Below are 59,318 nucleotides of genomic sequence, written 5' to 3' on the forward strand. Positions count from 1 at the left end.
AAGTTGAAGGAGCGAAAGTGCAAAGATGCAAAACAGACACTCCTCCGCCTTCGAAACTTCGCACTCTCGCCTTTGCACTTTCGACTTTGTTTCTTTTGATTGCATTTAACATGTTTCGGTCGATTAATTAAAATAGAATTAGGTGCATGTATCGTACTCATGCGCTGGCCAATCGTAATTACTATGGATGTTTGTTAATATTTTACTGTGTTATGTGACATATAGATCTAATGTCCGCCAGGATGTGTACACATGCCATTCCAGATCCCTCACTTATCAGCAGTTTGTTTACTGTGGTTCAAGCACAGTAACATTTTAATTCAATTATGCGACATTCTTCGTTCCTGAACGGATCGAGAGGGGGAGAGGGGTCCTGACCATCTTCCCCAGGAAAATTCAATATTATTAACTTTACACAGTAAAAGAAGAAAGAGAGCCCCCCCCCCCCCTGAAAAATTTGATATTATGAACCAAATAGAAAACCAAAAACACCCCCCCCCCCCGGCAAACACAATTATCCATCGAACCTCCAGTGACTACTCCCAGGAAAAAATGGATCTACGAAGGCTGTAAGTAAAAAATCAAAAGTTCGTATTCTGTCGCAGATGTCATTTACAGCTAGAATTATCTTTAAACGATAGAGAGCTCCACAAACTTTAAAAGACGAGGGCGAAAGTGCAAAGTTGCGAAGGCGAATGAGCAATAGAAGTATCGCTCCTTGCCTTCGTAACCTCGCACTTTCGCCGTCGCATCTTCGCTCCTTCGCATTCGCACCTTTGCACTTTCGCCTTCGCAACTTTGCACTCTCGCGTCTACGCCCTAAAGGCGAAAGTGAGAAGGTCAAAGTGGCCCCATCGGAACAGCATACAGATGATGTGTAGGCAATGTAAAAAAAACCGTGTGGTAAAGTTTTGCAATTTTTCCTTTGAAACCCCCTTTCTAAAATTCGACATAACCGACCCCATGTTTTGTCATAGGTCTTAAAAATTCGAATATTGAAAAAGTTTAATTTCCAATAAAATTGTTGGGACGGAAAAGGTCCCAGAATATTCATAGGTCATACAATAACACAGATTGTTTTCTTATTTCGAATAATTATTTTATATAATAGTACAGTATTCTGCTAGCTTAAATTAGATATCGACGAGCATTCTAAGTGCAAAAAAGTCAACAAATTTAATGCTCCATATAAATATCGTTATTTTGTTACAGCCTATATTATGTTGTTATACTTTCATGTTAATTAAATACTGAAATCTGATTGGTTTAGACGCAGTTGGTAATCCGTTTTATTACCCTCTGCGTTAGCAACACACTAGGCAACGGGTAACACAACGAATTCTTACATGCGCGTAAATTATGCACGTACGGTTCGCCGTAGAATTCATTTTATTTCTATAAAAAAGCAGTAAAATTTTCTTTAAAAATAAGACATTCAGTATAATAAAATAAATAGTGCCTGTTAGGGAGGGTAACTGTAGAAATTGACACCCCTCGAAAACTATTGTCAACCTCCGCTTCGCGTCGGTTGACAATGGTTTTCTCGGGGTGCAAATTTCAACAGTTGCCCTCCCAAACAGGCACTATATTTATATAATACTGACCACGGCCATATACTATAGTCTCATTAACAGTACATTAGGACAATATCGTATTATAATAACGATTAAAACCAGCTCCTATATATATATATATATATATATATATATATATATATATATATATATATATATATATATATATATATATATATATATATATATATATATATATATATATATATATATATATATATATATATATATATATAAACTTTCACTTCCGAATTCAAGCAGGGGTTTGCTTTTATAGTCAGCCTACAGCAAAAATCGCAGACATGTGAGACTGTGACAGCCTTTTTCTTTAGGCCTGTAGGGGCCTAACGTTATATTTTTAGTTATGATTTTTATTATGTTTTGTCAACTTATAAAAACTTGGAACAGCAGTATGGAGTGATATACTTTACTTTAATATTGCAACAATAGAGCCCGAGATCTTTAAAAAAAGCATACAACGTTAACGTAAGGAAAATAGAAAAAGACTATAAAAGCAGACGATAGCGGAAGTTGATATACAGTAATCACGTGATATTTGACAACATGGCCGAGGAAGAGGAAAGCTTGGAAATAATTTTAAGTACGTTCTGTGCAAAACGTTTCTGTGAATTTAAAGTCGTCTTCATATATTGTTAACAAATGTGTTTTGAAGTTATCGATGGTTTTAGCATAAGTATATTGATAAACACTGACTCGACAACAGTCAGTAGACCAAAACGATAAACCCTATCTTGACAGTGATGACGATGCGAACTAACGTTGAACAGGTCCGATGTAATCTCTAAATATACCTACATAGAACATAGCTTCAAATCTTGATAAAGCAATTCAATATAGCATAATAAAGCTGGGTACTACTAAAGAGAAAACTCTAGAGAACTCTGACGATGTTTTCATTTTTAAAGTATTTAGAACCTATTTTTGCATTTTATATGATAAAAAAAGTTGTATTTTAGTCGAAATATATATTTAAAATATTTGGATTTAAGTAAATATTAATTATTTCACGCAAAACATCAAGTTGGGGGAGACTAAATTATTCAAAGGATCTCGATCCCGAGCAGTTTACAAGTCCATTAAAATTACTCTTTTTAAATTCTTTCAACATTTAATATAATTCTTGATATGGATTTTATTTAAGGTTAATTATATTTTATAATTTGTAGCGTTAGTGTGTTTATTCTCCGTTTGTGATTTGTTATGATTTTAATTAAGATACTGACTTTTTGCTTGTCGTCAACTTCAAATCTTGATAGTTTTACCGGAGTGTAATAAAACAACTCTTCTCCACGAATATGCATTTATAAATGGACAATCGAAAGAATATCCGAGATCCACTATGGCACAATTCTGGTGTGGTTACACATAAAGATACTAAGAGTTTCAGCTGGGAGGTGCCATCAAAATTAAAATTTACAACGATAAAACAGTCTGACAGAAATCATTTTAAACGAATTAGTTTGACTTACTAGTATTTCCCTACAGTCTCAAAAAGTAATGAAAGTATTCATTTAATCTATACTTTTGATCACTTGAAAGTTAATAACACCCCTTATATACAGTCTTTGCACGTACACGCAGTTTGTAGAAAAATTAGAAAACATACAGAGACCAAAATTCATGTTGATTGTATCAATAAAAAGATATGATAATATATTTGTGTTTTCAATAAATAAGGCATAATTAAAAATAACTTTTACAAGAAACAAAACATCAATTGTGAGCAATAGAACGATTAACTAGTCAATAAAATTAAATGGAAGCAAAGTCACGACACAGACAGATTGAAACATTAGATGCACCAAAAATGTGTCGAGATGTTGTCTCTTCATGGCATACGTCATAAAATAACCAGGGGTAGCATCAAAGCATAGGTCATTTGAATTTGTTGGACTGTACATAATAAAATTGATTGGTAGTGTTACCACAGACAAAGACACTAGAAATTGTAAATATTAATTAAGTGATATAAAGGCTTTAAAAATAGTGCATGGATTGCCTTTTCCTTACAGAAGAAATTAGAGGGGCATGTTCACGATTGTGGTCAAATTCTATATTTCTGTTTTAATTATATACAATATGCTTTGGGAATACATTTTTAATGATCAAATGAAATTTAAGAGTCATTCGTTAAGTAAAAAGCAAGATACATTTTTTCTGTACAATAATAATAAGGTACGTAAGTTGTTATATTTATAACAACAGAATATGATCATTGAATTGTGATAGCTTAATATATATTATGTTGTGTTTTTACGTGCATTATTATACCAATGGCTTTAGGTAACCTGTATATAGAAACAATGTCTAAATGACATTAGATCGGGATCGGAGTTTGACGATCACGCCGACTAGATTTCCTTCGGGAATTTGTCTTTAATTAGTTAAAAATCAACTTTAATGAGTTTATGTATGTAGTATTACAGGTTACTGAACAGATATATGCATAATAAAGCATTTATTAGCCCTTCTAAATGAAAAAAATCCCAGAGTTCTCTAGGGTTCTCTAGGGTTCTTTAGAGTTCTCTTTTTAGTAGGACCGTAATAAAGCTTCACAAAATCTATGTTTGAAAGGAATATGGAAAATGTTGCAAGTTTGTGTCAGACTACTTTTATCTGTGGGGCTAACTATGATTATAAAGACCCCTTCACAATCTCTCTTTCAGGGCAGATTGAAATACTATGCCAAAGTTATAGTATGTAGATATTTATATGACGTAAATGAAAAAATTGACGTTACGTCGTATTTCACCAAACTATGTCATTTTGGCCTACAAAATAGCAGTACCGCAATTACCGGGAAAGTCCATTGCTATAATATATGCATTATTGTAGTACACAGATTCATCAACTTGTCCACATGCTACTAAATTTGAAGCAGAGAAAAATTTTAAATGATACATTTTTTCACTATGCCAGTAGTGGTGATTCAACATACTCATACAGATTACAAAGATCTTAATTACCACTGTCAAACTTTATAGTTACATGTATAGCTCGGAATGGTCAAAAAAAGAGTATATCTTAATTTTGCTACCCATTGACTTTGGAATTCATTTAAAACCTGTATAGCCAAGTTCATTGAAATGCAATTATCTAAATTTTCTTTATGTTACAATGCAGACTCTGCTACAAATCCAGTAAATAGAGATGAAGACTGGGAAACAATTACAAAATTCTGTGAACAAGTTAACAAGGAGTTGGAGGGGCCACAAATAGCTATTCGTCTTCTTGCACACAAAATACAGTCACCACAAGAGAGGGAGGCACTGTATGCTCTAGCAGTAAGCTTTAATTTCTTCCATGTACTACAAACCTTGTATTATATGTGATATCTTTTATTTTCAGTAAATAGCAAGCAACCTCTATTTATCTATACTGCCAAGCAAAAGTTATTGGTTTTTTTTCTTCAAATTTCAGTCATTATATGCTGACTTTTAAAGAGTTTATCGTATCTGTCAGGATGACATAACTTTTTTTGTCAACTTTCATTCAGTCTAGTACTTACATGTACATGTACGGGTAGATGTACATAGCAGTGGGTTGAGAGGGGTGTGAATAATTTTTGCTACCAAAGTGACTGTCTAAAAATACTGGATAGAAGGATTTATTGATATATTTGAAGTAATGGAGTTTTATTTTCATTGCAGACTGTAGAAGCATGTGTGAAGAATTGTGGGAGGCGATTTCATTGCGAAGTTGGAAAATTTAGGTTTTTAAATGAAATGATAAAAGTGGTGTCACCCAAGGTGAATATTCATTCTTAACAATGTACATGTATTAACATGCAAAACATTCTTTTACTATAGTAACTTCAGTGTGATACTAAGAAGTCATGATTCATATTTTTTCCTTGTTATCTTTTGTATTTTTTTTTTTAATCACATTTGAATTTCCAATTTTTGATACTAAGTAGAATACCAATAAAAGATGCTAATTTGTACTAAATTTACTTAATTTCTATTTTCAATCAGTATTTAGGAAATAAAACTTCTGAAAAAGTGAAGAAAAAATGTATAGAACTTATGTACAGTTGGAGTAGGGGCCTACCACATGAAAACAAAGTTTTAGAAGCATACAAAATGTTGAAACAGCAAGGCATTGTGAAAGAGGACCCAGACTATATTGACAAGGTAATAATTTGAAAGCTAAGTTGTTTGTTAAATTTAAAGTGTGAAAATTTTAAATTTTGGATTTGCTCTAACATATAAAGGTTAGCTCAATTTGAATTTGAAGAGATATTTTTTAATTGTCTTCAAGTTGGATCTTAAAGGATCTAGGATAATTGTATTATAGAGTGAATTTATTACTTTTTTAGGATTCAGAAATTGTGAGTAAACTAGATGTAGACATGTACAATGACTAATATTTGTTTTCAATATGTGGTGGGAAAAATCTAACAAAGCTAAATAATTACCAAATATAACCGTTGATTAATCCAAAACATACAAACAAAACTCTACTTCCCATAAAAAAAAACTGCCTATGTACAAAAACTGTTCTGGAAATAAATTTTGAGTGTTTTTTTCCCTGTAGAAGTTGGACATTTTCCCATTACCTAAACCCAGGATGGCAACTTTTGAAGATGAGGAAAAAGCCAAGGTGAGGCCAAGATACTATGTAGATCAAAATGGACATTGTCTTATATACATTGTATCTTTGAATTTAAGTGCACTGCACATGTAGGTTAATCGCTGTACATAATGTATATCGTTGCAGTGAATTAAATTTAATGCTATTTTGTTTTGTTTCAGCTTCTTGCAAAATTACTACAAAGCAAAAACCCTCAAGATCTACAAGCTGCCAACAGATTGATAAAAAACATGGTGAAACAGGTTCGTTCAATAGCTACATGTACTCTTTTATGTGATTTTTTGCACTATGATATGTTTTACATGTACATATAAGAATGACATACTGTACATGTACATTTATGCTTGTAGCTTTAAGCTCTTAATTTATTTTGAATTGAAGGATGTAGACAAAATGGAGAGAACATCTCGCAGAATAAATGAATTGGAACAAATTAACAATAATACAAAATTACTGATGGAGATGTTAGACCACTATTCTCCAGAATCCTCATCAAAAGCAGACTTAGATATGATGAAGGTTAGAATACTTAGATGAAATGATACTAAATAAATGTCATTTGTTTCCAGCTTCATGAATGGTTAATGGTACATATTGATGTTGGTTATGGCTCAAAGTGACATTTACAGTTGTATTATTGATTTAATCAGATGTGAAGTTTGGGATAAATTTCAAGGGGATATGGATTATGTCAATTGAAAAGGATAAAGGATGTTTTACTAGTTCTATAGACATAGCTGTGTTTGTTCTGACTTTTTTCTTTGACTTACAGGAGTTGTATGATAGTTTAGAGAAACTGAGACCAAATTTATTTCGCCTTGCAAGTGATACAGATGAAAAAGACAATGAGGCAATAAGTATGTTTTGGTTTATTGTGACTTATTCCTAATCTACTTTAAATAGGGTCAGTGAGTGTTTTTGGATAGGAAAAGATAAATTCTATTGGCAAAATTGTTTAATCATATGTTTTATGGTAAGACCATGGAGGAGAGCACAGCATAAGTCATTCTGCTAAAAATTACAAAATGGATACATTTATAACATGATAAAAAAAAGAACATTTTTTTTATTTATAAATACACAATTATAAATCTGATGCCGCAAGTTTATAAGCATTAGTCACGGTATTTTGATTTACACATATTAATGAGGAGAGCTTGGTCAATCATTAGTTGCTTCTCAGGTATGATTTCTTCTTGTTTATTTTAATGCAAATAGAACTCTCTCCCCTTTTATGAAGCCATTGTTACATCAGAGTTCATGTTGGTATTTCAGGTTTATTGTCATCTGGTTTTCTTTTTTTTTAAATTTCTCTTAATTGAGAATTAACTACTAACAGCAAAATATTTTAAAATGTAGGTATCTTTTTAATGTTTGAAGTTCTTAAAATTTATTTTTACCTGTTCTCAAGAGAACCTGAAATAGGCAGCCATATGCATTTTACACGGAATTGTGGTTATGATTCTGAAAAAAGAAAATACAGTGTGTCAAAGGGAAGAGTAGTTCAAATTTGCTCTTCACCCTGGGTTTTTTTTTTCTCAAAATAATATTAAATAATAGAAAAATAAATACATGTATATATATTTTGTTTTGGTTTCAAGAAGTGCATGCAGCATTGAGTTTTAACATGCTATACATTAAGGCATATTTGTCTGTTTAATAATATTTTAATATTACGTGAAGAATTTAAAATTTATAGTGTCAATTACCTTCAATTGTTAATGCTGTAATGCTGCTGTTGTGAGCAATGTCATATATGTACATATAATTTGTTTTGAATTTTTTTTCGTGTAGATGAAATATTAAAGAGCAATGATGATGTAATGCAAATTATGGCACAGTATAAGAAGAAAGTGGGTGACAACCCAAATCAAAATGGTCACACATCTGGTAAGTTTGTGCACATGTGCTACAATCAAATTGTAATAAATATTTCAGGAATTATTGTATATGTTCTTGTGTAAAACTATGTTTGAATAATATTACATTGCATTTTATAAAATTATAAATGCATAATTTTGGAGATATTTTTCATCTACGTGTATTATGATCAAATAATTTATATTTAAAACAAAATAAGAAGTTGATTATGGAATTGAATTTAAATCATTAGACTAAAGAGAATTCTATACATATAATTCCATGCTATATAGATCCAGCTTCTTCATTACTTGACCTGGCAGGGCAGTCTCTCTCCTTACACCCTCCTACACAGACCAAAGACCCGAGCACTGAAATCCTTGATGAAGAACTCCTAGCCCTAGGTACACATCTTAAAACTTTCTAACCAACCTTGTATCAGTCCTGCTATACTGTGTCTGAAGTTTTATTTCTGTCAATTTTCATAGCTTTAAAATGATACATAGATGTACATGTATGCATCTCAAAGAAGAATGATTAAAATTTTGTTGAGGTAAAAGTGTCCAAAATTTTTCTTTGACTTGTTCTTTCTTTCTCTCCTGAGAAGTGACAAGAGTGAAAACAAAATTCTTACTGAGACTTATAATGGGAAAGTGTGACATCTTTCATCCACTCAGAACTTTTCGAAACACATTGTCAAATATCTCCCAGATACCATGGTACTTTTCATATTGTTTGCATTGCTACATTTAAATGCTGACAGACTTTTTATTTTTAGCCTTGTCATTCAACCAGATGTAGAGAAGACTTTTCAAAACATAAATCTATATCATTCTAGTTTGAACATAGAAGTATCTCTGAATATTTATATAAAACAGTGATGAAAATTTTAACAGAACCTTAAACAGTCCATCTTCAAACCACTGGCTATATTCTCTAAATATATTTCCAAAGTACTTTTTGTACACTTTACATGTACATGACCGTGTCTGTTCTAAAATAACCTGTTGATGTGTCCTCTTAAAGGTTTAGGTGATAGCAGCACTACTGGTAAATCAGAATCTCTACTTGGTGACCTGGATGATATATTTGCTGCTTCCTCAGCAAGCAGTGGATCAGTAAGTTCTATATGTGTATTTTTTTAAAATAGAAATTATCTTCAGTTTGTAAATGTACTGGTATCTGTGTATTTTTCACTGGTGGAATGCATGTTATACAGTACAGGGATGGGTAAAAAATCATCAGGAGGTGAGGGGATGGAATGTTAACAACCCTTCTCCCCAAAAAGGGAGTTCTTTTCATAAAGGGTCCAATTTTTAGTTACTTTTTTTTAATATAAATCTCTGTATGAATTCCCCTGTCACCCCCATTTTGAGTAAGCATTATATGTACACATGCATGAGATATGTATATAGTAAGTTTATTGAGGAAATCAAAATAATATTCAGTAGGCAATAGTTCTATTCTTCATCTTTAGAATAAGCAACATGCATTTTTATGATACAGACACAGACACAGCAAGGGTTAATGACTGCACCAGCCATGAGCAGTGCATTTCCTATGAGCAGTGGACAGCCAACATTCCAAAGTTTCAATCAGGCAGCTAGAGCTCCAGTTCCAAATTACTCAGTACCACAGCCAATGACAGGAAACTTCTCTCAGTTTTCATCTCCAATGTCCCAACCAGCAACTTCATTATTTACAAGTAGTGATTCAGGTACATGCTATTGAATTGTAGCTTTTTTTTAGTTGATAAAGAATAGTTTAGTGTAAGTGCTTATTAATCTATTAAAAATGTTTTTTTTTAGAAAAGTTAGCAAATTGATTTCAATATTTTGTTTGTATAATCCTATACATGTAGGTAATTTTCAAATGACCATGTAGAAGAGCAAATGTAAGATTTTTTCAGTGTTTAATTCTGTAACAGCTATAAAGTAAGAATTCTTTTAAGGTGGTATGGGACATCTGTCAATATAAATGTGGATTTAAGTACATTATAATTAAAATACTTTTACCAGTTTAAAATTTTCAAATTTTATAGTGTTTAACCAAGAAATAGCTTTTGAAAATATTTGGAGAGGTAAATATTGTAAAACCCTGATCGAGATTTGAACTCATGACTAACAGGTTCGTAGTAAACCCTCTAACCCACTGCGCTACCCTGTTAGGTGACAACACTAGGAAAGAAACTAATGATATAATTACACTTCATTTTATTCTTTATTTTGATAAACAATATGTCACAACATGGAAGTGTCATATACATGTACAACCTTAAATGGTCATGTAATTTTACTTGATAGACACATCAGTGTTCAGTCCAAAACCAAAACCTCCTACTCTAGAGCAAACACAGGGAATGAAAGATTTGGACATGTTAGGAAAAAATCTACTACAGCAAAACCTGCCCAAGAATATGCCATTAAAGCCTCAAGATACAGGGTATTTTGATTTTGTAGTTCTATAGAATTCTGATTCTTTTTCTTGTAATCAAGGGACATAGTACATGTACTAGTTGCCTACTGATTTGATTTTTGTTGTATTGTAGACAAAAGGTTCCTATGAACCAAATGCTGACCAAGACTTCCCCCCAGTCACTGCTGGCCAACAGCCTGTTAGAGAACCCTCAGGCCGGGGCACCTGCTCAGCTCCCTGTGTCCCAGCCCTCCCAGACTTCTACCCCCTCATCAACCCCTGTCAAGCAAGGCGCAGAGGCTCTCAACCTCACCGATGTATTTGTACCACTTGAATCTATACAACCAGGTGAAATTGCAGTTTCAGTTTTCACATAAAACAGAAACTTATAACATATAATAAGTTGCTCTCAAATATTACATGTATATAAAAAGAAAAAAATCCTAAAATCATGTACATGTATATTCATTAAAGCAATATGAGCTGTATTTTTTTTTTTGAATTTTACACAGGGACCAAGCCTGTTTTAACATTAATTTCAATGTAACCATATTAACGACCTTTCTATATTTATGGTTGCATTGAAATTAATGTCAAAACGGGCTTTGTCCCTGTTGAATTTTATTTTACTGCATAAACCTGCTAGTATGATAAATCTGCATTTAACTTAAACTTTAATGATAAATAAGGTTTGAAAAAATCCTTAATTTTTGTCAAAGAAAATATTTCTCTTCTAAGGAATATATAGCAAATCAATTTTTGTACAGGACGACAGTAATTCAATTTTGCTCCAAATAAGGCTTCTTAACGGCCTTTTCCACAAAAATATGGCTAACAGAAATTTAAAAACCATGATACTTTTGTCAATTTAGTAGAAAAGAACATTTTAGTAAAAAAAAAAAAAATTCAAAATGAAAAATGCAGCTCATATTGCTTTAAACTTTATTACAGATGGTACAGCTCCATTGAATGCTTATGATAAGAATGGACTGAAAATTGTAATACATGTAGCTAAAAACAAACCCCGTGAGGATGTGAAAGTCATGGTTGTATCTACAATTAGTACCAAGACAAATCCCATCAAGAACTTTGTCTTTCAAGCAGCAGTTCCTAAGGTGTGTTAAATCTGAATAGAACAAAAAATGCAGGTGTATTAATATACCGGTACATGTACTGTATATTTTTTTGAGAAATCTTCTACATGTGTGTTTTTAATGAGTAGCTGAAAAAGGATGAAGAACAACATTAAAATATATACAATGTAATTACTTGTTAAGTAGTGCATAATGTGAATAGGATTTTTAAACACCTATATTACAATATACTGTAAATATGTGATATAATTATGCAAAGACATGATAAAAATTGGTCTTCAATGAACAAAAAATTGAGTTTGTTGTGTTAATAGGTGATGAAGGTCAAGCTTCAGCCCCCTTCAGCCACTGACTTACCGGCTTACAATCCCATCCTCCCACCAGCTGCCATCACACAAGTTATGTTATTGGCCAATCCACAAAAGGTATGATGACACTGACAGGGCCTTTATAATGACTATGATAAGAGGTCGACTGTTTTCGCCATTAAATATGTGCCAACACAAAATTGATTTATATATTTGTTATTAAGTCAGTATGCTCTATTTTCTTCAATAAGCATTTTGAAATTTGTTGACACATGCTGCATCACTTTTTCTCTCTCCATTTTAGGAAAAAATTCGATTAAAATTCAAGATTACGTACAATGCAAATGGAGAGAATCTATCAGATGTTGGAGAAGTTGACAGTTTTACAATTTCATAATGTTAGAACAAATACATGTGTAGTATTTATGTTTTCATTGTGATGGGAAAAGTGCAAGAGAAATGATTGTTCTTTAAATGTGAGTGATGATTGAAAATCTTTGTCTGTTAGAACTAATGTGTTTGTTTTGTGAGGTTTCTGTGTCTTGTTTTTATTTGCTTGGTGCCTCTATTGTGATTCACTAGTATTCAAGCAGTTTTTGAAATGTTGAAATGTGTTTTTAAAAAAAAAATGATGTCAGAGTGAATAACAAGTATTTAATTGAATATAGAAGTGTACATGTACTTGTACATGAAAGGTGAATATTGTCAATAAATATGTACATGTAGATATACTTGTAAATGAGTCAAAAGGTTGCTTTTCATGTTAAATAATGAGATATTTACTGGCAAATTTTCAACAGTTTTCCTCTGACCAATGGTACATGAATTTATTGAGCATTGCCAACCTCAAACATTCATGTAAAATGACTATGATGAGAACAAGGTTATCAATGCATTTATCAATACAATAAAAAAAAACAATTACAAAGAGATTTTTGTAATACAACAGATCCTCATTTTAATTATGTACATATACATGTATGTATATTTTTTGTTGGCTTTTTACATACTATGTTTCTATTAAATGTACCTGCCATGAATTATTTTAAACAATTCAGTGTATGAATAAGACCATTTTAACAAGAGCTTGGACTTTGGGTAGTTGTGTCAAACAGCAATTTGATATAAGCCTGTCTAATTCTTTGCTGGCCACTCGGTCATAGCTCTTTGTGAAATCAACAAGGTTTGACTAGTGTTTGAGCCAAGATTACAAATTTTTTGGATATTTCACTTGAAACAACGTAATTTTTACTTCTTTTCTTGATGCAAGAACAAGATAATTACATTCTACCAAAAGTCCAACGTCTTGTTAAAATGGTTCTAATTTAAACATTTGACTGATGTTGCTTGCAACTTTTCTACAATATCTAAACAAACTTTACAACATCGAGGCATTTTAAATTTTCATATTCATAAAATGGAAACATTTATGAACATTTTTCCAAACAAAATTTATCAATGTATTTTAGTAAGACACTATACTACGTCTGAGATTTCTATTTCCATACAGTTTTCTAAATAAATCCATTTATCAGTCGAGAACAGCTTAGAAGGTTATAACGAGAAAAAGTTTTTGTTTTTTGTGGAAAATTGACTAGGATTTTTCAAAAAACTTTGACAATTTTAAACATAAGCATACATATACTTTCATGTCATGCAATACATAACCTAGTTACATTTTATTTTGAAGCTGTGTCGATAGATGAGGCATTTCAGTACAAAAGTCTTCAAGTCTTTTCATTCTAGTGAAAAACATAGTTTAAACACAAAGAATTTATTTATGAATATAGAATATGTGATAGAAATGGAACCTTAGACAGAGCTAGTATACACACATTAGTTTGGGGGGAAACCCATATAGCACTGAAATGATATATAATCACCTGCTTTTGATTCATGTTGAGTGGTATTTAATAGTTACATGTACATGATTTTAACTTTATGGAATGATTTGACAATATTTTTCTACAATGCATGTAAATTTTAAAGGTAATGTTTTAAATTTACCATTACATTTACTCCTTTATTTGATGATTTCAGGGGTACAAATTTATTGATATTGAATATGTAAACTGTAGGTTATAGAATTGGTTAAACTCTCACCATTGGCTTAACATATGATACAGAGGGAATATTGTACACAACTGCATATGTATAAATTATTTGTTTATTTTTGTTATGAAATGACAATAGTAAAAAATGATATACTGTACATGTGAACATAAATAAATTCTTCATATGTAATTTTCACACGTACCCCACTTGTTTTCTGTTCAGTGTGGTAGATCTAATACATGTACATTTGTATATATGTGTATTTAAATGAAAACATTATACATGTGTATACATTTGTACTAAATGTTTGCAAATTGCAAACTCATTGCTAACCTTTTAGGCATTTGTTTGGTTTGATCTTAGCAAGTTTAAACCAATCGAAAAGAATTCATGGTCCAAAACTGGATTTGAATGATATCAGTTATGTGCTTCATATTTGACAAAAATACTATTCAATGTCACTGCAATTCCTTTTCCTAAAAGCTCTGTGAAGATATAGCAAAGAGGAGAGAATATATGGTCTGGCCTTGGGATCATGAAGCAATTTCAGGCAGTTATAAATTATTGTTTATCATAAAATGATGTTTAATATTAGTAATTAACAACTTAATATCAGGACGCTTTAATGGCATTTCAATTGTTCCTGTTTTCAATCAAGAAATATTAAGACTTAAGTCTTAAATTGCTTCATGATCCTGGAGCCTGGAATTTTGTTTTGAAGGTAGTCTGTATGACCTTAACCCTTGACAGAAAAACTTTGTTCAAGGTCACTGCACACCCCACGCTTACATTTTCACCAGTCGTTAGGTAACTTTAATAAATTATACAAAGATTGGTAACACTGCTACTGTTAATCAAAATCAGAATAAACTAGAGGTACTGTGAGCAAGCTCACAATTGATACCCTCCGCTAAGATAAAAATCAAAATGCGTGTATTTTTCCAATTATAGAAAATATTGGATGAATCTATTTCACCGTCCATTTTCTATATATAACAACTGCTCTATTCTTTAAAAACTGTTTTAAAGCAATATTTGTGTGAAGTAAGAACATTCAAAGCTTCTACATAAGAAAGATAATGATCGGACATGAATTTTGCACTTTTTCTGCCAGTGACCTTGACCTTGCCCAAATGACCTTGGATCAAGGTCATGACACACCCTTTGGTCATAAGCAATCTTTGTGTGAATTAAGAACTTCCAATGTTTCTCCATAAGAAAGATATGGACCGGACACGAATTTTATATTTTTTCTGCCAGTGACCTTGCCCGAATGACCTTGGGTCAAGGTCATGACACACCCTTAGGTCATAAGCAATCTTTGTGTGATGTAAGAACTTCCAATGCTTCTCCATAAGAAAGATAATGACGGGACACGAATTTTGCACTTTTTCTGCCAGTGACCTTGACTTTGCCCAAATGACCTTGAGTCAAGGTCATGACACACCCTTTGGTCATAAGCAATATTTGTGTGAAGTTGGAACATTCAATGCTTCTCTATAAGAAAGATAATGACCGGACACGAATTTTGCACTATTTTTCCCAACGACCTTGTCCTTGCCCAAATGACCTTGGATCAAGGTCATAACACACCCTAAGGTCATAAGCAATCTTTTTGTGAATTAAGAACTTCCAATGTTTCTCCATAAGAAGGATATGGACGGACACGAATTTTATATTTTTTCTGCCAGTGACCTTGCCCTTGCGACCTTGGGTCAAGGTCATGACACACCCTTAGGTCATAAGCAATCTTTGTGTGAAGTAAGAACTTCCAATAATTCTCCATAAGAAAGATATGGAACGGACACAAATTTTGTATTTTTTCTGCCAGTGACCTTGACCGAATGACCTTGGGTCAAGGTCATGACACGCCCTTAGGTCATAAACAATCTTTGTGTGAAGTAAGAACTTCCAATGTTTCTCCATAAGAAAGATATGGACCGGACACAATTGCACAGACAGACGGACAGACAGACAAGGTGATTCCTATTTACCCCCCAAACTTTGTTTGTGGGGGGTATAATAAAGCCAGCACTCGTATTTTGATAAAAGGTTAGTTAAACAATTTGTAAGGTTGATTTGAAAAATGTTGTACATGCACCCGTTCCATTGTTGGAATGCACAGAATTACTACGTTACACTACTGTGTAATAGATATAAATCACATGGGTTCTGGTGATGGACATTAATGAAATAGGATGAGGGTGTAATTTCCATGGCCCCTGTATTTCATTACAGTATAATGTGATGGGTAACTAGGAACTCTAACTTGGAGGAGGGGCTGCCAAAGATAAACAGGGGAAATCTTTTGCTTTGGTAAAACCTTCAAAATAAGTATAGCAGTTTTCATTTATGACATATTTTATTACGGTAAACAAAACATTTCAGCACCTTTAATGTAAAATTATTGCACTGTCCCAATAGTCATATTATTGCCATATAACACTGTTTCATGGTCCAAACATCTTGGTCCTTCCCTGCGTATGTGCACTCAAGGTATCTGTATATATCCTCACAGGTGGAGGTTGGGCGTAGGCTATGATAAGATGTGCTGGACACATCTGAGGGTGATAGGTAAACTGGTGTTATCTCTGTGCCATCTTCCAGTCTCTATCTCATCATCAGGGTTCAACACAACATTGGCAAAACTACAAGTGTATAGACAGGGTTTTAAAGATTCAATACAAATAGATTTATAGTGATGCATAGCTTTTTGATAACAGAACTCAGAAAGAAGATTCTGTGCTACATAAACAGTATATATGTGCATGAACATACTTTGGCAGTTTTAGAAGGTTGATCAGTTCTTGTGCTCTGCCAACCACAGCATCCTTAATCTCTGTATCTAAGAAACTAGTCTGCTGTTGCTTGGCAACTTTGGTCAGGAGGAGTATTGACCGTGGAATCAAATCTTGACATTTAGAAGCCAACTACAATTCATAAAATCATAGCGTTAATACAATGAAATTTAGTAAATACATGTATTGCATGTAATACATTGGCAGACTGGTTCCTAATGTAATCATACAAAGTTAAAAAACAGTTTAGAGAAAAATGGATGGGAAAATTTTTCTGAAAAGTTGAGTTGGAACTGTTTTTCTCATGTTTAAAAACTGTAACCATTTAGGAAAATGGCCACAACTAGGCTCCAACTTGAGACACTTTGGTTTAAAAACTAATGCTCGACCAATTAAGCTCATTGGATTCATTGACTATTTAGTGTGGGTATAAGGAAGTGACAGTCCTACTAAAGCTGTATTCACATTGTCACAGTATAAACCAACCTTTGAGATGGAGGACATCAGCATGCAAATAATTTTAGAGGGATTTGAAATCTCTTCTTTTAAATTGGCAGATGACATCCCTGAGAGTTCATAAGTCAGCACTTCAAGCGTATCAAAGAATCTTGTTATTGTTTCAGCTGTACACCTGTTGTCATGCCTGACTGAACAAAGTTCACCCACACACCAAACCTGATAAAATTTTTTTTTAGTAAAATCATGATAGAAAATTTTCAGTTATAAATGAATTTATAACACTGACATTCATTTCTCTGTTTTGTAAGACAGAATATTGATTTTTTATATTAATTCATTAATATGAAAAAGTTGATACATTATGTATGTATATGTATGCATTGCACACCATGCAACAGACAACACAGGTGATTTTTATTATTTGAGAGGGGCTGGGGGTATAAATGATTCAGATTTCTCATTTTAAACTGCATAAGCCTGTACATACATGTATGCATGTAGTTTACTATAATATTGCATTGCAAAAATACACAAGCATGTTCAATAATCTTTTACATGTTTATATATTTATACTGATATTGGTTTTCATCTAAAACACCATTAAAATTCTCTCAATAACTAGAGCAATGCTAGGAATTTTTTTTTTTTTTTTACCAAATTTGCAAAGAATTCCTCTCTCCCAGATATATTCCTAGGACTAATGAGAAAATCTTTAATTTCTGATGCTTGATCATACAGTATTTCTGGATACTTCTTTAAAAGGTGAACTACGTTTTCCGCCAATACTCTACAAAATGGAGAAAAAAATTAAACAAACATAAAGAAAAGCACACAGACTTAGATAATATATAGTTATCACAAGATAAGGATGTACTAACTTTCGGACATCCCCTTGATATCCAGGAATGTTGTACAAGAAGGCTGTCCTCTCAAGAAGAACTGGAATTAAGTGACTCAGGAAATCTGAGGAAGCATCATCCAACACTACATCAAACCAAATCCTGAAAAGAATAAAATTATATCCCTATCAGATCCTTTAGCAAAAACTTTAACCCAATGAAAGCTTAATTTTTTATTTCTTCATCTTTCTGCACTTTACACTAAGAATTTTGAATTACAATTGAACCATGTGTCACTGAATAAACATACAATAGTCATGTAATTGAATACCCACCTAAGTAACACAGGAACCACCTGAGAGCAAACAAGAACTCGGGGATGTTGGTTCATGTCTCCTAGAATATTATGAAAGAGAGACAACCTGCAAAGAGAACAATTACATGGATGAACATTTACAAAATAATCAACGAAAGAAAGACTATCAAATGATGATTACTGGAAATATTATAGATATTAAAAGAAAAATAGTGTACAAGTCATGTACATGTATTTGTATGACTTGTGCTCTTTAAATACTATAATTTGAAATTAATAATCACTCTTATAAATTATTATTTATTTAAAGGACCTTAATCTGCTCACTGACCTATTTATTGTATCTCCATGTCCTCCTTCAACACGTGTAAAAAAGTTGAACATCGGCCTGTAGAGGGCGCTCTGGAATGCTGACAGTGAACTGGTTGGTTCTGCTTCAGTGGATAAGGTCTGAACCTCACTCTTCTTACATCGCTCAGTTATCTCCAGGGCAACAGTCACACAGGGTAAATCCAGGAGCATATGGAAAACCTATATGTAAGTAAAGGACTATATATGATATGGGCCTAAAATGGCCTCCTAAAATGAACATTATCATTTTACTGTAATTCTTTAATTTATTAGTACAGATATATATGTGATGTGTTTACATAATATTCATTTTGATTCAGGTGCCCACAATTCAGAAATATGACATCATAAAGACAACCTTTTCCCGCCATTTGTGCAATTTTAGCATAGCTAGAACAGCTTGTTTTCAAGCAGTTTTTCTAATATTAATATTTTAATCAGAGATGTATCTAGCCAAGACTAATAAGTGACCAAAAAATTTATCTTGTTCAAGCATGCGCTCTATGTTTCCCATTCGTAAAAAGATAAGAAAAATGTCAATTTTTGACTGATTTTGATTGAATTCTACAAATAGCGTCACTTCTGACGTCATATACTGCCAGTGAGTACAAACAAATCAAATAAATTTATGAAAAATATATTTTATATCAACTCATCTAAAAAATAAGTTAACTTTTTATTGTACCCGAAACACTTAAAAAATGGCGAATTATGGGGGCCAAATTTAACTCATATCGTATATAGTTCTTTTGAATTATGATTTGTAAAATATTCATCACACTATTTACAGTCATGAACATATTACAATGAAGATTTTGTGAAGTACTGGTATTCATAAAGAATTACTTTATATCAAATGTAAATGCATGTACAATGTACCAGGTGTATGAGACACAAATTGAATTATTTAGATATGACATACTTCAATAGCTGTGTTTGGAGACATAAGAGCTGGTAAAATTTCCTCAAAATCAGCCAGGTAGGACCTTGGATTCCATGCCAGCATCTACAAAATACATGTTTAAAGTATCAAATTAAAACATTGTTATTCCATTCAAATCATGTTTATCTAAGTACAGTATTGTTTTATCCAAAACTAAACTAGAGTTACTTGCATGTCACTAAATTCTATGGGATCATTCATGTTCCAGGGATTATTGTTTCTGTTGTATTTTTATTTACTGGCTACTAGAGGAAAGCAATTTGTAATTTAGCCAAAGACCAACATGTCCTGCCAAATCTTGACATTGTGTGTCATTTTTCTGGACAGAGAACTTAATCTGTACTTCTCAGTCCAAATGTCAGCTGAAAATGTGAAGCAACTCATGCCTGAAGTTAACTTCCAATGCACCTACCAGTACATGTATGTCCCATTCATGGGAAGTCAATGACATGCCTTAGCAACACAAAAACCAGATGTTAAGTTTGTAACTCATGATCTAATGACTTAGTGTCAATATTAGCAAGAATATACAGTACTGTACATGTAAAGTCATGTGTAGGCTACTCACAGGTAGCAAAACTATTGATTGCCCACAAATACTTTGGAATCATTTAATTTCGTGGGGGCCAATTTTCATGGATTGTGGGTTTTTTGCATATTCGTTGGGATGTAATTTCATGGATTTGTCAGCTTTTATAAGAATCTGATGGTAAACTGAATCTTTTATAAGTAGTTTTTGTTGAGGATGTAAATTCGTGGGCGAGGGCTACCCATGAATACCACGAAAATTGAGCCATCATGAATTCTAATGATTCCACAGTATACATGTATGATACATATACCTAATAAGACAGGTTCTTTTACCTTTAGGATGTTTGGAAAATAAGTGGATAATACGTTGGTGTTATGACAGAGAGTTTCCAGGTTGTCTTTTATGAAAGTAATAGTGTCAAAACTGAAGGCGGGGTCCAGGTAGCACTGGGTCAGCAGTTTGTGAAAAAACAGAGTGTAGGCCTCCTGTGGATCATGTTCCACACTCTTACCTACGAAAAGAACATTTTACCTACATGTACAAAGAGAAAACATGTATGTAATACTTGTCCTGTATAATGTTTTCCCACATACACTCTTTTTGGAAACCATGTGTTAAATGGAACCAAGAGGAGGGAATTTAAGTTTTTAAGTTTTGGACAATGATTTCATACTGAGGTCTGACCTTGGCCACTGAACTAGAATCTTTGACTTTGGACAAGATAAATCTTTTAAGCATTCTATTGGTGAATTTCTACAGATAGACTATGGGCCAGATAAGGCCAAAAAATGGAGAGACAAATTTTTTGACAAAGATTTTACATACAGGTTTACCTTGACCTACAACCAGAAAACTTGATTTTTGGTAACTGCACATCCTTAACCCATAAACATTCTTAAGGAAGAAGGGAAAGAAACTATGAAAATTTATGGAAAATGAGAATGCATGTATGTTTATCAAATACATTAAAAATTCATTTTACCATGATTAAGGAAAAACTGAAGTACTGGAATAAGAAGCCTGGGTTTGTCCAGTTCATGCATCAGTCTCTGATAAAGACGTCGGACTTCCTGGAACACTCGGGCAACGTGCCCTGGCTCAATCTTACAAATCATGTCCAGTACATTCACCACTTCCAACAAACACTGCAATCAAATAGAGAATCAAGCCTGCTGTTGATATATTTTTTATGTAATGAATAAATTGCTGCAAATGTAGGAAAATACCTTACACAGTTTTGGAGGTCTATGTCTGATGGAACTTTCGGTTCTGAAAAAAAATAGCATTTATACACATGTACATGTATCTAATAAAGAGAATATATCACATAAAAATTGTTCAAAAAGTTTTATTAAACAAACTTATGGTTTAGTTTTAAACAACAACCGACTATTGTACTTGACTATTTCTTACTTCTTTCACACTGGTCCAAAATCCTGAAGCAGTAGTCAATGGATTTGTCTACCAGACTTTTAAATACATGAGCACTCTTACTGGCCACGTCTGAAGCTTCTTCCGTTGATGTTTGTGAGTGATACAGCCATTTGTACAACATAGAAAAACTATATATGTTCAGGAACTGGTCGTTTGTGTAGTATTGTCCTGCAATGAATAGTCTTTGATGAATTGAAAAATGTTTGAAAAGAGAGTACATTGTAAACACATACACTCCTTACTTTTGAATGCCATTCATTCCACTATAATTGTTGAAATAAAAGTGAATATTTAATATCTGCAATTACATATTCATGTAATGGATATGATAATATAGTGTACCGGTAATTATTTTATAGTATCTCTTATACATGTGTCTATGTAGTGTAATTCTTACCAATGTTGAGCACAGTGAAGAAATTTCTGCTTGGAGTCCCATCGACCTCATTCACTACTGGGGCCTGGTCCTTCTTGAATGGGTTGATGGTGTATGGATTGGGGAGCTGATACAGGGAAGCATTCATCAGCCAGTCACTGGCTGTACTGTTCACGGTCTTCATAGTCTCTGTATAACAAAAATAGAACACTCTTTACGAAATGGCAATACATGTGCTTTTAAATTTGTACATTTGTATGATTACATGTATTTAGCAGTTTGTATTCTTTTAATTCATTGAAAAAGAATTTGGAGAGAAGACACAATAATGTGCATTAAAGAATACAAAAAACAAGAGATGTTTGTGAAACACTTATGCCCCCCTCCCTTGGAAACATCCACAAAGAAAAATAACTGGAATTTTTCTAAGTCCAAGGGCCATAACTCTGTCGAAAATTGCTCTATCATACCCAAAATCAAACTTGACCTAGATATTATCATGATAAACCTGTATACCAAATTTCATTTCAATATATATGTTCATCCTCTGCGAAGAAAATGAGCAGAAACTGCAAAAAACTAGAATTTTCCTACGTCCAAGGGCCATAACTCTGTCGAAAATTGCTCGATCGTACCCAATATCGACCTTGACCTAGATATTATCATGATAAACCTGTATACCAAATCTCATTTCAATATGTTCATCCTCTGTGAAGAAAATTAGTGGAAACTGCAAAAAACTAGAATTTTTCTACGTCCAAGGGCCATAACTCTGTCGAAAATTACTCGATTATACCCAATATTGAACTTGACCTAGATATTATCATGATAAACCTGTATACCAAATTTCATTTCAATATGTTCATCCTCTGCGAAGAAAATGAGCGGAAACTGCAAAAAACTAGAATTTTTTCTACGTCCAAGGGCCATAACTCTGTCGAAAATTGCTCAAACGTACTAAATATCGAACTTGACCTAGATATTATCATGATAAACCTGTATACCAAATCTCATTTCAATATGTTCATCCTCTGTGAAGAAAATTAGATGAAACTGCAAAAAACTAGAATTTTTCTACGTCCAAGGGCCATAACTCTGTCAAAAATTACTCGATTATACCCAATATTGAACTTGACCTAGATATTATCATGATAAACCTGTATACCAAATTTCATTTCAATATGTTCATCCTCTGTGAAGAAAATTAGTGGAAACTGCAAAAAACTAGAATTTTTCTACGTCCAAGGGCCATAACTCTGTCGAAAATTACTCGATTATACCCAATATTGAACTTGACCTAGATATTATCATGATTAACTTGTATATCAAATTTCATTTCAATATGTTCATCCTCTGCGAAGAAAATGAGCAGAAACTGCAAAAAACTAGAATTTTCCTACGTCCAAGGGCCATAACTCTGTCGAAAATTGCTCGATCGTACCCAATATCGACCTTGACCTAGATATTATCATGATAAACCTGTATACCAAATCTCATTTCAATATGTTCATCCTCTGTGAAGAAAATTAGTGGAAACTGTTGGTGGACCGACCGACAGACAGCAGCAAAGCAATATGCCCCCCCCCCCCCCCTTTGAAGGGGGGCATAAAAAATATACTGAATACTGGTGACTCTAATTCTGATTATTTACAAACAAACACTGATTGACTTCAAGAGTCAGCGTACCTTCGTTTACCAGTCTGTTGTGTAAAACCTGGAGAGATACAAGAAAACAGAAGGCCTGCCTCTGTACATTAAAGTCTGCTTTTCCTGATGACATCCATCTGTAAACAAAGACAAGCATATATCACACTGATGGTTTTGATATCTTTTGCATACTTGAGAATACATATGGTTAAAATAAACAACAAAACAAAACCAACACACTTGTAAAACTAGATTTTACCTACCTTACAGCATGTGGAATGACATCAGCCAAACAAAATTTCTTATTTCCCTGCAAAGTGCAAGGAAATGCTATTTCAAATGGTGTCCTTATGGTGGAAAAGCTACACAATCTTGCCCATACTGTGGAATCATTTTTATTCTTGGTGGTCAATGTTTGTGGGTAGCCAAAATTTTGCTAGTTCGTGTGGACATAATTTTGTTGGTAGTGTAATCGGGATCTAGGTCTAATAAATATTAAACAAATGATGGTGTATAGATTCGGGGGAATGTAAATTCGTGGGCAAGGGTTACCCACGAAAGCCACAAACATTGATCCCCCACGAACTATGATGATTCCACAGTATTTGTTTTGGCATATATATAGAATAAAAGCAAGCAATGTATATTTCATCATGTGGTCAGGAATAGGCAATTTGAAACCATTTTTTTAAAGTGGCTAAGTCTATTATTATGTTTTCTTTTTTTTCAGTACTAATTGCCTTCACATCATAAACTTTGATGATATTTAATGATACTTTAAAAACTGTATCATTGTGTCAAACCATTTAACAAGAATTTATCCACCTCTAGACTTTGATTTTATATGACGACACTAATCTTTAATGTCCCATGATCATAATGATGTCAATTAATCTTGATTACGTACAAAATAAAATGTAAAGTTCAGTGAGTCTTAAGGTACTAGCTGGTACATGAATGTGCCATATTATTTATTTTCAAGATTACAATTACTTTAATTGGCAATAAGAGATATTCTCAATTGTGAAATCTTTTGATGTCTTACTTGCATTAGATAGAGAGGAAAACAGTTGGCTGAGGACGTTGCATTTTGATAATTTGAGCTTGGATAAAAATCCGAGCCCAGGTCCTCCTGTTCACGAGGCAAAAGTTCTGCAAGGATCTGCTCACATAGAAGACACTCTTTTGTTTTGTCATGGTCCATTGAACTCACCATGTTAACCAGAGTTGAAATCATATTTCTTGGTAAACTGTAATATTATGATTGCTATAGTATGTCTGATGTAGGTATTTTATGTCAGTCTGACAATGATTGCTTGTGTGGCATAAACAAAACTCATCAATAATAACAGAAGATGGGATTTGATTTGTTAATCTTTAACATTTTTTGGACTATTTAAGTAAATGGATCCAGGGACGTATATACTAACGGGTGTTATATACCGGTAGGTCTCTGATGGATCCTTGTTCTATTATGTCATACATAGGAAGCTAACTGTGAAGAGCTTGCGTTTTGTAAAGTTAAACTTACCACGGCTCTGTGTGTGAGGCTTGAAGAATGAAATAAAGCTGTCTCAACTGATTCATACACTCATTGGTTTTATCAGGTGCATACAGATTCTCTAAAACACCTTGACAGATTCGATCAATTTCCTCTTGAGAAGTATAACTGGAAATATCAACAATAAAATTATGTTTACTTTCATATTTTAACAGTTCTTTCTTTTGCACTTGTTTTATATTTTAGGGGATAGATATTTGTATCAAATAAACAAGAGGCCCATGGGCCACATCGCTCACCTGAGGAACAATAGGTATGATAAAGTCAGCTACATGGAGTCATAAAACAAACAATCTGGACAATGTACAATAAAACATGTAGATCCTGTATAAATAAAATCCATTTTTCCCCCTTGGAACTCAGATAGCCCTGATTGCTGAAAATATTTACAAGAGCAGACTTTAATCACCGCTCCTGCACATATATAGGGACTCAACGTTATGCAGGCAGGGATGACCGCACACCTACGCAACTCAACAGGTACCAACGTTTACGCAAGCAGGGATGACCGCACACTTGCACCAACAGCTCAAACTAACGCAAGCAGGGAGTGCCGCACACTTGCGCTAGAAAGGCCTGAACACCAGCATGGATGACCATACATTAGTGCTCCGCCACTACCACCACCAATACAAGCAGATATGACTACACACTTGTATTAATGCGATACAGGGCAGGAATGACCGCACACTTTGTATCGAAGGTTAGAAAACACATAGATTAGATAGAGCAAGAATGTTCACACACTCAATCTATCCATACCTGTCCAAGTTAAACCCCAAACAGTCGCTCATCGAAAGGCAATAGACACTGTCCCTATATATGTGCCAACCTAAAATAATTCATAGTATCTAAAAATTGGAAATCAAAAATAAACAAAATAATCTGGCCTTACCCAAAACTTCTTATGCAGAACAACTTATATACATTGAATATTTATTATTGTATAAAAATAATCATCACAATAATTGGTTAACAGTGGATGCATTAATTAAAATAATCAAGAATCAATAAATCAAGGGCAATAACTCAATACAGTAATACAAAAAGATTCTAATGAAAAAATAGCTGCCTGCTTCAATTCTAAAGTCATATCACATGTTGAGTATTGCAGTTCTCAAAAAGATCCTTTACAATTGTTTATATATGGGATATTTAGCTACATCAAACTCTGAACCTTCTTGTGAGGCCGAAGAATTGTCCTGGAGCCAAAGTTTTAACAATGATAAAGAATCATCTTGCTGATTAGTTTCTGAGAAGAAGATTTTTAAAGATTTACTTTTAATATATATTCCTATGTAAAACTTTAACAACCCCCCCCCCCCCCCCATGTGGCCTCATCCTACCCCCAGGTATCATGATTTTCACAACTTTGAATCTACACTACCTGAAGATACTTCCATACAAGTTTCAACTTTCCTGGCTGATTAGTTTCTGAGAAGAAGATTTTTAAAGATTTACTCTATATATTCCTATGTAAAACTTCGACCCCCCATTGTGCCCCACCCTACCCCCAGGGATCATGATTTTCACAACTTTGAATCTACACTACCTGAGGTTGCTTCAACAACAGTTTCACCTTTCCTGGCTGATTAGTTTCTGAGAAGAAGATTTTCAAAGATTTACACTATATATTTCTATGTAAAATTTTAACACCCCCCCCCCCCCAATTTGGCCTCATCCTACCCCCAGGGATCATGATTTTCACAACTTTGAATCTACACTACCTGAGGATGCTTCCACACAAGTTTCAGCTTTCCTGGCTGGTAAGTTTCTTAGCAGATGATTTTTAAAGATTTACTCTATATATTCCTATGTAAAACTTCGACCCCCCCATTGTGGCCCCATCCTACCCCGGGGGTCATGAATTTCACAACTTTGAATCTACACTACCTGAGGATGCTTCCACACAAGTTTCAGCTTTCCTGGCTGTTTAGTTTCTGAGAAGAAGTTTTTAAAGATTTACTCTATATATTCCTATGTAAAACTTCGACCCCCCATTGTGGCCCCACCCTACCCCTGGGGGTCATGAATTTCACAACTTTGAATCTACACTACCTGAGGATGCTTCCACACAAGTTTCAGCTTTCCTGGCTGTTTAGTTTCTGAGAAGAAGATTTTTAAAGATTTACTCTATACATACCTATGTAAAACTTCGACCCCCCATTGTGGCCCCACTCTACCCCTGGGGGTCATGAATTTCACAACTATGAATCTACACTACCTGAGGATGCTTCCACACAAGTTTCAGCTTTCCTGGCTGTTTAGTTTCTGAGAAGAAGATTTTTAAAGATTTACTCTATATATTCCTATGTAAAACTTCGACCCCCCATTGTGGCCCCACCCTACCCCTGGGGGTCATGAATTTCACAACTTTGAATCTACACTACCTGAGGATGCTTCCACACAAGTTTCAGCTTTCCTGGCTGTTTAGTTTCTGAGAAGAAGATTTTTAAAGATTTACTCTATATATACCTATGTAAAACTTCGACCCCCCATTGTGGCCCCACCCTACCCCTGGGGTCATGAATTTCACAACTTTGAATCTACACTACCTGAGGATGCTTCCACACAAGTTTCAGCTTTCCTGGCTTTCTGGTTCTTGAGAAGAAGATTTTTGAAAATTTCTCGAAATTTTTCATTAATTTCTAATTATCTCCCCTTGAAAACGGGTATGGCCCTTAATTTTCACAACTTTGAATCCCCTTTGCCTAAGGATGATTTGTGCCAAGTTTGGTTGAAATTGGCCCAGTAGTTCTTGAGAAGATGTTGAAAATGTGAAAAGTTTACGGACGGACGGACGCACGGACACACGGACAGACGACAGACAAAATGTGATCAGAATAGCTCACTTGAGCTTTCAGCTCAGGTGAGCTACAGCTCAGGTGAGCTAAAAATATATGTCATCAATCCATGCAACTTTTGTTTATATTTCATAACAAGTCGTATTTTGTCCCTAAAATCAATAAAGAAAGCATTTCATAGAATTAATGATTAACAAACTCAATTGTGGTGATGTACAAAACTGTTTGCATCATATCATCACCTTTGCTAGCCAACTTTCCGATTCGTTTTTCTCATCTGAAAAAATGAATCGGACACTTGGCTAGCGAAGATGCATATCATAGGATTATGACAGGGACCTTCTCACCAGTGAGTCTTAAGACTTAGACACAATTTGACTAAAATTTTCGAATTTCATTTTTAATGTTTATAGTGATAAATTTAGAAGTTTATAATGTTATGTCAAAATTTGAAAGTCAAATATTAAGTTGTAGGCAAGATACAGAGTTCATAATTCTTTGTTTCGTAAACAAAGCTTGATTATTGTCATTTTTTACATATGCGTTGTATTGGTGTAATGTAACTTTCTTTTGTTGATAATAGTAGTTATGAAGATATTGAATTAGTTCAAAATTAGTTCAAATTGTTTTTAACATGTCATTTTGTCTAAGAAATGTTAGTGATCTACATTTTATTTTTTGTAAACAACTATTAGACTCAAGCTTTGTTTACATAACAATCAATTCTTACCTCTGTATCTCGCTTGTAACTTGACTTTAACATTCAATATTTTGGTCAATTATTTAAAATGCAACAGTAAACCATTTTATACATCAAAAATAAAATATTTGATCTCATTAAATCGTGTCCACGTCCCTTTAACAAAAACATTGTTTAACAGCCCTGTTCAGCATTCGGCAAAACAAATCCACATATTATTATCATTATTATACTCTGTCCCGAGTTTTTGCTTCCACCACTTTTCACATGATATTTCGATAATCATAAATACCTTTCAGTTCAAACTACGTTCATCCACTTATATGAAAAATGTCCAGATTATCTGTTTTGAAACGCCCCCTCTACCACTTCAGGTTTCAAAACACATCCCAAAATAAAAAGTTTATGGGGATTTTGCATTGCATCAGCCATTAATAAGCCCGGATGATAACCTTAGAAAATTGTGCGACTGCCGAGGTGTCCCGAGTACTTCCGAATGGAGAAAAGATGTAAACATTCCCATCATAAATCTCTGTAAAAAATTTGTTTTCGTTCCTGTGAACTTTTATGAGTGAAAAATGATAATTTGTCAATGAAGATATCTTGGGTATTTTCCCTTTTATCGATTTCAACAGCATTTCTTTCACAGGAATGTGTATTTTTATTAAAAATAATCAAAAAGTGATGGAAGCAATAACTTGGGACAGACTTTAGCCAATTAGCCCCTCCCCCTATAAGCATGAATTTTGCAGAACATATCCATGCTCATGATAAAAACAAGTCCATGCTATTTGATGATGAGATTGGACCTAGCTAGTTAGAATGATTGTTTATGATTGCACGTTTCATGTTAATGTAATTGTTGCGTTAAACGTTTGAATTAAAATTTAAATTGGAGAAAATTCAGGTTAACATGGAATAGTTTTTTCCTAAGAGATCCTTTAGTATGACAGCTATTTTGATTATGCCTAATGAAAAATAAACGTTTATTTTTACTCAAAGAGCAAAGCCAAATACAAAGATGATTAACAAATAGCACTTATACCTCGCCTGAGAAAAAAGACTTTCTATCATGGAAAGCGCCATGTTGGATTAACCCAAACCATTTGAAAGCTGAAACGATAAGATATAAGGTTTGTTATGATAATTGATCTTAGTTCTGAATAGGAAAAGTTATCAAAATTAATTTTAATACAATTATAACATGTTCATGATATACCTGTCATGTCCATTTAATATTATTGTTTATCTTTTTTCGTTTTGTTCTTCTTCTATTTTTCAAAACGGAAGAACAAGTGCGCATGGCTTGATTACCGTTACTCTTGACAACACCTGCAAGTACTCCATGCCAAATATCCTAGGCTTTGGTGGACCTTGTTATTGAAACATTGCAAAACTTTTTCAACAATCGTAAGTAATTTGTTGTATGGACGAAGTTTCTGCATTGTGAATGTTGAAGTTAATTCAGTTTTGAAATAAATTGAATTGTGAAAATGAATGAGATATTTCATTCTCAGTCGATCAGTGCATGTTTGTAAAACTAAGACAACAACAAACATGTTAGCTGGTAATTCTTTGCATTAATACGCCTGAAATAGAACGTATAACATTGTGTCGTTGGACAAATGAAGAGAGCGTAGATGTTAACATCCTTTCACCTTTTTTTATGGATCGAATTGCTTAAAAAATTAGCACAAGCCTAGTTTTCAATTGTATTACAATTCCTTTATCATATCTCAAATTTATTGATATTTAAAGAATATTTACTCACTATTAAAAAAAAATGAATATCAAAAAGCTTTTTGGATTGTTTTACAAAGCGCTTTAATTGATCTGATAACAAAAAATCTAGCTGCAAATTCACTTACGGTTATGTAGAGGCCTATATGCCTTTAGCTTACAGTAAATTTCAACTTAGGCACTTTAATGATCACAAACTTTTACTGAATATTGAAAGCAGGGGACACTGACAGAAGCAAAAAGAACTAACCATGGAGATTGTGTATGTATACACAAAGAAGCGCCAGGAATTTGGTAGACAATGCAACTTTTCAGACAGACAAGCGGAGTTGCATGTAGACATCACTCCAGACCCCTCACTGGCAGAAAATTTCATTGAAAGAAATCCAGTGGATACCGGGATACAATGTGTCCAGGAAATGTCAGAACATGAGGTATGTTGATCAAGAAAAAATCCAACTAAATGATTCTGAAAATGCACATGTTTCATTATAAATGTATAGTTAAATGTACATGTATTTGTAAATCAAGTTTCTTACTATTCTGTTCTTTTTATTTTGTTTGTAACTCCTATTCTGTACTATTGGTATTTATTGCATTATAAACTTCATTTTAAGAAATTGATTGCAATAATTGTCAATTTCATTTAGATCAACACTGAAAGATTTGAAACCAGTGTAAGGGGGATAAATCACACAGAGGGAGGATGGCCTAAAGATGTCAACCCACAGGAAGTTGAACATGTCACAAGATACAGGAAGAAGGTGGAAAAGGATGAAATGTACATTTCTGCCATACAGCAACTAGGAACAGTAAGGAAAATTTCTAGAAATCTTAATGAATTACTTATTCCTGTGGTTTGATACCAAAATTGAAAGGGGAAAAATCAAATGCTAATATTCAATGTGATTAATTGTAGATTATGGAACACACAATTAGACAAAACAATGCCATTGATATTTATGAAGAATACTTTGAAGACATAGAAGTTGACACAGTTGACGAAACTCCATCTGCAAAAACAATCAATGTATTTAGGTATAAACATTTCATAGTTTGCTATAATATATGTGCAAAGATAGTTTCCTATTTTTATTAAAAACAAATGAACAATTTTTAGAGCTTTGTTAAAGTAGTAGCAAATATTTTATTTGTTAACTCTCTTCATTATGTACGTTTTACATCCATATAATCATAATGTGTGTTTCAAAATGTGTATCCAGAGATCCAAATGAAATCAAGAGAACTTCCACACACATTTCCTGGTTCCCAGATGGTCCTCGCAAATTGGCAGTAGCTTACTGTAACCTTGAATTCCAAGGTTCAACTCCTGACACAAGCATGGAATCATACATTTGGGACGTGGGTGAGTAACTTTTTTTATCATGTCAAATTATCTTGACATTGGTTTTTCACAAAATTGTAAAACACTTTAAACTGAATCACAGAATAATTTTTCAATAATCTTTCTTCTACAGAAAACCCCAACAAACCAGAAACAGTTCTGAAGCCAGTTTCTCCTTTAGTATGCTTAGAATATAACCCAAAAGACTCCCACATTCTCCTTGGGGGCTGTTACAATGGTCAAATAGGTAAAACAATCAATGCTTTAAGTTTTATTTAATAGCCTTTGCAAGCCATATACATGACGTATATGCTGATGTTGCTATAAAATGTCAAATATGTATTAAGGGATTAAGGGCAAAACCTCCCTGGAATTTATATGCTTCCATTGGTTCATACATGATATATTGCTAAACAGATATCGGTTGAATAATGTGTACTGTAGATCAATTTAAGGGAATATGAAGTTAAGTATACCACCAGTAATACTATATTGTTTTTTATGTAGCATACTGGGACACCAGAAAAGGATCCCAGCCCGTGGAAATGTCACCCATTGAGCACAGTCATAGAGATCCTGCCTACAAGGCCCTCTGGATTCAGTCCAAAACTGGAACAGAATGTTTCTCTGCTTCCTCAGATGGACAGGTATTATGGTGGGACATCAGGAAGATGGGAGAGCCCACAGAAAAACTGTACCTAGACCCAACAAAGAAACAGGACCCCACCAAAGCACTTGGAGCAATGGCACTAGAATATGAACCAACTATGGTATGCACCATTTTGCATAATTATTTTGTCATGCTATTGATAAGGAATCTAAACATAGGCTCAATGAATATATAGGAAAAAATTACAGCAGAAACATTTTTGTAAATGGGTTTACCAAATGTCATACTCTCCTTTTTTCAGCCTACAAAATTCATGGTAGGATGTGAACAAGGCTCAATATTATCATGCAACAGGAAAGCCAAGACACCAGCAGAAAAAATAGTAGCTCAGTACAATGGTCACCTAGGACCTGTCTACTCACTTCAACGAAATCCATTCTTCCCCAAGAACTTCCTCAGTGTGGGTGACTGGAAAGCAAGGGTAAGATTGACATTTGATGCAAAAGTATTCTTTGTGTATTGCTTACGAAGAGGTTATCATTCTTGATTTTTATGCCCTGCCATGTAAATTATGGCTGAAGCCTATAAGCGTATCACTTTTGACATTCACCCTTCCATCATACATTGTATTTAGCCCATTTTAAAAACTTGAGTGTTCATATTTTTATCAAAGTTTTGTAAACAAATTTCATGCTTAGAGCAATTCAGCTATGTATATTTCAAACCTTAAGCTTCCCTATGACCTTGTCTTTACTATTTGTCATTTCGTATTAGCCATATTATTTTCAAAGAAACTGTTCAAGATATTTCACAAAATTTCAAATGTGCTGAGATGGACATATTTATAATTTGGACATATTGCATGTTCTTTATAATAAGGTTTTGGATTCTTTGCTTTTTACAGATTTGGTCAGAAGACATTAGGGAATCCTCTATCATGTGGTCAAAGTAAGCACCAATACTTTAAAAAAAAAGAAAAGATACCTATTTTGGCTGTAAAATTTAATGAAAGTAAATTTTAATCAATTCTGTTTGAAAGATTTATGGAAAAATGATTGAAACGTTGTTCTTTTTCCCAGACAATACAAGTCCTACTTGACGGACGGCTGCTGGAGCCCTGTCAGACCATCTGTGTTCCTTGTCACTAAAATGGACGGTACACTGGACGTGTGGGACATCATCTTCAAACAGAACGACCCAACACTCAGCTTACAGGTCCGTTTAAATCAGTCTTTGTTACCGTCAGAACCATTTTGTTTATCATAAACATAATTAAGCAATGGTAATTAAGCAGATTAGCACAAATATAGGTACATGTATTGTTAAATTTGCATTTTGTTACAAAATTCATCATCATCCTTACTTATTTTAACGCTTATACTTTATTCCGCAATGCTGCTTTAGAATATCAAATCAGGAGATATACCAAAAAAAAAAATGCATTAAGATTTTAAAATAAAAATTGGTGCTAAATCACGCAATTAAGTTAGGAGGATATTATTTTGTCTTGCATTTAATTAAGAATCTTGCTACATTTTATGTATATCATTTGATTTTGATTTTTTATTGCTGAATGATCTGTAGGTCTGTGATGAGCCATTGCACAGCCTGAGGGTACAGGAGCAGGGCCGACTGATCGCCTGTGGATCTCACTCCGGTACCACCACCCTGCTAGAATTATCTGATGGTTTAACCACTCTCCAGAGAAACGAGAAGAACTTAGTTACAGCTGTAAGTAGAGCATTTTCTGGCTCATATAATACACAGATATTGTTCTCATATTGAATATTTTCAGAACAACATGAGTTAAAACTGAATGGAATGTGCACATATAAGTAGATTTATTTGCAAAATTTAAGATTAACATGGGAGATAACTCTTAGAAACATTCGATTCAGAATGCATTTCTTTGGTCATTGATATAGATGTTTGAGAGAGAGACAAGAAGAGAAAAGATTTTGGATTCTCGACACAGAGAAATGAAATTAAAAGAGAGATCAAAGAGTTCAGCTGATGGTGCAAAGGTAAGTTGAATTAAAAACCGTTGAGAAAAAAAGCAAAAGAGAAACTAGCTGTTATTTTTATTGATTACCTGTAAATTACATCTATATTAATCTCAGTGGACTGGCAAGATATTTTGTCTGCTGTATATATAAACTGCTAAATTATTAGTTGTAAGGTAGAAAGTTTTGCACATTGCAGAACTCATTGGTACTGACACTATTATACAAAAAATTGTAAAATGCAATATGATCACAAAAGCAATTGTGATTTTGGTAATTTGGATATTATTGTTATATGACTTAAAAAATCAAAGTTCAGAAATTCACCTTTAAATTTCTCAATGCATTTTACAGACAGACCAAGTAAGTAGATGCTGATAGTTGATTTTATACGCACATTGAATTACTGGGTTGTTGAAGGCACTTTTGTAGAATTGATCAAGTGAAAAAAATATGTAATCCGAAAAAAATACATGTAGTTGATAACAAAACACTCTTTTTTCAAGTGGTATTACTGAATGGTAGACTTTGCAGCATGATTTGAGAAAAGTTTGAATTTTTTTTTAAAAGATTGTAGCCAATCGCTTGCTTTGGAAAAACTACCCACAAAATGAGCTTTTTTTGCAGGAATGGTGCACACTTTCAAAACACTTAAAATTTTGTACATTTTTTTTATGCTTTTAATGTGAGATAAATTTATCTATCTATTTTTGGTACATACTATGTATGCCTCAGACTTTCTCTAATGATATTTGAGTATAGAACTATTTGTGTCATACAAAATTACGTTGTTTATTGTAATTAACCTTTGACCTATGTTATTGATAGGAGGAGGAGCCTGAGGAGGCGCGTCTGGAGGAGGAAGATCTGTACACCAAGGCGGAGAAGGAATTCTACAGCATCATAGAACAGGAAAAGAAAATACTGGAGAAAAAGCAGCAGCAGGGGGACGATACAGACAAGGCAGATACCGGCAAAGTATGTCAAAAGACTAAAAATTGTCCAACACATTTATATCTCTCACTCCTCTCTGTTTTAAAGGGGAAAAGGTATAGAAGGGGTGAACAACTAGATATTTCTTGATCAAGTTTTGGGGAAGGGAGGGTTTAATTAACAAAAATAAAAAGTTCTAGGATACATGTCAAGTAAATTTCTAACCCTCATTTATAGTACTACTTAAATAATGAACTCAATTTAGTGTGCTTTAATTCTGGTTAATCAGCTGAGAAATGTTAATTAATTGTTATAGATATTATAAACATTGTACCAAACATAATTATAGTACAACCAAGGTTACTTTTTTTCTATTACAGATAATTAATTTACTACATGTAATAACAAATAATAAGTCCAAAACATCTGGAATTTGAACTGAACTGAATTTGAATTTTGAAGTTTTTCAAATGATCATTCTGTTCGTGTCTTGAACTGTGTTGAAAAGTGCTCAAAAAATAAGAGAAATATCCCATATCTAGCACAAAAAAATACGACTTTAAAGCATATGAAAAAAAATAATCTAGGAATGGAGTTGCAGTGTGAAGACCATCTAAACCAGGGGACTCTAACCCAGGGACTCTTTTCTATGCTTTTTGTCCATAATCGCTAATCTTTTAGAGAAAAGCCAAGGTTGTGGCAAAACTTTTATCTCCATTTTAAAATTATATTCATCTAACTCGATCAACCTGGAGGTAAAATCTAGTACTGAGTAAGAGTTCCAATGACTGTGGGTTAATATGAGTTGTTTCCCTTTTTAAAGAGCATGTTGCTTCTCTTTTACAGCAATCACCAATTGCAGAGGGGGATGAAGAGGAGAAAACAAATGGAAATCCTGTAAGTAGCTGTCAAAGTTAATCTGAGGTCTCATGTGTAATGGTTTCAAGAAAAAATAGGCTGTAAAAGGTGTTTTTTGTTGTAACACAAATGTATTTTCCAGTAATTTAAAATCAAATTGCATACATACATCTGTATTTTTTTTTCAGAAGAAAAAATAAATGAAATATGGTAACAATTCCAGTTTGAACAGTGTTTAACCGCTATTTAGTTCCAATGTTGCATTCAGAACTTAATAGTTTGATAAATGTGGTCAAAATATGAATTGAGTGCTTGGGTTGAAAGTGTAGCTTTGGTATTTTAACGTAATAACTAGAGTTACCATCTTCCACTAAATGCAATAACTAATTTAAATCAACAATTTAATTATATATGTCATGTATCTGATTGAGTCAAGATTTTTTTTGTTACGGTAACAATGGATTTTTGTAATGATGGATAGTTATATGTTCTTAGATTTACTGAGTGCATTAAGTACCAAGAACTTTTGGCAATTTGCACTTGGGTATTCTAAGCTTTGTCAGATTTGATTTGCATATGAATTATTCAATAACAATTTTATTTCTTACAAAGTTTTTCCAATTGACTGTAAGGATCATCATTTAAATATAATGGCATTATTCATTTGCATATTATGTGCAAAACCATCATTTATTATATTGATTTTACACAGAGATGATCTTTATTTTTAGGAATCGGAGCAGAAAAAGGATTAATGATGTAGATTTTTGCCCTGAAACTTGTATTGTGATGCAGCTAAAAGCCAAAGCAAGGACTTTTGCCACCATATAAGATGTAGCAAGGCTATATATCATCATGTGTTTTGTTGTTTTTTTCTTTGGCTGAGTAAGACAAGACTTGATCCTGATCAATATGATATTTGGTAGGCCTTCATGAAACAATGTTACTTGCAGAGACTTTATTTAAAGAACACCAGAGTGCTTGCAGAGTGATACAATTTTTCATTCCCAGTGATAATGTACCAAAGTCAAACAGTGGTACAACACTGAAATAAAAATTTGTTAATTTTTTTTGTAAATTTATTTATAACGAAGTGAATTATTGTGGAAAAAATCTAATGACAGTTGTAATTAAATAATTGATATATTATTTTATTTATATACCATCTTGTTACCAATAAAATAATTTAAAAAACTGGTATGTTGTTAGTCTCACTGTTTTATTTCATAATATACAACTTGTAGGATGGGGTTTTTCTATATTTTATAAGTTACATACATAAGCACAATGCAAGTTTTCAAATGTACAGCTAAGTAAATTGTCACCTTATAGGCATTTTTCAAATAAATTTTAGCAATATAAATTTTTCTTTACTTTGTGCAAGTAACTGCATGTAACTGCATGCATATACATAGATTTTGTATTATGTTAATAAGCAGTGAACCTTGCACATGTATTTCATCAATAGATCAATAGGAAAATTGAGATATTATAAATTTACTTCATAAAAATTCATGTTGACGTAATGCATGCCCTAATACATGAGTGAATTTTTTTTTTATTTTATTGGCTAAGATATCAAATGATGCGCATCTTTTTTTGAACATTGTTCTATGTAATGAATAAGGTCAAACACTGCACCGGATATAATCAAAATCATTGAATGATACTCTTTCATATATGAAAATAGAAAACAGAAAGGCCTGTTATTGCTATTTTGAAAAAAAAGGAAAAGCAGACACACTTTTCAAAAATAGTCTGATCTAGTTGTTATTTTTAAACTTTAAATTAAAATTACTAATGAAAAAGAGAAGAAAAAAAACCCATTTTAAAGCCTTAATAGAGCGAAGCGATCTTTAATTCATTGTACATTTGTTTTCTGACTTGCTCGGTTTCCACCTGTGGTATTTTCATTATGGTATTCCAAATGTAATAAAATATTTATGCACAGCCCTCCCGTCATAAAGGAATTGTTCGGAGTCCATTTGATCGATTTTCTCTCTACCTGAATAAAGCATCTTCAGTATCCTTCTAAAAGCCAACGAGTCAACTCTACATTCTTATTCCTTTACTAGAGCAGCCGACACCTATACCGTACCGGAGCGCAGGGCAAATATGGGTGTGGCATCAAGGTTGAAAATCACACTGGCAGTCCTCTCTGTCGCATTCATCCTAAAAATGGTGATTTTTTTCAGCCCGGGCTGGGCTATCGTCAATATCCACTTCCCCGAGCGGATTGCAGGGGACCTAATGGAAGAGTCTTTTGAAGAAATTAATTCCAAAGACCACAAGCCTGGGGACCCAGTGGCCATGCCTTACGACAAGGAGGGTATCGTGGAGGGCCACCGACTGTCCATCTCCATGGGGCTGTGGTATTTCGTCACCTGTGTATACTACAAACAGCCCCGTTCGATGTTCTACAGAAAGGAATGCTTCCATTCTACTTATTCCTCGGCTGTGGAGGAAATGAAAAACCTCCCCAAAAATTCGCCGTACGTCAGGGGAACGTATCAGAAGATACATTGTAAGTGTTTTAAAATACATTTTCTATCAATTATTAATTGAGGCAAAATCTTGAGATATTTTTAAAGATTTTCCCCGAAACATGTTTATTTATCAATTTACTTTGTATACCTTTTAAATAACCTTACTCTCATGCAAAATATAGTATCAGTATTTCATTTCTGCGGTCATGGATTGAATTTGTGGTTGTTTTGGTCGACAATTGTGTGATTCAATGCAGTAACATAAATTTATCCTGAAGTTGAACCATGGACCACTCGCCTGTAAAACTAATTAAATCACCTATTTTCTTTAATTATTCATTGTTCCAAGACCGCAAAGTCAATCGATGTACGTAAAAGATATCCATATCCATCAATTCCAGAGATAACGCATTCAGACCTATCGCAATTTATTGTTTCTGCGCAAAAATAAAGAAAAGTGGTTGGTGGAAAAGGGGGTGTATTTTTAACCGGTCTGCTAGATTTGATGACGAAAACACCCTGAAATGTGAAGTGAGTAATTAATAAACACTGAGAGGTTACTGCCTAGAGCTGTTGTTATCTGAACGAATTTTACTGTAACTTGAAACATAGTAAATAGCGGCGTGCATTCGCAATCAGTGGGTAACTCGAACTGTAAAAGGTATTGGATATCGAGAGATGATTAATATTTTTATCCTCCTTATCATAGCTGCTTGGCCATTGTATTCAGGAAATATTATGAAGTCTTTTTAACATTATTTAATTGAAAATTACCATGAAACTTGTGAAAATAGTCAAATCGTGAGGATTTTTGTTTATGTATGTCTGAATAAAATCGGGCTTTGATCACGATACAAATTACATTTGTGAAATTTGATTTGATTTAATTACGTAAGATCGCTCTCTTTTTTCCTCCCAAACATAGTTAAAACTTTAATGTTATATAAAAATAACAATTTAAGAAATAACCCAGCAGGAGAATGATTGGCCTGCTTGAAAATAACAAGACTGCGTAAAACAATTGCCAATTTTCTGGGGAAAAAAAACCTATCTTCTCCAAGAGGTGGTTTTCACTGGTTTATTGCTCCTTCTTCTCATTTTGTTCTGTATTGATCCTGATCTTCTGCTTGCAAGTTGAGAAGCATGCAGCCGCGAAATGACTACTTTGTGTATTGCAAATTTAATTGTTTTTTTTTTCATTTTGCAGATATCTGCGAGCCCCTCAATTTATTTCAATTTTGTTCAGAGTAAAATATGACATTCTAGAAAGGGGCGACAATGAATTTAAAGAACACAATTCTTGATTTCATTATCTCTTTTTTTCTCTCTACCCTCCTTTTCTTGTAAATTTAATTTATTTTATTAAAACAGCTGTAACACCAAACAACCAGCATTGACTGTCAAACTAACTCAGACCTGATACCTTTATCCCGAGAGTAAAGGTGTATGAACAGACACACTGGACTTTTTTTCCAACTAGCGGTATTGTGGATACGTATTGTTAACTTCACTGCAACAAACCATAAACTTTGATGCATAAAGTTTATGCATCCCTAAATACATGTCATTGATATTGAGGAAACCTTTAAGCACTGAATGCTTATTTTTGGTATGTCGTCTGTCCTATAATACACCAGGCCGTGCTGACAAATTGAATAACGCGCGTTAGCTCGGTATCATGATAATTTGTCCGCACGACCTGGTGTGTTATAGAACCGACGGTATTCAATGCTTATTTATATTCATATTGACGTAGAACCATTTTAACAAGAGCTTGGACTTTGGGTACTTGTGTCAAACAGCAATATGACGTAGGCCTGTCTATTTCATTGCTGGTCACTCAGCCATGGCTCTCTGAAATGAACAAGATTTGTCTGGCTTTTAAGCGAAGACTACGCAATCGGTGTATATTTCGCTTGAAACCACACCATTTTAACTTGTTTTGACGCAAGAAATAGATAGTTACATCCTACTGAAAGTCCAAGGACTTGTTAAATTGGTTCTATTTTAATGAATAATTGTATTTCGTCACTCATAGCCATTATATACATGTACGCTCTTTGTCAGGGATATGAAACATAGATGGAACAGCCGTACTAATAATACACGTATGCATTTAGTTCGCTTTCGCGTCTAAAGATATCATGCCAGAAACTTTTGTCGAGGAAAATACATTTTTTTTAATTTAAGGTCAGACGACACGTTCCTCGAGAATCTTTTTTGTATCTCCTCGTAATAAAGAGTTCCAATAAAAAATATTAATTTTATAATTATTTTTAAAATAATTAAAATTTAATTGCTTGTGGTTATGTGTCTAGATGGCCGAGTGGTTAGAACCGTGGCCGTTCACTGCCAAGATCATATAGGTTCTAGAGGACGTGAGTTCAAAGCCCCGCCCCGGCCGAGATAGAGTTCCAATTTAGTGAATTTTACTGTGCTGTATATGTATTTAGTTTTATATCAGCAATTCAAGTATATTTTCAAGAAGTTTATAAAGGAAATTGCATACTCTAGTATTTTGCAGAAATGCCTGGTAAGGTAACCTAATTTTTTGCAAGAAAGCTTGTCAAAGTAGTAGTAAACCATTAACAAATTCCTGGAAAAAGTTATCTAAAATTGCAGAACGTGTCGTCTGACCTTAACATGTATAGTGCGGAAGCGTATTATAGGTATTGCGAAACAAATGTTTTTTTTTACTCGTTATAAAATCACGATTGATAAGGCTTTTGCGTCTATCTATTTACATATGACTTCAATCATATAGTTCTTTTACCACGCATTCATAAACTTCATCTGGTGATACACGTGCCAAGATCTCTCGCCACTTCCCATACTACTTGAAGATGCTGCTGATTTACTCGTTACATGTATAATTCTTTCACCTCATTCATTGACAGACATCACAAAGTTTGGTCTGCTGGAGTTCCAGATAGAGACGGGTCTGGCCGTCGTCTGCAGTGTGTTGGGGGTACTGACCACCGCCCTGTACTACAGGGTCCAGGGCAACAAGCGATCTGTGGGGCTGGCGGCCTGCGTCTCTTGCCTCCTGACTGGTAATACAATGTAACAAACGATATCCACATTTCTACGAACAATTTCTTTTAAAGCATTATTAAAAAATGGAAAAATAAAGCCGAAAATCAACAGACTCTCTCTCCCCCACCCCCTTCATGATTACAACTGTTTATATTTTTTAAGCATATTTTTTTATTAGACATATAGATCAAATTGTGCCTTTCTTTTGACAGGAGTCCTCTTTTGGATAGCTGTTGGAAAAATCTCCATGAGTCTGCTACACCTTCATGAAATGATCGATATGTACTATGGTGGCAACATGTATGGCATCTTTGTCCCAATCCCATGGTGCCTAGTTCTGGGAGCCCTCACTTCCTCAATCTTTCTGGCAGGCGCAGTGGTTCATCTCTTCATTGTCTCACGTGACCCAGACGACAAGAAGAGACCTACAGTGTATTCGACATCCTCGGAGAAAAGCAGCCCCGCCATTCCCGTGGTGACGACAGGGTTTTATCCAATCGAAAAGACCGACCTTCCGCCGTTTGAGGTCAACCCGACCGAGGACCCGATGCCTGGATTCCCTCTTCCCAACAAGCAGAAGCTGTGAAAGCTTCCACAATGGTTGAGGGACACTTTATTGTTTGTCATTTTGATTTGTCGTGATATATACACATTCTTAGGTTGCGCGCATCTGTTATGTAAAACATCGAAATATTTGTAATACTTCAGAAAACGTTAATGCGTTAAAAGGACAACTGTTATATTTTAAATTTAAGATTATGTAGTAACAATATACGACATGTCTATACATATGGTAAGCTTCTCATACAAGATTACAAAGGAAACAGGATAGACTCGCATAAATACTCTGACCTAATTCATCTGAGTTTTGCAGCCATCTTTTTCTCGCAAATTTCATTTAAACATTTATGTACACGTACATGTATTTATGTTAATTTTTCCATATAAACATTAGACATATCAATAGTAAAGTTCAATTGTAGATATACTGTCTTGCGAAGAATGGTTATGTTAATTGATGATAGCTATATGATTATTTCAATAAAAACACTTCCTAATGAGTTTGACTTATAGTAAAAAAACATTGAACCAATCGGTTTTGACAGTCTTACCCTTTTTTATTAAATTTCTATTATGCATTGACACAATATGAAATATACTTTTTCAAATCAAGAGTAGGTTATCGTAATTGAACTGCTGTATGGTAAAACGTCATTGAATGACTCGACGATATATAGCAGGCTATATTTAAGAGGAAATAATATACATCTTGTTTGCTGTGAATAAAAAAATTAATAACTTATAAAAACGACTATTACACTTCGATGATAATACAGTAATCAGACTTAAATTGCCATATATTAAGGCTTATTGTGCAAATATTTTGTCGATAGTCTGAGAAGAATTGAAAATGAAAAATATAAGGAACAAATTGAATGCAAACCCGGAAGATAATATTACTTCGTCTCTACCGTTGCACACAGGTATTTATTGATATATGATAAGGAACACCATCGCACGCATGCGTGGTAAATTGGGTTTGTTGCACCCGAGGAACGAAAACATCGTAATAATATTTTCAAGGTGGATCTATTCACTTATTGACAATGCTGCTGAGTCGAAAACTGAAGATATTCTCGATATTGGCTATTTTTGGGGTGGTTTTTGTGACTGCATCTTTCGTCAGTCCAGGATGGGTGAATTGTAAATTAAGCAACATAAAAAGTTTCATGGTCATCAGTGGTCATCAAGGATACCCCAAAAAAGCACATCTATCAGCAGGACTGTGGTATTATACCTTATGTATTCAACGGTTTAGTTGGAATGATGAATCATTGAAAGAGGAGGACTGTCACTTGGCTACATACCCCTTTAAGATTGAGTCACCCTATTTAGATCCAGCGTATGAAAGATTTAAAGGTAAGTTAACAATAACTGAATCACTGTTTTGGTATCCTTACTTCCTTGTTGCAGTCTGACATTCTGATAACAATGAGCCAAGCGTCGGTTTAATATTGTCTTTGATAGCACAAGTGGTAAAGTCAAAATAATACTGTCTCATGTGAACCAACAAATCAAATAAAGAAATTTATTGACAATGATTTGAGAGTACATTTACTGTATGGCTCATTCGAAACTGCATTTGGCATAATTAATGTATCCTATTTCGAATTTTACGCTCCAATAATCAACGTTTATATGCATGTACATGTATTAAGGAAAACAACTCTGATAATGCATGGGACATAACAATCACATGTTTTTAAATTCAGGGCTGTCTAGTCATTTTATGCTGGAAACCCAGATCATGTCCTCCATTGGATTTTTCTGTGCTGTGCTTGGCTTCATGGGAACTATTGTATACACACGGACTTTAACGAAATCCAGATGGGCTGGATTGTTAGCCTGCACCAGTCTTTTCATCTCGGGTATAAACAACTTAGTTTTACCACCCACTTTTAAATGATCGTTTTTGGTCTAGATATTTTTTCTAACCACTAGACTTTAACCCGTGGTGCACGGGTTGACTTTGTATATGATATCGGACATTTACGAAATAGATACATCGTTGCCATTATAAAGTTTTAAGCCTACAATAATGCTACTAATTTCACTACACTCTGCTTAGTTAGAATAATCTGTGTCTCGGGACAGGCCTATACCACAGCTAAAATGCATCCCATATACCCGTAATGTAGCAAAAAAATGCAGAATCGCTCCGAAACGATTTGGAAGAAAACAAATGAAGCTGCATTGAAAATAACAGTCAAATTATTCATTATAAACCATTTTGAGGCTCACCTTTCATCTAAAAATTTAATTCATATTAATGAAGAATTCAACATTTTCTCCAGCAACGTTTTTCACTCGCTTCGAGTTGACATTCTGAACTCTCGGGATTTTTCATATCAAATGCACTGAGTTAGAGTTATCTCCCGTATTTCCGTTGATGAACAGAATCTATCTATCTATCTATCTATCTATCTATCTATCTATCTATCTATCTATCTATCTATCTATCTATCTATCTATCTATCTATCTATCTAAAAACAAATTTTCAATGAAAATTTTTTCAATGAAAATTTGCACGTATTTGTAATATCGTTTCTGAGTTTATCCATGCAATTGTGATATTGTGGGAACAAAAAATAAAGAGCCTCCCGTGATTTAGCTTGAATGTAATGCGCATGCGCAAGATTGTAAAATCCGAAAAATCCAAATGATTTCCGGATTTTTTAAAGGAATTTTCGTTGATTATTAATTAGCGAAGCTTGATTGAGAAAAAACAAAAACAAATTAGTAATTTTCAAGTGCCATTGATGATTAAAATATATAAAACAAATGACAATACTCTTCCGATTTCTCGGTATTAAAGCCCAAAAATTCGAGTCTATTATTTAATATAGTTGTATAGATATAGATGTATTGAATGAAAACTTATATTCAAAAGTTTTCTTTCATGTTAGCCTGGTTCACCTTGCATGAAGCATGTAGTTACTAGTGAGAGTTTGTTAATGTAAATGTGTTCTACAGTTAACATTTTTTGTTAATTTAGGTTGGACGTATATCGCAATGATAGTGAAGATAGGAATTTCAACTAATATTTACCACAAAGATTTTTGGGAATACACAGGATGGGAAATAGACCAATTTTATTGCCCTTGGGGTCTCATTTTGGTAGGAATTGGGGGCGTCTTAATCCTGGTTTCAGCCGTTGGCCATTTGTTTATCCTGTCCAGAAATAAAACAAAGGATGATATACACGTGTTCCATATCCACAAAGGAACGAACCAAGAAATCATCTCGCAGCATTCCTACACGACCATAGCACCACCAGGATACCACGCGACTGTTGAGTTAAAGGTGCCACTTGTTGGCAGTATGGAGAAAAATGAGGAGGCCGGCTGTCGTTCATTTAAATGAGAGTTTTCCCAATTCGTAATCTTAGTGATGTGGTTTGACTTATTCTTCTGAATTTCTTGAAATTAGAAATTTTTGTAACCCTTAGTTGTATGACATTCCATTTTTCTTTTTTTAATAATCACTAAATGTACATCTTGTAAATTTTAGTATATCTCCTGATGATGTCCGTGAAATATTGTTCCAATCATTTCCTTTGCTATTTGTGTCACTAAAATATCTTTAGATTATTTCGTTAAGGAAGAAGTATTTTCTGGTTTTCGACTACAAGCAGACCCGTTCGATGTTCTACAGAAAGGAATGCTTCCATTCTACTTATTCCTCGGCTGAATTAAATTCGATTAAATGGTCATTAAATCAAGATGAAAGAATATTAAAAATATTTTTCCTTCTGTTCTACTATCATACAACTTGGCATAGAAATAGTAATCAAAGTTTTGAATCTAACAAGGACTCTATTTTTGGCGGAAAATTGGCATAGGAAAATATCACAATTTTTTTGCAATTCAGAAATGCTATACATATATGAGTCTATTCAGCATTTCTATTTAGCATTTTCCAAACAATAACATTAACATTGGATTTTTTCAACTAATGTGAACTAATGATAATGTACTTGGGTTTCTGAATATGTTTTTAAAATATGATTCGCCTAATTTTCAAATTACATTTTAATAGCTTTTTTAATCAATTTTTTTAACATAAATTTGTGCGAAAAATCACTGAAATTAGACTTTCTCCCTTAATGAAAGGTAAAAAAATTAGCTTTTCTGTCAGTATATATCTTTATGTAAGTTCTTCATTCTATGTAAAAATCAGAAATATTTTATCATTGGAAGCATAAAAAAATCAAAATATCTAAATATTTTAAGAAAATTCGAGGATAGGCGGGCTAAGCAAATTAGCTAATACACTTTTTGATATTCTATCATTTCATTGAAGAATAGAAACATCATATCTTAAACAGATTTCTACAAAACGTCAGATAACTACATTTATTTGAATTATCCTTTAACTTGAGGAAAAGATAGTGACTTTGACCTGACCTTGATACGAAAACAAGATGGTCAAATTTGATTAAACTGATAGAATCATTTGGCTATGTGATCAGTTTGACTGTTTAAAAATTTATGAATTTCTTGATATAAGAAGTCTGTCTGATAACGAGAAAATTTCTTTCTTAAGTTACACGTTACAAAGAACATACAATTGGACATTTTTGTTATTCCATATAAAACAACGAATGTTATTATTTGTCAGAACTAGCTGGATATCCACGGCTAATACCTAAGAAGTTGTCGACCATGTCACAGATTTACATTCGCTGAGAAAACGGTAGCCAGATATTTTATTTAGAATTCAAACCACAAGGGCTAAGGAAAGGCTAAAACTTAACAATATTATAGTATAAACGCATATTAATATTACACCATATATACATATAAAATGCTCGAACTCGGACAAACTCCATATTTTAAGGCGGGCGACAAACAACACGAATTTTTTGATTATTGTTTTGTATTTTAAAAAAAAATATTGTTTGCCTTTTGTTTTATGAATGTCAGCTCACGAATTCCGTAAGATCAGAAGTACTTTTCCCACCTAGTCCGCTCTCTGCCCCAATCTAAAATATATATGAAAAAGACTCTTGTTCGGACCTACGTTTAAGTCTATACGCTATTTGAGCAATTATGGGAATAAGATATGGTATAGACTTCTATATCGGTGCGATTTTACAATTTTATAGTAAAACTAAACATTTTTTATGAATATATAAAGAACTTTGAACACATCCAGTCTGGCATTCATCATCACCAAAATTTTTCGCCCGCAGAAAAAGTTAAATTTTCTATGGCGATTTGGCGGACGGCTATCTAAAACACCGTTGTTGTGTTTAAAATGAAAATTTGTAATTATTACACGGCATGATATGCGTCCTTTTAATACAAGAGCCAATTTGATATACTAAAGTTTTGAAAATTTAAACATGCTTTACCTTATATTGAGTATTGCAGCTATCATTTCCTTTCAGTTTGTTATATCATTTGAACATAAACCAGTAAATACTTAAAGTTTGAAAGAAATGTGACGCAAATGAATTGCCCACATCGCTTTAACCCCACCGTTTCTATCTCCTTTCAGTGTCCAGAGTGTAAAATGAATAGTCATTGTTAAATTTTGCATTGCCAAAAACTTTTAAAGATAGTACTAATGTTGGTGCTATTTTTAAAGATTTCCTTCTTGCTTATTAAACGAAAATAAACTATCTTGTAACTGACAGTAGTAGCGTGTTTGTGAATTACTTTTTAAGACAAAAAAAAAATATACAGCTGAAATATTTCTTAAAAGCAATTGAATCATATAACATTAAATAGTTCAATTGCGATGACCTCGTCATTAAAAAATACCAAGTTAATTTTTACAAACAATTATGTCATTATTTTCTTATATATATTTGAACATAAACAATTATTTCATGGGTGTTTTGTTAAACCTTATGTCGGGGAATAGTTGAAGTGGAGTAAAATCTTAATTGTTACAGTGTGGTGGAAATAAACGATACAAACCCTGTAATATTATTTGGTCACGCATAACTGCGTTGCAGATATTCAACTTGACGTTTCGTGATCTGGTAAACCATCGCACGCATGCGTAGAAGTGTGTTTTGATGCAGCAGAAGTAGAATAAACATTGCAATTACATTTTCAATGTAAATATATATTGACAATGCTACTGAGTCGGAAACTGAAGACTTTCTATATACTGACTTTCACTGGAATGGTTTTGATGACAGTATCTTTCGTCAGTCCGGGATGGGTGAATTGTAAGTTGAGTAACATAAAAAGTCTCATGGTCTACAGTGAACGACTTGGATACCCAAAAGAAGCACGCTTGTCAGCAGGACTGTGGTATTTTACTTTATGTATTCAAAGATTAAATTGGACTTGATCATTGAAAAAGGAAGAATGTCACTGGGCTGCACAACCCTTTAACATTGAGGCACCGTTCTCAAATGAACTTTTAGATCCAACGTATAATAAGGTCAGAGGTAAGTAACCAAACCATCGCAGATGTGTTATTACTTTTTTCTGGCAGTTTAATAATTTACCTTTGGCAGTCTGATATTTAGGAAATCGCATCAGTCTTATGTTGAACATTGTATTAGTCTGTATTTGTAATGCCATCTTAAAAAATCCGACCGCCTCCGGTAAATAAACATATCAATTTGAAATGAAAGGCAGTGGTTTATGAATGTTATGTAAATAAGTTTTATGGCTTATACAGAGCGGTATTTGGCATAAACAACATTTCAAATTCTTGCATCTTATATGCTTCAATAATTAGTGTTCAAATCTTATGGAAAATAATTCTGAAACTCAAATTTTAAATTGCGTGCACCAAATGACTTTTTTAGGACTGCCTAGAAAATTCTGCTGGAAATCCAGATAATGTCCTCCTTTGGACTTTTCTGTGCAGTGCTTGGCTTCATGGGAACCATTGTATACACACGAACTCTAACGAAATCCAGATGGGCTCAGGTTATAGCAAAACAGTATTACCACTTGCTTTATATCTAGATAATTTTTTTAACCGTGTATAGAACGGAAAATTATGCACAAAAATTGTTGTGAACGCGGAGATCATTGCATGTGACTAGGAAATTTTTGATAATATATATCATGTAATAATGCGTTCAAATGTTTATAACTTTTTGTTAATTTAGGTGGAACTTTCGCAACGATAGTGAAGACAGCGATTGCAACTCACATTAACAAACATGTTTTTTGGGACTACATAGGGTGGGATATAGTCGAAACTTATTGTCCATGTGGTCTTGTTCTTGGAGGAATTGGAAACCTATTAATCCTTGTCTCAGCTCTTGGTCACTTGTTTATCCTGTCCAGAAACAGAAGTGAGGACATGTGTTCACTATCCCCAAGGGAACAAACCTAGGAATCCTATTGCATCATTCCCCAACAACCACAGCACCGCCGGGATACCACGCGAGAGTTAAAGGTGCCACTAGTTGGTAGTATGGAGAAAAAATGAGGAGGCAGCTTTCTTTCATATACTAGTAAATAAAAGACCATTCTGAAGCTGGCAGCCACTAACAGCAGCCACTAAACCCGTAGAAGCTAGCATTTTGATATTAAAGGGACTTGGACACGATTTGAGATCAAAAATTTTATTTCTATTTTTTATGTATAAAATGGTTAACTGGTGCATTTTAAATGATTGACCAAAATATTGAATGTTAAAGTCAAGTTACGAGCGAGATACAACGGTAAGAATCGGTTGTTATGTAAACAAAGCTCGAGTCTTATAGTTGTTTACAAAAAATGTAATGTAGAGAATTACCATTTCTTAGACAAAATGACATGTAAAAACAATTTAAACTTATTCAGTATCTTCATAAATACTATTATCAACAAAAGAAAGATGCATTTGATTGAAACTTACACCAATACAACACATATGTAAAAATGACAATATTCGAGCTTTGTTTACAAAACAAAGAATTACGAACTCTGTAACTTGCTTATAACTTAAAATTTGACTTTCAAATTTTGACATAGCATTATAAACTTCTATTGTTATCAGTATAAACATTGAAAATGGAAAAATAAAATTTGAAAATTTTAAGTCAAATCGTGTCCAAGTCCCTTTAATGAAAATATTTCGAAAATTAAGTTAAATATAATTTTCTGTTCGAGTACTCAGGTAGCGTGTTGGAGAAACAATATTCGCGGTGTCCAGTCAAGTCATAGTTCATGGATACAAAAAGTAAAATCGTATACAAAACCGAGATTCAAGTCCTCTTCAAAATTGTATTCGTACACAAGGCTTAAAAATGTTTTGTGTACTGTGAGAAGTTCGTATGCAAAACGGAAAGTATACTTTAATATAAATTAATTACTTTATAGTGTTTTACAGTTATATTAAATGATTGATATTTTAAAAGAGAAAACAAAATGTAAATTCTAATTAAGATTTCAAAGATACAGGAATTTATCACAAAAATATCAGTTTAGTTTATTGTGGTTAAGCATCGTAAAAGAAAGTTCTGAGCAACCAGTCATTCAGAAATTACCTTTTATAATTATTTTTTTTATCATATAAAGTTTGTGGAATCAAAGACATGAATTAAATTATATCATGTAGAACTACTAAGCTACGGAAATTATACATTCCATCCAGTGTTTTAAACATCGTGTAATTATCGTGTTGAGATACCAAAACGCTTTGTAATTAGCAATAAAAATTTTTAACTTTCCAAAATTTTCTAAAACGTATTTTTTAATTGAATACTGTGAAAAAAAATTCTAAACCGGTGAAAGTATTTCAATTATAAACGGTTAAGATTTTTGTTCCATTGAGGTACTATATAGAACACCAGTTACTGAATTTTTATTGTCCCAGGCAACGCATGTACTCTCTTAATGCATGTAGATATTGGATCATGTAATATATTCACAATATTTTGAATCAAGTAGTCAATACTATTGTGTTCCGTTGGGGCCACTTCGACCTTCGCCTTTAGGTCGAGGTGCGAAGTTGCGACGGCGAAAGTGCGAAGGTGCGACGGCGAAGGAGCGAAAGTGCGAAGATGCAACGGCGAAGCTCGAAGATGCGAAGGCGAAAGTGCGAAGTTGCGAAGGCGAAGAAGCGATATTACTATCGCACCTTCGCCATCGCAATTTCGCACTCTCGCCTTCGCATCTTCGCATTTTCGCCTTCGTCTTTTTATAATTGTGGAGCTCTCTATCGTTTAAAGACAATTTTAGCTGTATAAAAGGACATCTGAGGCAGACGATGAACTTTTTAGAATTTATTTTCAATAGCCTGCACAGATCCATAACTTTTTCTAGGGGGCTGGGGTGGATAAATAATTATATTTGTCGGGGAAGAGGAAGGGTTCCGAGACATATTTTGGAGATTTTATTTTATATAATTAATAAATTTAAATTTTCCAGGGGGATGGGATCCGGACCCTCTCTCCCCCTTTACTACATGTGTGAAGTTATTAATATTGAATTTTCCGAGGGGCGGACCCCCTCTCCCCTTCTAGATCCATAGATCAGCAAGGAGTGCCGCATAATGAAATTAGAATGTTACTGTGTTTGATCCACGGTAAACAGACAGCTGGTAAGTGACAGGAGTCTGGAAGTGCATATGTATACATTATGGCGGACATTACATTTTATATGGAGTATATAATGATTAGACATAGCCGGCACTGGTAAACATATATGTCACATATACACATTAAAATATTTATAAACATTCATAGTAAGCACAATGGCCTAGCGCATGCGTACCAATGATAATCCGGTTCAAATTTTGGATTTTTAGTCTTATTTTTGCTGATATTTTATTAATTAATTAATTAAACAATTAACACTTAGAATTTGATATACATGTAGTAGTATAGATAGTTCTGTTTTAATGAGGGATTTTAAAGCAAAGTCATTAGATCATCGGATTGTACAATTGCATATACAATAACATGTTGAGCCATTATGTAAAACATGATTAAATATACAAAAATGTTGTCAAAGATTAACACTTTCTTCTCTGTCTTGTTTACGAGTTGATTTTTTGCACACGAAATGACCTGTGTACGAGATGGTCTGTATAAGACTTCACTGGACACCGCGCATATTGCTTCCCCAACACGCCACCTGGCGTTTATTTTTGTGCGTCCGCTTGTTTTATGTTGATGTTTGTTCGTTTTGATTTTATATATGTTGGTTTTACTCTTTGTTTGTTTGATTTGTATAAAGACACATTTGGTTGATTTTATGTATATTAAGATTGCAAAGAAGATTGTTGGCTTTGCATATATGGCCACTGATGATATTATTTTGCATTGTTGAATTTAAATTACCATTGATTTTGTAGAAATGTATTTTTTGCCATTTCCGCTGCCCATAGACAAGGTCAAATTATATGTATGAATTAAGAGGTAATGATTACTATAGTATTAATTGAGCCGGAAAATTTTTGAGTAACAACTACTTGCACGCGAGGATAATAACTAACAATGAAATTCTTATTTTTGTAAAATTGTTTTAAATAAAACTAAAATGGAAAACTGCCAATAAACTTCAATGATAATAAATAAACCAAACTTGGGTTGGTTATTTTTACAGCTTACTAAGCAAGTATTTTGTAAATGAGAAAAGTTAAAAATGAAAAAAAAAATATTATACACTTAGCATGCTTAGTTTAATGCACAGTGGTGTTAAAAACGAGACGAAAACCCGGATGATTAGATACCTTGTTTTGCTTAACTGCTTTAACGTTGCAGACAGGTAACTATTGATTATTTGATCAGGTACAACATCTTACGCATGCGTAGCAATTTGTTTTGATGCACCTAAAGAAAAAAAGAGAATCACAATAACAAAGGTGGATATATTCGCTCGACCATTAACAATGTTGCTGAGTCGGAAGTTGAAGATATTTTCGATACTGACTTTCGCTGGAGTGGTTTTTATGACAATATCTTTCGTCAGTCCGGGATGGTTGAATTGTAAAGTGAGTTTTATAGAGCCTTTCATCCAGCTTGACTCATCAGTATATTTTGACGGATACCCTACTGGAGCTCATCTGTCAGCAGGACTGTGGTATTTCAGCTTATGCATTGATAAAATAAGTCCACCTGGATCAATGGAAGAAGAGAAATGTCACTTGTCAGCATACCCCTTTAACTTTGAAAGACTGTTTTCACATCTAGTTTTAGATCCATCGTATCATCAAGTCAGAGGTAAGTAACCAGTAATTAAAACACGGGGTCCTTCTTTGTTCTTGAAATCTATAAATTATCATTGGAAGTCTAAAATTAGCGATCCTTTGTGTTCAACATTAGACTGTTTCAGGTGAAACATTAAGTCAAGAAATGACATTTAAAGGGAATGTTCAAGTTTGATGTATGGTTCATGCATTTCTGTATGAAAAATAGCTTCTGCCCTTAAGGAGGCTGTGTGGTCAACAAATTATCATTCAGATCTTCTGTAAATTCTAAAGGTATGGATTGTTTAGTTAAAAGTATTGTTAAGTAGAGCAAAAATATTTTGTTATATCTTCATACAGAGCTCTTCTTTGAAGAAGATTAATGCAATCCGAAAATAGCTACTACCATCCAGCCCTCTTGAGGAGTCTCAAACTCTCTGGTAGTTTTATTCCAAAAATGTAATTAGCATATACAATGTTTTGATTTCTGGCGTTTGTTCGCTTTAGTAACCAATGTTAGTGTATTTAAAAAATACCTGTTTTCAGGACCGACTAGAAACATTATGCTGGAAATCCAGATAATGTCCTCGATTGGAATTTTCTGTGCAGTTCTTGGCTTCATTGGGGCCATTGTATACACACGGACTTTAACGAAATCCAGATATGCTGGATTGTTGTCCTGCATCAGTCTCTCCATCTCGGGTAACAACAGACTATTTATACACATGCAATTGACATCAACAACAGCTCTTTTGATCTTAAATGATTTTTTCACCCCCATAATTCAAGCATATTTATTAATCTAGGTGGGACATATATCGCAGCAATAGTGAAGACAGCAATTGCAACTCATGTTTACAAAGACATTGTAAGGAAGTACAGTGTTTGGAGGTATGATAATTTTCAATTATATTGTCCATGGGGTCTCCTTCTTGGAGGAATTGGATGCTTCTTAATCCTTGTCTCAGCTCTTGGTCACCTGTGTATCCTGTCCAGAAACAGAACAACTGACGACATACACGTGTACCATATCCACAAAGGAACGAACCAAGGAATCATCTCGCAGCATTCTTACACGACCATAGCGCCACCAGGATACCACGCGACTGTTGGGTTAAAGGTGCCACTTGTTGGCAGTATGGAGAAAAATGAGGAGGCGAGCTTTGTTTCATACAAATGAAAAATGTATTGCCATGAACTTTCAAAGTAGCTTTATCTTGAAACTGCTGAAATATGTTTTGTCTATTGTTTTGAAACTTTTCAATTCATGTGCCTTTTCAGATACCTGTATATAAGCGAACACATTATCAAATTTTCCGAATATTTGCTATCTTTTTTGTTTTAGTCTGGATAATTTTTTAATAAATTCATTATTTATATTAAGTAAACATAAGATATACTAATTTCATATACTTTTAATTATATCTTGCAAACAAAACATTAATATGTTAACGATGTATTTTAAAATTTTAATGAAATATCACTTTCTGTCGAGTTTGATTTTTATTTAAAAATGATAAGCTTGATTAGTTCTGTCTTGGAAAAGAGCTTCTTATATATATATATATATATATATATATATATATATATATATATATATATATATATATATATATATATATATATATATATATATATATATATATATATATATATATACGAATTAAGAAATTATGATAACTAGTATTAAATTTAATACATATAGCATTAATTACAAAAAAAGTTAACAAAATATACACAGTATCATCATTTCCTATTTCATAAAGGCGGGGGGGGGGGGTGGGTGGGTGGGGGGTGGGGTGGGGGTCATGACCTACATTGTATTTGATGCATTATATGAAATACTCCTTCCTTCCTATTATAACTCATATAAATTGTTTATACAGGGTCAATATGGGGTCAACTCAATAGTGCAAGTCTGACAAATAAAAAAAATAGGATAGGTAACGATGATAAGCTTATTTTAATATTAAAAGATGATGATACAGTATGCTAGCTGTCAAAGGGAGATCGCATTTAAAATGTGAAAGTAGAACTTATGTATGCTAGCATCTCATTATATTGTGCTACTGCTACTATATATGTATTATGCTTAGTACCTATATTGGTCAACATCATAATGATAATCCAATTAAAATACAATAATGAATTCCTTTAGCTGATCTTAACTAATCCTTTTCTGCATATGGAAAACACAGACATGTATGTATACACGTGAACCGGGCGATCTTATCGAAGAGCTGGGTAAAACTAGTACCCACTAATGAGACCTGCAGATCAACCTGTGTTGTGTACGTAACTTCAGACAAAGATCAGTTATTTGTAACATGCATGTATTTTTATCTTCACTTGCACTATTTTGTTAGGTAAATAACAGCTAGCTTTAATTTTAAGGTGGTGCAGGACACCTGCATATTGTGATGTATACTTCCTATTGAGATAAACAATAAAGTATATAAAAAATTTATTAAATATTTACCCCCCCCCCCAAATAATGTTACCTAACATTAAAGCGCAATGGGTAAGAGCGTTTACATGTCCAAGATGTATTTTTGGTAATTTTACAATTGATATAAATGAATTTTCATGGGGAGGGGGGTCTGGACCCCTCACTCCCACCCCTTCTCTAAATCTGTGCACACGATGATGTACAGATTTAGAGAAGGGGTGGGAGTGAGGGGTCCAGACCCCCCTCCCCATGGGTTGTGTGGGAGGATTTGCGTAACTTTTGTCAAATAAGTTGTTTTTTGACTTTGTTTACAAATCGCGTCCTACTTTCGATTCTTCCCTTGTGTATCATTTATATACATATATGTCATAGAGTGTAGAGCGGATACGATGCCCCTGTGAACTACGTTAACATAATAACCAAAACGCTAACAACAGTTAATACTCTTTTGTAAATAATTAATACTGATAACCAGTAGAAAACGGTTTCCAAATTTTTCATGTGGAAGCCAACCTAACCCCCAACCCTCCAACCCCCCCCCCCAAAAAAAAAACCCCCCAAAACCCCCCCCCCCCCCCCAAAAAAAAAACAAAAACAAAAGAGAAGTTTGGACATCCTCACAAAGCTAGTCAGTGAAAGACACAAATGGTAACTCCTCGTTAATGACTTTAGTTTGAGTGATTTTCGTGTCAGTATTAGTTAGTTGTAAACTGAGTAACCTGAGGGTTAATCTACCTTGATCAACCAGTGCATACTCTATACTTATATGCACCAGAGGTACAAGGAAAATGATAATTTACTGTTTCACAAAATGTTTTCAGAAAAGCTTAAGTTTGAATCAAACTATATTTGGGTCAATGAAAGAGCAGGAATATCACGTGAGTACAAAGCCGTGGAGCTTCGAGACCGCGTTCTCAATTCAAGTGTTAAATCCTAAACATAATCAAATAAGAACCATTCTAAAGAGACCTTGGACATTCGGTATGACATAATTTTTTACGTCAAAACAAGTTAAATGACACTGATTTCAAATCTTAAATGTTGATTTTAAAAAGCCATGGCTAAGTGACCAGCAATGATATAGTCAGGTCTAAGTCTCATTGCTGTTTGACACAACCACCCGAAGTCAAAGCTCCTGTTTAAATGGTTCTCAAAGGTAGGTACACCAGCAGTGAAACTGTGTACACATTTTGCGTGGACCCTGAGGTCCACGCAGAAAATATATAAGCGAGGTTAAACCGGATACTATGGGGAAAATTCAGCCTGCGCATGAGCTAGCCTGGTTCCTGTGCGTAATGGGTAGCTCAGGGAACCAGGCTAGCACACGTTTATCTGAATCGGGATCGGGATTCCGTGCCATATGAACACATAAGTTCAAAGGCGCTGTAATTGTAAAGTTGTCGGTAAACAGTACAGAAACAAAGATTTTCTTTTAAAAAATGATATGTGTTATGAACTATCAGTATTATGAAATAAGTTAATGTTATGCCGAAACTACAACATGCATCAAATAGCATAATTTGCAATGTTTTGTTGTTTTCCGAATACACAAGTAACTTAACTTTACTTTTATAGTAGGCGAGGCTAGAGAACTTCCCGATTTAATTTTTTAAGCATTTAAGTATGATTGAATAATTATGTTACTGTATAAAAGTTTAAATCTCAAGAAAAATGCATCATATGAATATGAAATTTTAATTTACACAAAGCTGTCACTGCATAGTAGTGCGAATCGTAATGTGTGCGCAAATAGTAGAATTCACCGAATGCCTGATACTGTACATGCAAACTTCATTCATAGATAGATCATAATTATTTTAGAAGTATGAATCCTTTAAATTCTGAGATAAAAATTCAGGGCTATACATACATGTATACGTAATACAACGTACAAATTTAGTGATTAAAAGCAGAGGGCTAGAGTCGGTGGAATCTCTGATAATCTTAAGGCTTTCACTTTTTCGTTGGAAACACATACAAATGGTCCACGTATTGTAGTCCTTTTTTAAAGGACAGCAACTTGTCTAATAGATATCTGATATCAAGTTAAATTACTCTAAATATAGATAAGACACTGCATGTGACAAATGACAATTTTATATTGTAGGTTTTATGCCGATCTCGATTGGAATTTTCTGTGCAGTTCTAGGCTTCATCGGGATCATTGTTTACCCACGGACTTCAATGAAATCCAATGTGCTGGATTGTTTGCTGGTGTCACTACACTATCTACATCATTCTGTGGTATTTTTTTTATAACTCTTGTTAATACATGCATATTATGTGTAAAAGAATCGTTTTGTATTTTAAAACAATGTACATGTGTAATATAAACAAAAACCTTTTATATAATAGAATCATCATTTACCCTTCTGAAAAAAAACCCTCTTTTGGATGTACATGTGTAATATGTTGTACATGTGTAATATTTAAAAAAAAAAACTTATTATAAAATAGAATCATAATATACCTTTCAGAAAAAACCCTCTTTTGGATGATTAAAAAAAACTTGAATTTTAATGGATATCTTTTTCAGTAATTGCATCATGCATTTTAATTTTAAAAATAATTTTTTGCTTATTTAGCTGCAACGTATATTTGATGTACTTTATCATGAAAGCAAGGTACAAAAAGTTATAATAATTAACATTTAGGCTACTGGAACGGGACGTTGGTCTTTAATTTCACTTGAAAAGGGGGGTAGCGTACGTTCTCTTTAGAGCAGTAGTTTTTAAAAAGGAAATTTAAGACATATAGCAAATTCCGATACACATATAAATAATATATATATGATTCTGATTATTTTCAAATAAGAATGAAAATAGACACAAACTGTATAATTCATATTACTCAAAATAATACTACGAAGTTAATTAATCTTTGAAACCTTTGACAGCGAATTTTGTTCCGATCTACTAAATGCTTTTTATTATTAGTACATATTAGGCGATGACAATTATGACTTCCACTTAAACTACTGATGAATTATATAACTAAGTTAAATTTAATATCACAATTGATCAGAAAAGCAATTCTCATTCATATCCGATCTGTAATAGTATGGAAATATATGACTTTGAAAACGCTTGTGTATGTATGTATGTGCAGATTTTGAACCAAAGTTGTCAGTTGACTTTTACAAACAATGATCTATGTATGCTAAACAATACAAAAACATTTTTCCTTAAGCTTAAAGACCCGAAGCAGTAAGAAGGATAAAGACGTTGGTATTATTTCCAAAATAAAGCATTTTCTCTCCTTATTTTCGGTACAAGTCATAGTTTATTATCTACTCTCTTGCAATGTATAATTATGAATTTGTTTAGCATTAAAAACATTAACTATAAAAAAAGCTCATCAAAAACGAATCTTTCTCTAATTTATTGCCAAAAAATCCAATCATTTTGACCGTTGTTTTTTTGTAGATTATTTACCTGTATATCCAACTGCGTCAACTTTCTTACTTTCACTTAAAGATAAATTTGATCCAACTTGGTATTGTCATGAAAATTGTCATCA

The 59,318-nt window shown here is 33.5% G+C and overlaps 6 protein-coding genes across 10 annotated transcripts; 5 read left to right on the plus strand and 1 right to left on the minus strand.

The window, feature by feature from the left end:
- Positions 1-2,072: 2,072 nt before the first annotated feature.
- On the plus strand, positions 2,073-14,115 carry LOC128166677 (ADP-ribosylation factor-binding protein GGA1-like). The gene is made up of 17 exons (XM_052831981.1): positions 2,073-2,175; positions 4,719-4,879; positions 5,246-5,344; positions 5,570-5,728; positions 6,132-6,197; positions 6,350-6,430; positions 6,570-6,707; positions 6,961-7,045; positions 7,983-8,078; positions 8,342-8,452; positions 9,075-9,166; positions 9,555-9,765; positions 10,352-10,490; positions 10,597-10,811; positions 11,415-11,578; positions 11,872-11,982; positions 12,170-14,115. The coding sequence occupies exons 1-17, from the start codon at positions 2,139-2,141 to the stop codon at positions 12,260-12,262; spliced, it is 2,058 nt and encodes a 685-aa protein (XP_052687941.1). The 5' UTR covers positions 2,073-2,138; the 3' UTR covers positions 12,263-14,115.
- A 1,879-nt stretch (positions 14,116-15,994) lies between these two features.
- On the minus strand, positions 15,995-29,979 carry LOC128166399 (AP-5 complex subunit zeta-1-like). 3 transcript variants are annotated; one of them, XM_052831531.1, is made up of 19 exons: positions 29,900-29,979; positions 29,726-29,793; positions 25,147-25,284; positions 24,661-24,865; positions 23,879-23,925; positions 23,655-23,752; positions 21,990-22,157; positions 21,572-21,760; positions 21,390-21,427; positions 21,141-21,303; positions 20,491-20,669; positions 19,606-19,689; positions 18,664-18,863; positions 18,352-18,438; positions 18,056-18,178; positions 17,832-17,964; positions 17,205-17,393; positions 16,699-16,850; positions 15,995-16,568 (listed from the first exon to the last, which is right to left on the minus strand). In XM_052831531.1, exons 2-19 carry the CDS (start codon positions 29,764-29,766, stop codon positions 16,457-16,459), a joined length of 2,346 nt encoding a protein of 781 aa, XP_052687491.1. In that variant the 5' UTR covers positions 29,767-29,793; positions 29,900-29,979; the 3' UTR covers positions 15,995-16,456. The 3 variants fall into 3 exon arrangements, with proteins under 3 accessions (XP_052687491.1, XP_052687493.1, XP_052687494.1); XM_052831533.1 differs by lacking the exon at positions 29,900-29,979 and having other exon boundaries at positions 29,726-29,800; XM_052831534.1 differs by lacking the exons at positions 29,726-29,793; positions 29,900-29,979 and adding an exon at positions 28,973-29,632 and having other exon boundaries at positions 15,996-16,568.
- LOC128166400 (dynein intermediate chain 3, ciliary-like) lies at positions 29,971-37,366 on the plus strand. Of its 3 annotated transcripts, XM_052831537.1 has the most exons (16): positions 29,976-30,090; positions 30,638-30,854; positions 31,071-31,232; positions 31,340-31,458; positions 31,644-31,786; positions 31,899-32,012; positions 32,273-32,535; positions 32,677-32,856; positions 33,280-33,323; positions 33,455-33,590; positions 33,960-34,106; positions 34,301-34,399; positions 35,207-35,356; positions 36,158-36,208; positions 36,358-36,379; positions 36,901-37,366. In XM_052831537.1, the coding sequence occupies exons 2-15, from the start codon at positions 30,672-30,674 to the stop codon at positions 36,367-36,369; spliced, it is 1,803 nt and encodes a 600-aa protein (XP_052687497.1). In that variant the 5' UTR covers positions 29,976-30,090; positions 30,638-30,671; the 3' UTR covers positions 36,370-36,379; positions 36,901-37,366. The 3 variants fall into 3 exon arrangements, with proteins under 3 accessions (XP_052687496.1, XP_052687497.1, XP_052687495.1); XM_052831536.1 differs by lacking the exon at positions 36,358-36,379 and having other exon boundaries at positions 29,971-30,090; positions 30,641-30,854; XM_052831535.1 differs by lacking the exon at positions 36,358-36,379.
- Positions 37,367-38,167: 801 nt separating this feature from the next.
- On the plus strand, positions 38,168-42,752 carry LOC128166331 (uncharacterized). The gene is made up of 3 exons (XM_052831431.1): positions 38,168-38,693; positions 41,553-41,708; positions 41,904-42,752. Exons 1-3 carry the CDS (start codon positions 38,285-38,287, stop codon positions 42,275-42,277), a joined length of 939 nt encoding a protein of 312 aa, XP_052687391.1. The 5' UTR covers positions 38,168-38,284; the 3' UTR covers positions 42,278-42,752.
- A 452-nt stretch (positions 42,753-43,204) lies between these two features.
- On the plus strand, positions 43,205-47,564 carry LOC128166480 (uncharacterized). Its single transcript, XM_052831666.1, has 3 exons — positions 43,205-43,611; positions 43,965-44,120; positions 45,249-47,564. The coding sequence occupies exons 1-3, from the start codon at positions 43,299-43,301 to the stop codon at positions 45,614-45,616; spliced, it is 837 nt and encodes a 278-aa protein (XP_052687626.1). The 5' UTR covers positions 43,205-43,298; the 3' UTR covers positions 45,617-47,564.
- A 150-nt stretch (positions 47,565-47,714) lies between these two features.
- Positions 47,715-54,838, plus strand: LOC128166479 (uncharacterized). The gene is made up of 6 exons (XM_052831665.1): positions 47,715-48,662; positions 49,029-49,152; positions 49,338-49,688; positions 52,953-53,384; positions 53,897-54,052; positions 54,157-54,838. Exons 4-6 carry the CDS (start codon positions 53,054-53,056, stop codon positions 54,528-54,530), a joined length of 861 nt encoding a protein of 286 aa, XP_052687625.1. The 5' UTR covers positions 47,715-48,662; positions 49,029-49,152; positions 49,338-49,688; positions 52,953-53,053; the 3' UTR covers positions 54,531-54,838.
- The last annotated feature ends 4,480 nt before the right edge of the window (positions 54,839-59,318 follow it).

This window comes from Crassostrea angulata, chromosome 10 (genome assembly GCF_025612915.1).
Source record: "Crassostrea angulata isolate pt1a10 chromosome 10, ASM2561291v2, whole genome shotgun sequence".
Classification (NCBI taxonomy): Eukaryota; Metazoa; Mollusca; class Bivalvia; order Ostreida; family Ostreidae; genus Magallana; species Magallana angulata.

Coding starts and splice junctions, on each gene's coding strand:
- LOC128166677 (XM_052831981.1), top strand. CDS start 2,139: ATGGCCGAGGAAGAGGAAAGCTTGGAAATAATTTTAA. Junction 8,453..9,074: donor TGAAGAACTCCTAGCCCTAG/GTACACATCTTA, acceptor GTCCTCTTAAAG/GTTTAGGTGATAGCAGCACT. Junction 11,983..12,169: donor TATTGGCCAATCCACAAAAG/GTATGATGACAC, acceptor TCTCCATTTTAG/GAAAAAATTCGATTAAAATT.
- LOC128166399 (XM_052831531.1), bottom strand. CDS start 29,766: ATGGCGCTTTCCATGATAGAAAGTCTTTTTTCTCAGGCGAG. Junction 19,690..20,490: donor ATTTTCCAAACATCCTAAAG/GTAAAAGAACCT, acceptor TGTATTTTGTAG/ATGCTGGCATGGAATCCAAG. Junction 16,569..16,698: donor AACCTTCTAAAACTGCCAAA/GTATGTTCATGC, acceptor ATACACTTGTAG/TTTTGCCAATGTTGTGTTGA.
- LOC128166400 (XM_052831536.1), top strand. CDS start 30,672: ATGGAGATTGTGTATGTATACACAAAGAAGCGCCAGGAATTTGGTAGA. Junction 31,459..31,643: donor AAAACAATCAATGTATTTAG/GTATAAACATTT, acceptor ATGTGTATCCAG/AGATCCAAATGAAATCAAGA. Junction 34,400..35,206: donor GTTCAGCTGATGGTGCAAAG/GTAAGTTGAATT, acceptor TGTTATTGATAG/GAGGAGGAGCCTGAGGAGGC.
- LOC128166331 (XM_052831431.1), top strand. CDS start 38,285: ATGGGTGTGGCATCAAGGTTGAAAATCACACTGGCAGTCCTCTCTGTC. Junction 38,694..41,552: donor AACGTATCAGAAGATACATT/GTAAGTGTTTTA, acceptor ATTCATTGACAG/ACATCACAAAGTTTGGTCTG. Junction 41,709..41,903: donor CGTCTCTTGCCTCCTGACTG/GTAATACAATGT, acceptor TTCTTTTGACAG/GAGTCCTCTTTTGGATAGCT.
- LOC128166480 (XM_052831666.1), top strand. CDS start 43,299: ATGCTGCTGAGTCGAAAACTGAAGATATTCTCGATATTGGCTATTTTT. Junction 43,612..43,964: donor AGCGTATGAAAGATTTAAAG/GTAAGTTAACAA, acceptor TTTTAAATTCAG/GGCTGTCTAGTCATTTTATG. Junction 44,121..45,248: donor CACCAGTCTTTTCATCTCGG/GTATAAACAACT, acceptor TTGTTAATTTAG/GTTGGACGTATATCGCAATG.
- LOC128166479 (XM_052831665.1), top strand. CDS start 53,054: ATGTTGCTGAGTCGGAAGTTGAAGATATTTTCGATACTGACTTTCGCT. Junction 53,385..53,896: donor ATCGTATCATCAAGTCAGAG/GTAAGTAACCAG, acceptor ACCTGTTTTCAG/GACCGACTAGAAACATTATG. Junction 54,053..54,156: donor CATCAGTCTCTCCATCTCGG/GTAACAACAGAC, acceptor TTATTAATCTAG/GTGGGACATATATCGCAGCA.